Source organism: Coregonus lavaretus (assembly GCF_964263955.1).
Source record: "Coregonus lavaretus genome assembly, chromosome: 26".
NCBI classification, from domain to species: Eukaryota; Metazoa; Chordata; class Actinopteri; order Salmoniformes; family Salmonidae; genus Coregonus; species Coregonus lavaretus.
The window spans coordinates 3,415,072-3,487,160 of NC_140013.1; the positions used below are offsets into that span (position 1 = coordinate 3,415,072).

The 72,089-nt window shown below is 43.8% G+C and overlaps 4 protein-coding genes across 5 annotated transcripts; all 4 read right to left on the bottom strand.

Annotated features, from left to right (window-relative positions):
* Positions 1-608: 608 nt before the first annotated feature.
* gpr206 (P2Y purinoceptor 14) lies at positions 609-2,622 on the bottom strand. The gene is made up of 2 exons (XM_084142838.1): positions 2,197-2,622; positions 609-1,628 (listed from the first exon to the last, which is right to left on the bottom strand). The coding sequence occupies exons 1-2, from the start codon at positions 2,556-2,558 to the stop codon at positions 884-886; spliced, it is 1,107 nt and encodes a 368-aa protein (XP_083998964.1). The 5' UTR covers positions 2,559-2,622; the 3' UTR covers positions 609-883.
* An 18,045-nt stretch (positions 2,623-20,667) lies between these two features.
* Positions 20,668-22,854, bottom strand: LOC311101602 (P2Y purinoceptor 14; the record flags this gene model as incomplete). Its single annotated transcript, XM_084142731.1, has 2 exons — positions 20,668-21,603; positions 22,786-22,854. The coding sequence occupies 2 exons, from the start codon at positions 22,852-22,854 to the stop codon at positions 20,668-20,670; spliced, it is 1,005 nt and encodes a 334-aa protein (XP_083998857.1).
* Positions 22,855-30,326: 7,472 nt separating this feature from the next.
* Positions 30,327-32,138, bottom strand: LOC311101476 (transmembrane 4 L6 family member 5; the record flags this gene model as incomplete). The annotated part of the gene is made up of 3 exons (XM_084142631.1): positions 30,327-30,366; positions 30,840-30,994; positions 31,962-32,138. The coding sequence occupies 3 exons, from the start codon at positions 32,136-32,138 to the stop codon at positions 30,327-30,329; spliced, it is 372 nt and encodes a 123-aa protein (XP_083998757.1).
* Positions 32,139-41,594: 9,456 nt separating this feature from the next.
* Positions 41,595-57,477, bottom strand: rnf168 (ring finger protein 168). Of its 2 annotated transcripts, none has more exons than XM_084142705.1 (7): positions 57,441-57,477; positions 56,580-57,009; positions 56,282-56,352; positions 55,864-56,034; positions 44,199-44,296; positions 43,667-43,742; positions 41,595-43,253 (listed from the first exon to the last, which is right to left on the bottom strand). In XM_084142705.1, the coding sequence occupies exons 2-7, from the start codon at positions 56,914-56,916 to the stop codon at positions 42,468-42,470; spliced, it is 1,539 nt and encodes a 512-aa protein (XP_083998831.1). In that variant the 5' UTR covers positions 56,917-57,009; positions 57,441-57,477; the 3' UTR covers positions 41,595-42,467. The 2 variants fall into 2 exon arrangements, with proteins under 2 accessions (XP_083998831.1, XP_083998830.1); XM_084142704.1 differs by having other exon boundaries at positions 41,627-43,253; positions 57,389-57,472.
* Between the last annotated feature and the right edge of the window lie 14,612 nt (positions 57,478-72,089).

The window sequence follows — 72,089 nt, forward strand, 5'->3', positions numbered from 1 at the left end:
GAAGGTTTTACATTTTGAGGACATTACATTCTGTGGTGTGATTCTGCGGTCTGCTCTCTGCTACAGGAACAGATGCCTAGAAGTAAGACGTGCTCAATAGAGAAGTGTCATTTCTGTTCCCTAATCTGTGCTTTTGATCACACATTGAAATTAGGGCAGGGACTCATTTCTAATGTGTATCATTTATTGGAGCTTGCTGTACGTTTAGCCATGATTTGATTGATTGATTGCACAATTATTTAATACTGTACTTTTGTCGACAACAATACTAGAGCCATTGATTAAGAAGACAATGAGTGTGCAGGGAGGTTGAATAGAGAGTTTGGGGACAGAAACAAGGCCAAGCAGTATATTTCTCTGTCTAAATCGCAGAGAAAGGTAAAGGTAAACCGCAGGTTAGATATAGTCAGGTCAAGCTGTGGTCTGAGTTCATCATTAAAGGATAAATTATGTCTGAGGTCTAGGCAAAATAGCAGTACCAGGCAAATGTATGTTCTATCTAGACCAAAGGGTACCCATAGGTAACCCATTTAATATTCTGTATTGAGTAGAGACTTCAAATTTAAAATTAGCAAATCTTTGCTTCAAAATAAGTATTTACGTTCCAGGATGTTCCAGTCTTTTATTTCCCCAATACAAAGTTCTAATCATTTATAGGTATGCAGAAGAGCTGCTTAAAAAATATAGACAGTAGATAGACAATGTACAATATCTACAAAAATAGCTAGAGTAAACAGACTACCAAAGGAAAACAGTTTTACATGTATAGCATCAGATGAATTTGATGCATTAAATGACATACAGTAGTTCCTTTACAACAGCCATTTTCTACAGATTCAACTGTACTGGCACATGGTCCAGAAGGAGGGCAGTGTGGTGTGCCCTAAATTACACTGCCCCGTCTCGACATACTGAACGACGTCCTTGTCTGGGTGTGTGTCAGGGTGGTCAGGTTCCCCTGGCTAATTCTCCTAGCTTCTGGCGGTGGGGCTGTACTGTCTTGCTGTGCCGTCGTCGTCGTCTTACTAAAAACAATCTTCAAGCCCAGCTGGGCCCTGAAGGCCTTACAGAAGATGAAGTAGATGAGTGGGTCCAGGCAGGCGTTGAGGACGGACAGCAGCACGGTCAGCTCCTTCAGGTAGTAGAAGGCCTGCTTCCAGACACACCTGTGCAAGAAGGGCTGGAGGAAGGCGTAGGGCAGGCGCACCAGGTGGTACGGCACGAAGCACACGCAGAACACGGCGACCAGAACTAGCATGTTTCTCTTGGAGCTGCTGAGTTTCCTGCTGGATCCACAGGATGGATGGTTCTGCTGGTTCAGCTGCACCTGCCGCAGCCTGCGGACGGTGGCCCAGTAGAGGAAGAGGAGGGAAAACAGAACGAAGAGGAAGATGGCGGCCGAGAAACTGTGGATGATCTTGTAGAGCAGTAGGAGCTGGGGGCTGTGGAGGGCGTCACAGCCCATGGTCCCGGGGATGGGATCGGTGCCCCAAGTGGTGAGGAGGGACACGGTCAGGTACGCAGATGATAAGGCTAGAAGGGTGACCCAGGTTGCCATGGAGATGTAGTGGGCAGCGCGCACCGTTTGCAGGGCGTGGGTCTCCAGAGGACGGACGATCTTCAGGTACCTGTAGGCAGTAGGATGGCTTAACAGTGGTGACAGGGATTGAGAACTGACTCATTACTGAGTCTTACTGATGTTCTATTCATGAACATGGCTACCAACCTGAATGGTGGAGGTGAAATGTGCACCTTTGAATGTGAAATGTGCAAAACAAACAATACATTTGAAGGGTAGCTAACACTGATGACACTCATACATCATCACAAGAAGACTATTCAACTTGAGTCACATATCCAAATCCAACAAGATTGCTTCTGTAGTTGTGTCACTGGACATGGTAAAGGCATTTGATAGGGTCAGCTGGTCTCTTCTCTTTGCAGTCCAAGAAAATTATGATTTTGGCCAAATTGTATTAATTTGATAAAGATTGTATATTCAACACCTACAGTATCTGTCGTAAACAATGGGAAAATGTCTCAACCATTTATGCTGGCTAGCAGGGGTGCTTGTATGAATTATTTCCACTGCTATCTCCCTCTTTATAGAGCCTCTTGCCTGTGCTGTCAGACAGAACAACCAAATCCATGGTATACAGGCTGACAGACACGGACACTTCAGTTATCAATAAATACCTGTTGGCTGCGATGTAGTCCATGAAGAGGATGCTGGCGTACATGTTGAGGTAGAAGGCAGTGGCTCCAAAGCTGCAGTAGACGTGGCGCATGAGGGCCGAGTTGTGGGTGGCGTAGTTGGCAATGCGGAGCGGCAGACACAGGCTGAGGAAGAAGTCTGCCGCAGCCAGATTCTGCAGATATACCGTCACGCTGGATTGGTGGCGCTGGGCTCGGCAGAAGTAGACCCGCACCGTGAAGCCATTGAGAACCAGGCCCATCAGGAAGACCAGCGAGTAGGTTACGGTGAAGAATGGGTAAGTGTAGACCTCCATCAAGTTGCAAGAGGCCGAACCGGAACCATTCCCCACAGTGTAGTTCATGGTCTGTACAGAGGATGTGTTGAAATAGCTGTCTGTTCCTCCCACTCCTTTCACTGGGTATGCAGCCTGGCTTCCATTTTGTACACAGGTTTATGCACATAGAGCAGAGTAAAGAGGAGTGATTTGTTGTTAGCTTGTCTCTCTAGTATTTGTTGTTTGAAATAATGTTGATCTGCAACACACAGTGTTCTCTCATCAAAGGATACAGACTGTGCTTGCTTTACATTTAAAACAACAGGTGTTCTTTTTAGAGAACTAACTCCTCAGACAATATCCCCCAAAAACCTCTAAAGTACCTGGGTCGTTCCACCAAATGAGCACCTTTTGAGGTTAAATAAAAAATATACTATATTAAGTGCCTATTAAGTGTCAAATAAAGTAACAGGGTTGACCGTAACAGGGTTGACGATTTCATCTTAAATCAGCCATTAATCCCTTGTGACAGGGGGAATGGAAGCTTGTTGTGTGCAACAGGGAGGGGCAATTGAATGCAAGCTTCACAAAACAATTTGAATTGTTAAAACATTTCTAGCCCGTTTATCTATGGGTAACAGGGTTGACGTGTTATGCTTGACGTGCGCAATTTTCCACCACAAAACACCACAAAATGGCCAAAAAGAGTAGAACCAGGTTTTTATAAAAATATTAATAGTTTCACCATATTAAAATCAGAGTTCAGTTCACGTAACAGGGTTGACCTTAAATTGAGGGACAGACATTTGAAGATTATTATTTATTTTATGTGATTAGTGATTCATCTAATCACATGAATTAAATAATAGTCTTTAGAAATTACTTTGTCAAAGCAACAATACAACTAGGGCTTTACAATGATGGTGAAAATTTGGAGAAAGTCTGGTTTAAGTGGGTAAAAATCTTCCTAGAAGTCACAGAGGGTGCACAGAGGGGCATGTCAAAATGATAAATTTTGGCACTTTAGCAAGTCTTTATTTATATACAAAATTTGATTTATTGAATTTTCCATGTGGTCTATATTTAAATTAATTAAAATATCAAAGGGACGCAAAAGTCTCTCTATTCGTGGAACGACCCTCCTATCTGTTATACGGATCCTCGAATATCAACTTTCTTCTGCCTCACTTCCTTGCAGCATCTTGTCAATCTACAACTATTAATTAATGATATTGGTTAAACTTTGTAGTAATAACTTTAATCAATAAATTATTATAAATGCTTAAGTAATGGTATACATTCGAATAAATGTTAAATGATGAAATACTAATTTATGAATAGACTGTAAACTATTTGTAAGTAGTTTATTCATGCTTATGCATAAAAGTAGTACTACCATGATATGTACAAATACCTTGGTGCATTAACTGACAGGGAAATAGATATGCTCATCTGCATTTCTCCACTATTACTCTCTTAAACTGTTACTTTAAAAAGAATCTATCACTAATTTGTTGCAGAATTATAAAGTTATCACTATGTAATAGAGAATGTTGTTGTGGATATATCTCTTACCTTTTTTTCTGTACAGACAAAGATATAGTATGTCAGCTGGACCGCCTGGTTAGATCAAAGTGTGTTCTCTATTCTCTACAACTTCCTTTTTCATAAGGAAGAACCTCACTGTATTTATATGCGGGAGTGTGAATGCTTATGAATGTGTGTGTGTGTTTGTGATATATGGTGAGAGAGAGTGAGAATGCGTGAATGCACGCGTGAGCCTTGTGTGCATACGTATGTGTGTGTGTGTGTGTGTGTGTGTGTGTGTGTGTGTGTGAGAGTGTATGTGTAAGAGAGACATAGAAGAAGAGAGCGCATGGAAATATTTTCTCTTGTCAAGAAACAGTGATGTGGTTATGGTTAAATAGGTCACCATTACTCAATACTATAACAGCAGGTCTCAGATATTTTTTTTAATCATTTTAGTCATTTAGCAGATGCTCTTATCCAGATAACAGATTTTTTATGATCCGCCCACCTTTTTGCATCTACTGTAGTTAAAGGCATTCATTTTAATCAAATCACATTCAATTGTATGTATTTTTTAATTGAACAAAACATACATTGCTACAGAATGTAGTAATGCCATGTAATTTGATGTCAACGCATATCAAATGAAGTATTTTGTTTTACTACAATGTAAAAACATTTTTTAATTTTTCATACTGGCCCCCCGTGAGAATCGAAAACACAACCCTGGCATTGCAAGCGCCAGATACTGCATTTGCAAGTCAAATCAAGAGGTCGCTTGTCAAATATGACAAACCGATGCTGGCACCAAGACCGCACACAACGAGCTGTATAAGGCCATAAGCAAACAAGAAAATGCTCATCCAGAACTGGCGCTCCTAGTGGCCGGGGTCTTTAATGCAGGGAAACTTAAATCCGTTTTACCTAATTTCTGCCAGCATTTCACATGGGCAACCAGAGGGAAAAAAAACTCTAGACCACCTTTACTCCACATACAGAGGCGCATACAAAGCTCTCCCTCGCCCTCCATTTGGCAAATCTGACCATAATTCAATCCTCCTGATTCCTGCTTACAAGAAAAACCTAAAGCAGGAGGTACCAGTGATTGACTGGTACCTCCTGCTGGAATATGTTCCGGGATTCATCCAATGGCATTGAGGAGTATACGACTTCAGTCACCGGCTTCATCAATAAGTGCATCGACGATGTCGTCCCCACAGTGACCATACGTACATTTCCCAACCAGAAGCCATGGATTACAGGCAACATCCGCACCGAGCTAAAGGATAGAGCTGCCGTTTTCAAGGAGCGGGACACTAATCCGGATGCTTAAAAGAAATCCCGCTATGCTCTCAGACGAACCATCAAACAGGCAAAGCGTCAATACAGGACTAAGATTGAATCCTACTACACCGACTACAAAGGGAAACCAAGCCACGACTTGCTCAGTGACCCGATCCTACCAGACAAACTAAATGCCTTTCATGCACGCTTTGAGGCAAGCTATACTGAAGCATGCATGAGAGCACCAGCTGTTCCAGATGACTGTGTGATCACGCTCTCCATAGCTGATGTGAACAAGACCTTTAAACAGGTCAACATTCACAAGGCCGCGGGGCCAGACGGATTACCAGGACGTGTCCTCAAAGCATGCGCGGACCAACTGGAAAGTGTCTTCACTGACATTTTCAACCTCTCCCTGACCGAGTCTGGAATACCTACATGTTTCAAACAGACCACCATAGTCCCTGTGCCCAAGAAAGCGAAGGTAACCTGCCTAAATGATTACCGCCCCGTAGCCCTCACGTCGGTAGACATGAAGTGCTTTGAAAGGCTGGTCATGGCTCACATCAACACCATCATGCCGGAAACCATAGACCCACTCCAATTCGCATACCGCCCCAACAGATCCACAGATGACGCAATCTTAATCGCACTCCACACTGCCCTTTCCCACCTGGACAAAAGGAACACCTATGTGAGAATGCTGTTAATTGACTACAGCTCAGCGTTCAACACCATAGTGCCCACAAAGCTCATCACTAAGTTAAGGACCCTGGGACTAAACACCTTCCTCTGCAACTGGATGCTGGACTTCATGACAGGTGGTAAGGGTAGGCAACAACACATCTGCCACGCTGATCCTCAACACTGGGGCCCCTCAGGGGTGCGTGCTTATTCCCCTCCTGTACTCCCTGTTCACCCACAACTGCGTGGCCAAGCACGACTCCAACACCATCATTAAGTTTGCTGACGACACAACAGTGGTAGGCCTGATCACCAACAACGATGGGACAGCCTATAGGGAGGAGGTCAGAGACCTGGCAGTGTTGTGCCAGGACAACAACCTCTCCCTCAATGTGAGCAAGACAAAGGAGCTGATCGTGGACTATAGGAAAAGGAGGGCCGAACAGGCCCCTATTAACAGCGATGGGGCTGAAGTGGAGCGGGTCGAGAGTTTCAAGTTCCTTGGTGTCCACATCACCAACGAACTATCATGGTCCAAACACACCAAGACTGTTGTGAAGAGGGCACGACAACACCTTTCCCCCCTCAGGAGACTGAAAAGATTTGGCATGGGTCCAAAGAGCCTCAAAGCGTTCTACAGCTCTACCATCGAGAGCATCCTGACTGTATCAGGATCACATCTTCTTCTTATATCACAGTTTTTTATTCAACATTTGGAACCACAATAACCAGTATGTTGTTGAAATGTGAGTGGCCATGTCAGTTCCGGCACCACAACCATGAAATGAGGGGCGCTGCCCGTCAGAGCCCTATGGAGGAGTTGGTGGCTGCCTGGTACTCTGGAATGCTGTTGTTCTGGCCTCTAGTTTCCTGAAACATAATCTGTTCTAGACATTCCTCCTCCAGCCATGCAAATGTAGCTCTATCTATTACAACCACAGAGGAGATGTATCTCTGTGTGTGTGTGTGTGTGTGTTTGTGTGTGCGCATGCACACTCTTGCATGCACACTCTTGAGTACGCTACCCCCATGTGGGGATTAAACAAATTTTCCACTGGCATTTCTTCTCTTTTTTTTTTTTGCTGCAAAATATCCACATATTATATATATAATACAGTACTGTTCTCTGGTATGAGTCATAAAACCATTCTGTTCTCTGGTTTGAGTGACAACAATATACTGTATCATCATATGATACAGTGCATTCGGATAGTATACAGACCCCTTGACTATTTTCCACATTTTGTTACGTTAGAGCCTTATTCTAAAATGGATTAAATCGTTTTTTCCCCTCATCAAGCTACACACAATTCCCTATAATGACAAAGCAAAAACAGTATTATTTTTATTATTATTAAAAAGAAAAAAGGGAAATATCACATTTACATAAGTATTCAGACCCTTTACTCAGTACTTTGTTGAAGCACCTTTGGCAGTGAATACAGCCTTGAGTCTTCTTGGGTGTGACGCTACAAGCTTGGCACACCTGTATTTGGGGAGTTTCTCCCATTCGTCTCTGCAGATCCTCTCAAGCTCTGTCAGGTTGGATGGGGAGTGTCGCTGCACAGCTATTTTCAGGTCTTTCCAGAGATGTTTGATCGGGTTCAAGCCCTTGCTCTGGCTGGGCCACACAAAAACATTCAGAGACTTTTCCCGAAGCCACTCCTGCATTGTCTTGGCTGTGTGCTTAGGGTGGTTGTCCTGTTGGAAGGTGAACCTTCGCCCCAGTCTGAGGTCCTGAGCACTCTGGAGCAGGTTTTCATCAAGGATCTCTCTGTACTTTGCTCCGTTCATTTTTCCCTCGATCCTAACTAGTCTCCCAGTTCCTGCCAATGAAAAACATGCCCACAGCATGATGCTGCCACCACCATGCTTCACCGTAGGGATGGTATTGGCCAAGTGATGAGCGGTGCCAGGTTTCCTCCAGACGTGACGCTTGGCATTCAGGCCAAAGAGTTCAATCTTGGTTTCATCAGACCAAAGAATCTTGTTTCTCATGGTCTGAGAGTCTTTAGGTGCCTTTTGGAAAACTCCAAGCGGGCTGTCATGTGTCTTTTACTGAGGAGTGGCTTCCGTCTGGCCACTCTACCATAAAGGCCTGATTGGTGGAGTGCTGCAGAGATGGTTGTTGTTCTGGAAGGTTCTCCCATCTCCACAGAAGAACTCTAGAGCTCTGTCAGAGTGACCATCAGGTTCTTGGTCACCTCCCTGACCAAGGCCCTTCTCCCCCGATTGCTCAGTTTGGCTGGGCGGCCAAAGGTCTTGGTGGTTCCAAACATCTTCCATTTAAGAATGATGGAGTTCTTGGGGACCTTCAATGCTACAGAAATGTTTTGGTACCCTTCCCCAGATCTGTGCCTCGACACAATCCTGTCTCAGAGCTCTACGGACAATTCATTCGACCTCATGGCTTGGTTTTTGCTCTGACATGCAACTGTGAACTCTGGGACCTTATATAGACAGGTGTGTGCCTTTCCAAATCATATATAATCAATTTAATTTACCACAGGTGGACTCCAATCAAGTTGTAGAAACATCTCAAGGATGATCAATGGAAACAGGATGCACCAGAGCTCAATTTAGAGTCTCATAGCAAATACAGTGGGGAAAAAAAGTATTTAGTCAGCCACCAATTGTGCAAGTTCTCCCACTTAAAAAGATGAGAGAGGCCTGTAATTTTCATCATAGGTACACGTCAACTATGACAGACAAATTGAGATTTTTTTCCTCCAGAAAATCACATTGTAGGATTTTTAATGAATTTATTTGCAAATTATGGTGGAAAATAAGTATTTGGTCACCTACAAACAAGCAAGATTTCTGGCTCTCACAGACCTGTAACTTCTTCTTTAAGAGGCTCCTCTGTCCTCCACTCGTTACCTGTATTAATGGCACCTGTTTGAACTTGTTATCAGTATAAAAGACACCTGTCCACAACCTCAAACAGTCACACTCCAAACTCCACTATGGCCAAGACCAAAGAGCTGTCAAAGGACACCAGAAACAAAATTGTAGACCTGCACCAGGCTGGGAAGACTGAATCTGCAATAGGTAAGCAGCTTGGTTTGAAGAAATCAACTGTGGGAGCAATTATTAGGAAATGGAAGACATACAAGACCACTGATAATCTCCCTAGATCTGGGGCTCCACGCAAGATCTCACCCCGTGGGGTCAAAATGATCACAAGAACGGTGAGCAAAAATCCCAGAACCACACGGGGGGACCTAGTGAATGACCTGCAGAGAGCTGGGACCAAAGTATAATATAATAATATAATATGCCATTTAGCAGACGCTTTTATCCAAAGCGACTTACAGTCATGCGTGCATACATTTTTGGGGCCATGTAAAGTAACAAAGCCTACCATCAGTAACACACTACTCCGCCAGGGACTCAAATCCTGCAGTGCCAGACGTGTCCCCCTGCTTAAGCCAGTACATGTCCAGGCCCGTCTGAAGTTTGCTAGAGTGCATTTGGATGATCCAGAAGAGGATTGGGAGAATGTCATATGGTCAGATGAAACCAAAATAGAACCATACCTACTGTGAAGCATGGGGGTGGAAACATCATGCTTTGGGGCTGTTTTTCTGCAAAGGGACCAGCACGACTGATCCGTGTAAAGGAAAGAATGAATGGGGCCATGTATCGTGAGATTTTGAGTGAAAACCTCCTTCCATCAGCAAGGGCATTGAAGATGAAACGTGGCTGGGTTTTTCAGCATGACAATGATCCCAAACACACCGCCCGGGCAACGAAGGAGTGGCTTCGTAAGAAGCATTTCAAGGTCCTGGAGTGGCCTAGCCAGTCTCCAGATCTCAACCCCATAGAAAATCTTTGGAGGGAGTTGAAAGTCTGTGTTGCCCAGCGACAGCCCCAAAACATCACTGCTCTAGAGGAGATCTGCATGGAGGAATGGGCCAAAATACCAGCAACAGTGTGTGAAAACCTTGTGAAGACTTACAGAAAACGTTTGACCTGTGTCATTGCCAACAAAGGGTATATAACAAAGTATTGAGAAACTTTTGTTATTGACCAAATCCTTTTTTTCATCATAATTTGCAAATCAATTCATTAAAAATCCTACAATGTGATTTTCTGGATTTTATTTTCTCATTTTGTCTGTCATAGTTGACGTGTACCTATGATGAAAATTACAGGCCTCTCTCATCTTTTAAGTGGGAGAACTTGCACAATTGGTGGCTGACTAAATACTTTTTTTCCCCACTGTACATTTGCAAACATTTTTAAAAACCTGTTTTCGCTTTCGTCATTATGGGGTATTTTGTGTAGATTGCTGAGGATTAATTTTTTAATCCATTTTAGAATAAGGCTGTAATGTGACAAAATGTGGAAAAAGTCAAGGGGTCTGAATACTTTCCGAAGGCACTGTAATACTGTACGCTTTCTTGAATTTGTTCTGTATTTGGGGACTGTGAAAAGACCTCAGGTGGCATGTCTGGTGGGGTAAGTGTGTGTGTCAGAGCTGTGTGTAAGTTGACTAAGCAAACAATTTGGGATTTTCAACACATGAACGTTTCTTATAAAAAGAAGAAGTGATGCAGTCAGTCTCTCCTCAACTCTTAGCCAAGAGAGACTGGCATGCATAGTATTTATATCAGCCCTCTGATTACAATGAAGAGCAAGATGTGCCGCTCTGTTCTGGGCCAGCTGCAGCTTAACTAAGTTTTTCCTTGCAGCACTCGACCACACGACTGGACAATAATCAAGATAAGATCAAACTAGAGCCTGCAGGACTTGCTTTTTGGAGTGTGGTGTCAAAAAAGCAGAGCATCTCTTTATTACGGACAGACCTCTCCCCATCGTTACAACCATTGAATCTATCTTTTTTTGACCATGATAGTTTACAATCTAAGGTAACACCAATTAATTTAGTCTCCTCAACTTGTTCAACAGCCACACCATTCATTACCAGATTAAGTCTAGAATTTAGGGAATGATTTGTACCAAATACAATGCTCTTAGTTCTAGAGATGTTCAGGACCAGTTTATTACTGGCCACCCATTCCAAAACAGACTGCAACTATAAGTGTTTCAGTGACTTCATTAGCAGTGGTTGCTGATGTGTATATGGTTGAATCATCAGCATACATGGACACACATGCTTTGTTTAATGCCAATGGCAGGTCATTGGTAAAAATAGAAAAGAGTAGAGGGCCTAGAGAGCTGCCCTGCGGTACACCACACTTTACATGTTTGACATTAGAGAAGCTTCCATTAAAGAAAACACTTTGAGTTCTATTAGATAGATAGCTCTGAATCCACGATATGGCAGAGGTTGAAAAACCATAACACATACAGTACCAGTCAAATGTTTGACACATACAGTGAGGGAAAAAAGTATTTGATCCCCTGCTGATTTTGTACGCTTGCCCACTGACAAAGACATGATCAGTCTATAATTTTAATGGTAGGTTTATTTGAACAGTGAGAGACAGAATAACAACAAAAACATCCAGAAAAACGCATGTCAAAAATGTTATAAATTGATTTGCATTTTAATGAGGGAAATAAGTATTTGACCCCTCTGCAAAACATGACTTAGTACTTGGTGGCAAAACCCTTGTTGGCAATCACAGAGGTCAGACGTTTCTTGTAGTTGGGCACCAGGTTTGCACACATCTCAGGAGGGATTTTGTCCCACTCCTCTTTGCAGATCTTCTCCAAGTCATTAAGGTTTCAAGGCTGACGTTTGGCAACTCGAAACTTCAGCTCCCTCCACAGAATTTCTATGGGATTAAGGTCTGGAGACTGGCTAGGCCACTCCAGGACCTTAATGTGCTTCTTCTTGAGCCACTCCTTTGTTGCCTTGGCTGTGTGTTTTGGGTCATTGTCATGCTGGAATACCCATCCACGACCCATTTTCAATGCCCTGGCTGAGGGAAGGAGGTTCTCACCCAAGATTTGACCGTACATGGCCCCGTCCATCGTCCCTTTGATGCGGTGAAGTTGTCCTGTCCCCTTAGCAGAAAAACACCCCCAAAGCATAATGTTTCCACCTCCATGTTTGATGGTGGGGATGGTGTTCTTGGGGTCATAGGCAGCATTCCTCCTCCAAACACGGCAAGTTGAGTTGATGCCAAAGAACTCCATTTTGGTCTCATCTGACCACAACACTTTCACCCAGTTCTCCTCTGAATCATTCAGATGTTCATTGGAAAACTTCAGATGGGCATGTATATGTGCTTTCTTGAGCAGGGGGACCTTGCGGGCGCTGCAGGATTTCAGTCCTTCACGGCGTAGTGTGTTACCAATTGTTTTCTTGGTGACTATGGTCCCAGCTGCCTTGAGATCATTGACAAGATCCTCCCGTGTAGTTCTGGGCTGATTCCTCACCGTTCTCATGATCATTGCAACTCCACGAGGTGAGATCTTGCATGGAGCCCCAGGCCGAGGGAGATTGACAGTTCTTTTGTGTTTCTTCCATTTGTGAATAATCGCACCAACTGTTGTCACCTTCTCACCAAGCTGCTTGGCAATGGTCTTGTAGCCCATTCCAGCCTTGTGTAGGTCTACAATCTTGTCCCTGACATCCTTGGAGAGCTCTTTGGTCTTGGCCATGGTGGAGAGTTTGGAATCTGATTGATTGATTGCTTCTGTGGACAGGTGTCTTTTATACAGGTAACAAGCTGAGATTAGGAGCCCTCCCTTTAAGAGTGTGCTCCTAATCTCAGCTCGTTACCTGTATAAAAGACACCTGGGAGCCAGAAATCTTTCTGATTGAGAGGGGGTCAAATACTTATTTCCCTCATTATATTTCAATTCATAACATTTTTGACATGCGTTTTTCTGGATGTTTTTGTTGTTATTCTGTCTCTCACTGTTCAAATAAACCTACCATTAAAATTATAGACTGATCATTTCTTTGTCAGTGGGCAAACGTACAAAATCAGCAGGGGATCAAATACTTTCTTCCCTCACTGTATACTAATTCAAGGGTTTTTCTTTATTTTGACTATTTTCTACATTGTAGAATAATAGTGAAGTCATAAAAACAGTGAAATAGCACATATGGAATCATATAATAACCAAAAAAGTGTTAAACAAATAAAAATATATTTTATATTTGAGATTCTTCAAATAGCCACCATTTGCTTTGATGACAGCTTTGCACACTCTTGGCATTCTCTCAACAAGCTTCACCTGGAATGCTTTTCCAAAAGTCTTGAAGGAGTTCCCACATATGCTGAGCACTTGTTGGCTGCTTTTCCTTCACTCTGCCCTCCGACTCATCCCAAACCATCTCAATTGGGTTGAGGTCGGGGGATTGTTGAGGCCAGGTCATCTGATACAGCACTCCATCACTCTCCTTTCTTGGTAAAATAGCCCTTACCCAGCCTGGAGGTGTGTTTGGTCATTGTCCTGTTGAAATGCCCAAACCAGATGGGAAGGCGTATCGCTGCAGAATGCTGTGGTAGCCATTATGGTTAAGTTTGCCTTGAATTCTAAATAAATCACAGACAGTGTCACCAACAAAGCACCATAGCACCTCCTTCTCAGTGCTTTACGGTGGGAACTACACATGCGGAGAGAATCCTTTCACCCACACCGCATCTCACAAAGACACGGCGGTTGGAACCAAAACTATGCTTCTCCTTTATTTAACCAGGTAAGCCAGTTGAGAACAAGTTCTCATTTACAACTGCGACCTGGCCAAGATAAAGTCTATTGTCCATTGCTCATGTTTCTTGGCCCAAGCAGGTCTCTTCTTCTTATTGGTGTCCTTTTAGTAGTTGTTTCTTTGCAGCAATTCGACCATGAAGGCCTGATTCACACAGTCCCCTCTGAACAGTTGATGTTGAGATGTGTCTGTTACTTGAACATTGTGAAGCATTTGGGCTGCAATTTCTGAGGCTAGTAACTCTAATGAACTTATCCTCTGCAGCAGAGGTAACTCTGAGTCTTCCATTCCTGTGGCGGTCCTCATGAGAGCCAGTTTCATCATAGCGCTTGATGGTTTTTGCGACAGCACTTGAAGAAACTTTCAAATTCTTGAAATGTGTTGACCTACCTTCATGTCTTAAAGTAATGATGGGACTGCCGTTTCTCTTTGCTTATTTGAGCTGTTCTTGCCATAATATGGACTTGGTCTTTTACCAAATAGGGCTATCTTCTGTATACCTTGTCACAACACAACTGATTGGCTCAAATTCCACAAATTAACTTCTAACAAGGCACACCTGTTAATTGAAAAGCTGGTTGAGAGAATGCCAATAGTGTGCAAAGCTGTCATCAAGGCAAAGAAGGGCTTTTTGAAGAATCTCCAATATAAAATTCATTTTGATTTGTTTAACACTTTCTTGGTTACTACATGATTCCATATGTGATGTCTTCACTATTATTCTACATTGTAAAAAATAGTAAAAATAAAGAAAAACCCTTGAATGCATGGCGCTTGCATCGCCAGGGTTGTGGGTTCGTTTCCCACGGGGGGCCAGTATGAAAATGTATGCACTCACTAACTGTAAATTGCTCTGGATAAGAGCATCTGCTAAATGACTAAAATTTAAAAAATTTAAAAATGAATGAGTAGTTGTGTCCGAACATTTGACTGGTAGTGTACATTTTTTCAACAACAGTTTATTGTCAATAATATCAAAGGCTTCACTGAAATCTAACAGTACAGCTCCCACAATCTTCTTATTATCAATTTCTTTCAACCAATAATCAGTCATTTGTGTAAGTGCAGGACATGTTGAGTGCCCTTCTCTATAAGCATGCTAAAAGTCTGTTGTTAATTAGTTTACAGAGAAATAGCATTGTCTTTGGTCAAACACAATTTTTTCCAACAGTTTGCTAAGAGCTGGCAACAAGCTGATAGGTCTGCTTTTAGAACCATTAAAGGCCGCTTTGCCACTCTTGGGTAGAGGAATTACTTTGGCTTCCTTCCAGGCCTGAGGACAAAGACTTTCCTCTAGGCTCAGATTAAAGATATGACAGATAGGAGTGGCTATAGAGTCAGCTACGATGCTCAGTAGCTTTCCATCTGTTGTCAATGCCAGGAGGTTTGTCATTATTGATTGATAACAATAATTCTTCCACCTCTCCCACACTAACTTTACAATCTTCAAACTTGCAATGCTTTTCTTTCATTATTAGTTTTTATATGCATGAATATGATGGCTCACTGTTCGTTGTTGGCATTTCCTTCCTAAGTTTGCCCACTTTGCCATTGAAGTAATCATTAAAATAATTGGCAACATCAAATGTTTTTGTGATGAATAAGCCATCTGATTCGATGAAAGATGGAGTTGAATTTGTCTTTCTGCCCGTAATTTCATTTAAAGTACTTCAATGTTGTTGTTTTTTACATCATTCTTTATATCATTGATCTTGGTTTCATAATACAGTTTATTTTAATTTTTGTTGAGTTTAGTCACATAATTTCTCGATCTGCAGTTAGTCAGCCAGTCAGATGTGCAGCCAGACTTATTAGCCACTCCTTTTGCCCAATCTCTTTCAACCATACAGTTTTTAATTCCTCATCATTCCATGGAGCCTTAACAGTTCTAACAGTCAGTTTCTTAACAGGTGCATGTTTATCAATAATTGGAAGAAGAAATTTCATAAATTCATCAAGTGCAGCGTCTGGATGCTCCTTATTAATCACATCAGACCAACAAATATTTTTAACATCATCCACATAAGACTCTTATACACTATTTTAGGCCCAGCTTTTGAAACTTTGGATTTCACTGCATCCAATGGGTACGGATTCAGCTTTAGAACAAAGTTCTAGAGTATTAGTAAAAATGTGATTGATACATGTGGATGATCTTGTTCCTGCAGTGTTTATAAATACCCTGGTAGGTGGAGTAATAACCTGAACCAGATTACAGGCACTGGTTACAGTGAGAAGCTTCCTCTTGAGTGGACAGCTTGATGAAAACCAGTCAATATTCATGTTCTTGGTCACCTCCCTGACCAAGGCCCTTCTCCCCCGATTGCTCAGTTTTGCCAGGCTGACAGTTCTAGGGAGAGTCTTGGTGGTTCCAAACTTCTTCAATTTTAGAATGTGTTCTTGGGGACCTTCGATGCTGCAGAAATGTTTTGGTACCCTTCCCCAGATCTGTGCCTCGACACAATCCTGTCTCTGAGCTCTACGGCCAATTCCTTCGACCTCATGGCTTGGTTTTTGCTCTGACATATACTGTCAACTGTGGGACCTTTATATAGACAGGCCTTCCCAAATAATTTCCAATCAATTGAATTTACCACAGGTAAAATTTATTGACCCATGCTTAACCCATGTCTTAACATATGCCCTCAGTAGCAATGAAATGTAAGCATTTTAAATACTGTAAAGTTGTTTTCTACAAACAAATGTCCGTTATTATAATTTCTAATGCAGCGCAGACACGTCTTCAGTGTTCTGTACTCTGGTAGACACTCTCTCAGACACATTACAGTATGCAGGGGTGGACAGGCCATCTGGCATGTCTGGCAAATGCCATATGGGCTGTTCCATTTTTAGCCCAGTGGGCCTGTCTAACTTATTTTATTTTTGTTGCAAAAATTATAATTATTTGGCAATAATGGGGGCCTCAAGGAAAAAAAATTGGCAGGTGTCGGGGCCTCAAGGAAAAAAATTGGCCGATGTGTTAGAAATTCCAGGGCCGATTTCCGAATTATGTCATGCAATAAAATGCAAATTAATTACTTAAAAATCATACAATGTGATTTTCTGGATTTTTGTTTTAGATTCCGTCTCTCACAGTTGAAGTGTACCTATGATAAAAATTACAGACCTCTACATGCTTTGTAAGTAGGAAAACCTGCAAAATCGGCAGTGTATCAAATACTTGTTCTCCCCACTGTACATACTATACATACATACATACTACAGTAGAAACGACAACACGATATACAGAAAATAAGGCACGTACTTTGATATGAACACAAACATGTCCAAAGGTATTATTTGTAAGGAAAACAACAATGCAATAATGCAAGCGCCAGCCAGAAAATGTGCCATTTCTTGGAAGACCGCGCAAATGTCTGCATACTTGATGTGCTGAAAAAATGGGGAAGGGCTTTCCTCAAAGATGGAAGTTTGTCTGGCTCAGTAAAGCCTCAAACATAAATTGTCCACAACACTGAAATTGGCTATTAATGAGGAGGCGGAACACACTTAAATTCAAACTGTTGTTAGAAAATACAACTTGTTAGAAAATAATTTGAAATTGACAAGTTGAAACATAGTGTTAACTGTCCTATTGCATAACAATCACATTTTGGAACAATGAGTGCATTCTGACATCACGTGCATAAAACAACTCACGGTGGGGCGACCGTTAGAGACATTTGGAACTCACGTGTGAAAAGGTTCCTATTCCCTCTGTAGTAATGAAATGTAAGCATTTTTAATACTGTAAAGGTGTTTTCTACAAACAAATGTCTGTTATTATAATGTCTAATGCAGCGCAGACATGTCTTCAGAGGAGTTCATTACAAAAGGGTCAGTCTAACTCCCTGCAATATATAAACACATACTGTATCTGCCGTACTGTAACTGCCGTTCTGCTGCCAACAAAGCTGACTTCATCCCCGCCTATGCTAACCTCCAGTCCCTCGACTTCCTGGCGCTGACGGAAACATGGATTACCACTGAAAACACTGCTACTCCTACTGCTCTCTCCTCGTCTGACCATGTGTTCTCGCATACCCCGAGAACATCTGGTCAGAGAGGTGGTGGCACAGGAATCCTCATCTCTCCCAAGTGGACATTCTCAATTTTTCCCCTAACCCACCTGTCTATCTCCTCATTTGAATTCCATGCTGTCACAGTCACTAGCCCATTTAAGCTTAATATCCTTGTCATCTATCGCCCTCCAGGTTCCCTTGGAGAGTTCATCAATGAGCTTGACGCCTTGATAAGTTCCTTTCCTGAGGATGGCTCACCCCTCACAGTTTTGGGGGATTTCAACCTCCCTATGTCCACATTTGACTCATTTCTCTCTGCCTCCTTCTTTCCACTCCTCTCCTCTTTTGACCTCACCCTCTCACCGTCCCCCCCTACTCACAAGGCAGGCAATACGCTTGACCTCATCTTTACTAGATGCTGCTCTTCTACTAATCTCACTGCAACTCCCCTCCATGTCTCCGACCACTACTTTGTTTCCTTTTCTCTCTCGCTCTCCTCCAACACTACTCACTCTGCCCCTACACAGATGGTAATGCGCCGCCGCAACCTTCGCTCTCTCTCTCCCACTACTCTCTCCTCTTCCATCCTATCATCTCTTCCCTCTGCTCAATCCTTCTCCCTCCAATCTCCTGATTCTGCCTCCTCAACCCTCCTCTCCTCCCTTTCTGCATCCTTTGACTCTCTGTGTCCCCTATCCTCCCGGCCGGCTCGGTCCTCCCCTCCAGCTCCGTGGCTTGATGACTCATTGCGAGCTCACAGAACAGAGCTCCGGGCAGCGGAGCGGAAATGGAAGAAAACTAAACTCCCTGCCGACCTGGCATCTTTTCACTCCCTCCTCTCTACATTTTCTTCATCTGTTTCTGCTGCTAAGGCCACTTTCTACCACTCTAAATTCCAAGCATCTGCCTCTAACCCTAGGAAGCTCTTTGCCACATTTTCCTCCCTCCTGAATCCCCCCCCCCCCCCCCCCCCCCCCCCTCCTCTCTCTCTGTGGATGACTTCGTCAACCACTTTGAAAAGAAGGTTGACGACATCCGATCCTCGTTTGTTAAGTCTAATGACACTGCTGGTCCTACTCACACTGCCCTACCCTATGCTTTGACTTCTTTCTCCCCTCTCTCTCCAGATAAAATCCTGCGACTTGTGACTGCAGGCCGCCCAACAACCTGCCCGCTTGACCCCATCCCCTACTCTCTTCTCCAGACCATCTCCGGTGACCTTCTCCCCTACCTCACCTCGCTGATCAACTCATCCTTGACCGCTGGCCATGTCCCTTCCGTCTTCAAGAGAGCGAGAGTTGCTCCCCTTCTCAAAAAACCAACACTCGATCCCACTGATGTCAACAACTACAGACCAGTATCCCTTCTTTCTTTTCTTTCCAAAACTATTGAGCGTGCCGTCTTTAGCCAACTCTCTTGCTATCTCTCTCAGAATGACCTTCTTGATCCAAACCAGTCAGGTTTCAGGACTGGTCATTCAACTGAGACTGCTCTTCTCTGTGTCACGGAGGCTCTCCGCACTGCTAAAGCTAACTCTCTCTCCTCTGCTCTTGTCCTTCTAGACCTGTCTGCTGCCTTTGATACTGTGAACCATCAGATCCTCCTCTCCACCCTCTCCGAGCTGGGCATCTCCGGCGCGGCTCACTCCTGGATTGCGTCCTACCTGACCGGTCGCTCCTACCAAGTGGCGTGGCGAGAAGCTGTCTCCGCACCACGTGCTCTCACCACTGGTGTCCCCCAGGGCTCAGTTCTAGGCCCTCTCCTTTTCTCCCTATACACCAAGTCACTTGGCTCTGTCATATCCTCACATGGCCTCTCCTATCATTGCTACGCTGACGATACACAACTAATCTTCTCCTTTCCCCCTTCTGATAACCAGGTGGCGAATCGCATCTCTGCATGTCTGGCAGACATATCAGTATGGATGACGGATCACCACCTCAAGCTGAACCCTGGCAAGACGGAGCTGCTCTTCCTCCCGGGGAAGGACTGCCCGTTCCATGATCTCGCCATCACGGTTGACAACTCCGTTGTGTCCTCCTCCCAGAGTGCGAAGAGCCTTGGCGTGACCCTGGACAACACCCTGTCGTTCTCCGCTAACATCAAGGCAGTGACCCGCTCCTGCAGGTTCATGCTCTACAACATTCGGAGAGTACGACCCTGCCTTACACAGGAAGCGGCACAGGTCCTAATCCAGGCACTTGTCATCTCCCGTCTGGATTACTGCAACTCGCTGTTGGCTGGCCTCCCTGCCTGTGCCATTAAACCCCTACAACTCATCCAGAATGCCGCAGCCCGTCTGGTGTTCAACCTTCCCAAGTTCTCTCACGTCACCCCCCTCCTCCGCACACTCCACTGGCTTCCAGTTGAAGCTCGCATCCGTTACAAGACCATGGTGCTTGCCTATGGAGCAGTGAGGGGAACGGCACCTCTGTACCTTCGGGCTCTGATCAGTCCCTACACCCAAACGAGGGCATTGCGTTCATCCACCTCTGGCCTGCTGGCTCCCCTTCCTCTGCGGAAGCATAGTTCCCGCTCAGCCCAGTCAAAACTGTTCGCTGCTCTGGCACCCCAATGGTGGAACAAGCTCCCTCACGACGCCAGGACAGCGGAGTCACTCACCACCTTCCGGAGACATTTGAAACCCCACCTCTTTAAGGAATACCTGGGATTGGATAAAGTAATCCTTCTACCCCCCCCCCCCCCCCCCCCCCCCCCCCCAAAAAAAATATTGTAAAGTGGTTATCCCACTGGCTATAGGGTGAACGCACCAATTTGTGAGTCGCGTCTGCTAAATGACGTAAATGTGCCCTTGAGCAAGGCACTTAACCCTAATTGCTCCTGTAAGTCGCTCTGGATAAGAGCGTCTGCTAAATGACTAAAATGTAAATGTAAAATGTATCTAGTATTAGAATTCTTGCCTTTTGCTGCTTTACTATTTTTCCACATATGCTTCTCCTCTCCTCTCCTCTCCTCTCCTCTCCTCTCCTCTCCTCTCCTCTCCTCTCCTCTCCTCTCCTCTCCTCTCCTCCTGTCATCACATATTACTAATGGTCTGTTCTGTGGTAAGGGAACATCTCCTTGGTCCTCCCCCGGCTCTGGGCAGTTTCTTCAGTAGTGACTCGCGGAATTTAGTGCACATCAAGAAGTAGATGACTGGGTCCAGGCACACGTTGAGCGCCGACAGGAAGAGGGTGACCTCCTTCGCCTGGAACAGCATATAACGGCTGTGCCAGCTGAAGCCGGAGCCGGGTAACTGGCTTTGGGTGTAGGTGACGCGGCAGATGTGGTAGGGCACGAAACAGATGAAGAACACGGCCAGGAGGCTGAAGATGCTGCAGTTGGACTTGCTGTACACCCTGCTGTCGTCCTGGCGCACGCGGCGGTGCGACTTGTAGAAGTGGCGGGCGATGGAAGAGTAGCAGAAGGCTAGCACCAGTACGGTGACCCAGAACAGGGCCACGTTGAAATACGAGGACACCTTGTGCCACTGCTGACCCAGGGGGGTCTTTAGCTGCACACAGTGCCTGGAGCTCTCCTCATCCGCAGGCTTGCTGGTGAGCACGACATTGGGGAGTACAGAGAGTAGCAGCAGACTCCACGTCAGCAGGGCCAGGACCCGGGTGAACCCCACTCGCTGCAGGAGGTGCGTGCAGGACGATGAGTGTCCTACGACCTTGACGTAGCGCTCCAGGCTGATGAGGCCCATTAAGATGATGCCCACGTACATGGAGGAGTAGAAGAGCACGGCGCTGTAGCGGCAAACGGCCACGCGAACGTGCCAGCCGCCCAGGCCGAGCTCGCTGGCCACACGCCAGGGGAAGGTGAGCAGCATCAGCAGGTCAGCCACTACCATGTTTTTCAAGTAGACCACCATGCCTGAGTCGCTGGGCACCCGGAAGAAGATCCAGGCAGCCAAGCTGTTGAGAGCCAAGCCCACGCCACCGATCAGCACATAGAGAACTGGGAGCACCTGGTGGGGAGAAGCAGGATGAGAGTCTGGCTGGAGGATAAGAATAGAGAGGTGGTTGATGCATGAGAATAAGATAAAGCAAGCACATTTGTTGAAGAAGCTTATGCTTAGAAAAAAAAGTGTTTGAAAAGGGTTATTCAGCTGTCCCCATCGGAGAGCCCTTTTTGGTTCCATGTAGAACCCTTTTGGGTTCCATGTATAACATAGAACCAAAAAGGGTTCTACTTGGAACCAAAAAGGGTTCTACCTGGAAGGGTTATCCTATGGGGACAGCTAGATGGGTTCTCTAAGAGTGTATGCATGCCTATACAGTACAAACATTTAAGTGTACGTGTAGCTATCAGTCATTCATATAGTTTTCTTGCACGTAACGTTAGCTTTTTAAAGCAATAGCTGTTTTCTTTGAGCCCGAGCCTCATCGCAGATATGAGAAAAGGAAACAAAAAGAGATCAGACATCAGTTCAACATCTAGTTTTGATTTACATTTGGTTGAGTTTTCAACTAACGTGAATTCAACATGAAAACAACAAAATATGTCACCATTTAGGTTAAAAGCTGGGTAAAAAAAAAGAGGAAATGCCCTTACGTTGATGACTTTTGCAAATCCAATCAGTTTCTACGTTGATTCACCTTCATCACATAGATTTTTGGTGTTTAAATTATGTGGAAACAATGTTAATTCAACCAGTTTTTGCCTAGTGGGAGGTAATCAACCACATACCCCTGCCCTGCCACTCCACATTTCACAACATTTAACATTTTCTATGTGAAAACTAAAAACGTTTGCCTTACATTAGATTAAGGCATCCACTTACCTGACAAATTTGTGCCATGACGATTAGCAAAGCCCACTTGTCAGTATAGACTGACATGTAAACCAAGATAATTTGGACTTGCGGTGGATAGGAGTGGGGGTGGGTAACAGCCTATAATGTCTTATAATGAGTCTTATAATATGTTATGTCCCAATGTTTCAACTTTTCATCTTATATTATAACTGGTATTATTGTTGGTATTTAGTCAGGATCATTATGAGATTATTATGAGACAGCATATAATAATAGGCTTAGGGTGTTATCAAATATTTTCATTTTCAATATCTAAATAATTTCATTGCATTCTTGTGTGGTATGAACATAAAAGCACAGGTGCCTTATGTTATGACATCCTCAGTGCTGTACCTGGTGAGTGAACACGCTGCCGAAGTCTGTTGTCTGATTGGACGGGCCAGTGATCCAGTTGCCGGCCATGCCTGAGAGAGACAGTGTTTATTTCAACATACATACATAACGTATAGTCTCGTAAAATGCTGTCACTAGAATATGGTTACAGATGTGCCTCTTTAGTGCAGAGAAAGTCAATAGCCGTAAATATGGATGACTGGTGGTCAAAGCAAATTTACAAATCATAGGTACAAAATGTTTACATTCTGTAGCATTTGTACAACTTGACCCAAGTATAAACTTATGAACTGCTGAATCCTACTCGTTTTTTGTGTTTGTTTTTTAAAATACATAAAACTTAGAACAATAGGCTTAGTAAGAATGATTCAGCCAAGTTATTCAGCCCACACAGAAGCCTCTTTTACACCCTGCACCAACATGTGTTTCGGGATCTGAACAATATGATCCAATCCATATAGATCCTATTAAATTACTAAAGGGGCTATGTCATAACCATCATAACCAAGTTCCAGAATGTGGTGAAAATGGCAGCCATATTGGTCAAGGAGAAATCCAAACCAGTCTAATTGGAATGAATGGCAGCAGAGGAATAAAATAGTCATATAATTATAAATACAGTTTATATGGGTTTTATACACATTTTCTGTATAAATAGCCTCTAAAATATATGTATACAGACCATAAATGTCTACATGTTTTATTTATTGGGAAGCGGGGAGTGCTATTATATGATACAATATCAGTACCGGTACTTGTTGCATTTACAACTTGTCTAAGTCCTATCATCAACTGATTTCAGCCAGTGTATGGCTGTGGATTGAATGCATTGTTTGAATGGAATGATGGCATATTGCCAGTTAATTTGAACAATTCATGGAATAATTCCTCTAAAGCTGTCTGGCTAGCTAGCTAGCTAGCTAACAAACATGTATTCTTTAAATGCATTAATGTACACAATATCTTATCACAGCACTGGCAAACCATGGTTGATCAACTCCCTGACCAAAATGGCTGACCTTTATCACATCAGAAGGTTCATGTCCATTGTAGTATTCTAATTCCTAATTCTATGATCCAATCACTATCTGATCAAGGTTTGTCGCATCTACACATTGTATTAAAATGTGTGTCTTATCCGTTCAATGTGTCCGCATTGTGACCAGATTGGCTGATGTCTCCCTGTATGCAAATTAATTAAGAATTCTTTATTTTAAGAAAATTACTGATGCCATAAGTCAATAGCGGTACCTGTCAATGATTTTAGATGCCGGTATAACGATGATTTAAATGGTTTGACCATCCAGATTAGTTTGCACTTGATTCATATCCAGACACAATGCGTGCCTGACAAGCTCCGGAGGTGGCTAGGAAGATCTGATCAAAATCAGATCACAATGTGTATTTTAATCGTCTACACCTGTCTAAAAATGTGGACACAAGCAGAATGAAGACAATATCAGGACAAAGGGGGCATGTTAGCACCAGGTATAAATGGGGCTATAGATGAGTAAAACTATGTGAAACAAAGATAAAACATTCTGCACAGTGTCTGTGTGTAATGTTAACGTACAAGGGAACAATCAACACATTCCTTTTTTGCATTTAGCTATGTATCAATTAGCACCTGCATACCTCTGTCATATATACATCAAAGTTATGTGGAATAGTACACATAGACATATCTCCACAAACTATTATCTACAGTAGCTTCTTCTATACAAATAGAAAGGCAGTTCCTATATAATTGTTTAAGTAGTCTGATACAGACTAACCTTCAGCAAGCAGGACAGAGATTCTCTGAGGGGAGAAGTGGTGGAGGTCTCTACCTCCTGGCTGTGTGATGAGGGGACACGGCTCCTGTCCTGTTGGATGGTAGAATATCTCTGTCTGTCTGTCTCTGGGTGGATCTCCCTCACTGCTGACAACACAGGATGCTACTCAGACCTTCCACTGATGTTCCAACAGCGGCCTTGTGTTCAACAGTCTCAAGGGTTACCTTTACAGTCAGACAAATACACACACTAAGTTTTCTCTGTGATGCTCAGGCTTTATTGTCCCCTGTCTCTCTCTCGCTCTCTCTTTCTCTCTCACTCCCCCCCTCTCTGTGCACGTGTCCTCCTCCCACACAGATCCTTCATGAGAATTGGAGGAAGTCAGCGGTGGTGGATTGGGGGGGGGGGGGTATTGGGTTTCCGGTGCAGAGATTCTGTATGATTCTGTATTCCCATTTTCACATTTACATTTGAGTCATTTAGTGAAGTTTAGTGGGGGAAATCAATAACATACCACAATAACTGCAAGAGGACCTTTCTTAGAAATATCTTTCTTAGAAAATATCAGCAGAATCAGTACCAGGAAGAAAAAAAACAAGTGCTGGTGTGAGTGCAACAAAGATGTAAAATGTTTCTCTTCACATTCACCGCCTGACACTTTAACACTTCACCTACTAAGGAGAATGATGAACTAGTGTGGAGGTGAGTCAAGTCTCACCTGGGCTGGCGCCAGAACGAATCAGTTGGATGGGCATTTGATTTCCATAGGGGGGCACTTTTTATTTATTTATATGTATGAGTGTTATATTAAAGACCATAGGTGGCGCGTGAGTTTCAAGTTTGGGGAAGCTTACAATTTATCATACCATTTCTACCGATCTGCGTGCCAGTTATGATAATTTTTATATGCACATTTTTATGAAACAGTTTCATTTCAATAATAACGTTTTCGTGTCTCAAAATCATTGTCATGTGGTTAGTCATAGAAATCTGAATTAAAATGAAATCAATTGAAAAGTTAAATTCAACTAATGCGAGAGCACTAGCCTCTGCTCAGTTCGACCTCCCACACTCACAGCCAACCTCCCTTAGACGTTCTAATTGGAAAGCGATCTACTAACGATATACCTCTCTCAGGCCGACATCGGTGAGATGTATGTGTGCTATCTGGGTTTATGGACACATTGATACGCCGTGATCCATTGGTGGCTAAAGACTTGAGCACATGGAACTCAGAGATAGCCTAGCCTAAAGGCCAGTGCAGCAGTAGGCCTATAACTTCCATCATCAACTAAATAAAATACATAGGCCTAAAAGCCGACAAATAAAAACAGTAGAAAATATCCTGATGAAAGGGAAGGGTTAGCTAAAAGGGTTAAGGTTAGCGTTAGGGGAAAGGTTAGCTAACATGCTAAGTAGTTGCTAAGTAGCTAGAAAGTAGTAAATAGTTTCAAAGTTGCTAATGAACTAGAATGCTAAAGTCCATGATGAGATTCGACCACACAACCTTTGGTTAGCATTATACACCTACCGTCTACACCAACCAACCACCCGCCCTACCTCCTTTCGTTTTTGCCTTACATAAGCTTCTATCTTATGTAACCATACCATACATAACATATCATCCCAATTTGAGTGTCCGGGATTTACATTTACTATGTTACGTATAGCCTATGAGACCAGTTTGTCCATGCGCACTAGATGGTGGGCCAAAGCCAAAAAACGTGAAGTTTGTCAATCCCCTTTGAGGGAGGAGCTGATTTTTTGTAATGACAGTAAAACATTTTTATGATGTCTATGAAATTTGTTGGCACCTTCAATTCTTGAACATTTTCTCATAAAAAGTATATTTCAACACTGTCTGCTCAGGCAAATTTGTGCACTGCTAAACATGGAACCAATCAGAACTCCTGTACATACCCCTCATTATGAAGGCAGCCAATGGCCTGCTTCTACCTATGATGTAAACACAGCCTCCTGTGAAAACGCGAGCTGCTGTCTGATGAAGAGGAACATATATGCAGTGCATTCGGAAAGTATTCAGACCCCTTTACTTTTTCCACATTTTGTTACGTTACAGCCCATTCAAAAATGCAATCGTTTTTTTCCCCTTCATCAATCTACACACAATACCCCATAATGACAAAGCAAAAACAGGTTTTTAGAAATGTTGGCATATTTATTTAAAAGAATATCACATTTACATACACTATAAATCAAAAGTTAGGACACACCTACTCATTCAAGGGTTTCTCTTTATTTTTACTATTTTTTACTATTTTTTACATTCTAGAATAATAGTGAAGACATCTCAACTATGAAATAACACATATGGAATCATGTAGTAACCAAAAAAGTGTTAAACAAATCAAAATATATTTTATATTTGAGACTCTTCAAATAGCCACCCTTTGCCTTGATGACAGCTTTGCACACTCTTGGCATTCTCTCAACCAGATTCATGAGGTAGTCACCTGGAATGCATTTCAATTAATAGGTGTGCTTTGTTAAAAGTTAATTTGTGGAATTTCTTTCCTTCTTAATGCGTTTGAGCCAATCAGTTGTGTGACAAGGTAGGGATGGTCTACAGAAGATAGCCCATATTATGGCAAGAACAGCTCAAATAACCAAAGAGAAACAACAGTTCATCATTACTTTAAGACATGAAGGTCAGTCAATCCGGACAATTTCAAGAACTCATTAGAGTTAACTGCACCTCAGATTGCAGCCCAAATAAATGCTTCACAGAGTTCAAGTAACATACATCTCAACATCAACTGTTCAGAGGAGACTGTGTGAATCAGGCCATCGTGGTAGAATTGCTGCAAAGAAACCACTACTAAAGGACGCCAATAAGAAGAAGAGACTTGCTTGAGCCAAGAAACACGAGCAATGGAAATTAGACCGGTGGAAATCTGTCCTTTGGTCTGATGAGTCCAAATGTGAGATTTTTGGTTCCAACCTCGATCTCTTTGTGAGACACAGAGTAGGTAAACAGATGATCTCCGCATGTGTGGTTCCCACCGTGAAGCATGGAGGAGGAGGTGTGATGGTGCTTTGCTGGTGACAGTGTCTGTGATTTATTTAGAATTCAAGGCACACTTAACCAGCATGGTTACCACAGCATTCTGCAGCGATATGCCATCCCATCTGGTTTGCGCTTAGTGGGACTATCATTTGTTTTTCAACAGGACAATGACCCAACACACCTCCAGACTGTGTAAGGGCTATTTGACCAAGGAGAGTGATTGCATGCTGCATCACATGACCTGGCCTTCGTAATCACCCGACCTCAACTCAATTGAGATGGTTTGGGATGAGTTGGACCGCAGGGGTGAAGGTGCTTGTCCTATGTCTTTAAATATGGATGTGGTACACTTCCGGTGAAATGGCCTGACGAAGATCCTTGCAGGATCAAAACGTTGTTTGTTTGTGAATAAAGGTACGTAATGGAGCTTATAAGTGTGCGGGCTCTATTTATACCAACTTTTTTCAGCCCTGCACCCCACTAACGGATGTGCGTTTGATCACACTTGACTAAATGAATAGACTATTACATTAATATAATTAACTAAATGTTAATTAAACAAAATATATATACAGTTGAAGTCGGAAGTTTACATACACTTAGGTTGGAGTCATTAAAACTCATTATTCAACCACTACACACATTTCTTGTTAACAAACTATAATTTTGGCAACTTTGTGCATGACACAAGTAATTTTTCCAACAATTGTGAACAGACAGATTATTTCACTTATAATTCACTGTATCACAATTCCAGTGGGTCAGAAGTTTACATACACTGAGTTGACGGTGCCTTTAAACAGCTTGGAAAATTCCAGAAAATGATGTCATGGCTTTAGAAGCTTCTGATAGGCTAAATGACATCATTTGAGTCAATTGGAGGTGTACCTGTGGATGTATTTCAAGGCCTACCTTCAAACTCTTTGCTTGACATCATGGGAAAATCAGAAGAAATCAGCCAAAAAAGTATGTAGACCTCCACAAGTCTGGTTCATCCTTGGGAGCAATTTCCAAACGCCTGAAGGTACCACGTTCATCTGTACAAACAATAGTACGCAAGTATAAACACCATGGGACCACGCAGCCATCATACCGCTCAGGAAGGAGGCGCGTTCAGTCTCCTAGAGATGAACGTACCTTGGTGCGAAAAGTGCAAATCAATCCCAGAACAACAGCAAAGGACCTTGTGAAGATGCTGGAGGAAACAGGTACAAAAGTATCTATATCCACAGTAAAACGAGTCCTATATCGACATAACCTGAAAGGCCGCTCAGCAAGGAAGAAGCCACTGCTCCAAAACCGCCATAAAAAAGCCAGACTACGGTTTGCAACTGCACATGGGGACAAAGATCGTACTTTTTGGGAGAAATGTCCTCTGGTCTGATGAAACAAAAATCGAACATCGTTATGTTTGGAGGAAAAAGGGGGTACTTGCAAGCCGAAGAACACCATCCTAACCGTGAAGCACGGGGGTGGCAGCATCATGCTGTGGGGGTGCTTTGCTGCAGGAGGGACTGGTGCACTTCACAAAATAGATGGCAACATGAGGAAGGAAAATTATGTGGATATATTGAAGCAACATCTTAAGACATCAGTCAGGAAGTTAAAGCTTGGTCGCAAATGGGTCTTCCAAATGGACAATGACCCCAAGCATACTTCCAAAGTTGTGGCAAAATGGCTTAAGGACAACAAAGTCAAGGTATTGGAGTGGCCATCACAAACCCTGACCTCAATCCTATATAAAATGTGTGGGCAGAACTGAAAAAGCGTGTGTGAGCAAGGAGGCCTACAAACCTGACTCAGTTACACCAGCTCTGTCAGGAGGAATGGGCCAAAATACACCCAACTTATTGTCGGAAGCTTGTGGAAGGCTACCCAAAACGTTTGACCCAAGTTAAACAATTTAAAGGCAATGCTACCAAATACTAACTCAGTGTATGTAAACTTCTGACCCACTGGGAATGTGATTAAATAAATAAAAGCTGAAATAAATCATTCTCTCTACTATTATTCTGACATTTCACATTCTTAAAGTAAAGTGGTGATCCTAACTGACCTAAGACAGGGAATTTTTACTAGGAGTAAATGTCAGGAATTGTGAAAAACTGAGTTTAAATGTTTTTGGCTAAGGTGTATGTAAACTTCCAACTTCAACTGTAAGATCACAGCTTCACTTAAAATGCACTATTGTTTAGCAGTACACACTATGTGCCTAATAAATAATGTTTGCAATATAATAAGGTATACATACTGTCAACAGTAAGAGTGGCAACTAGCAAGCAAAGTGTAGAGACTGCTATCTGAATGGTATCATCTAGGTATATAAAACTTAAAGATGTTATTTTGAAATCCCTCCAAAATAGCTTCTCCCCATCTACCTCCATCTTCTTCTAAATCTGCCTTTTTTGTCTCCCTGTTTCGCTCTGTTAGCTTATCAAAACATAATAAAATCATTAAAAATCATTAAAATAAAAAAAGATATGCATCTCTATGCTATTTTATGATTTTCTCTTTAAAGTGCAAGTGTGGTTCTTAGTTCTTGAAACGCTGACTGGTGGTGACTATATGGCCGGAACCAATGTTTAGCGGTGGTAGAAGCTGCCTGTAGGCATAGATCTAGGATCAGCTAAACCTCCCCAATCCTGACCTCATCCATTAGGGGGAAATATGTAAAACTGACCTAAGTTCAGCATCTAGTAACTACAGTACTTCATTCGGGAGGCCCTTCCTTCCTGCTCCTAATTAGGTTCCTGGATGATGTCCTCAAGCTGGACTGACCTGTAAAACACATTCAGACACACAGTGAGTGAAAGGCAAAACACACACACACACACACACACACACACACACACATACACACACACCTTGTTTTTGCAGAATCTTGGCCCAAATATTATGCCAAGGATAGCATTGATTGTATGTGCTGCACAAAGAAGGGCCTGCAGTCCACTGGTTGCCATGAGAACAGAAAACAGCACTACGTTCCATTGAACAACGTTCCGTGGCTCCTCGCAGGCCGCCGGCCATAATGTTCTATCATACAGGTAGATGGGATCTCTACAAAGAAAAGTACGGTTAAACTAAATTGACATTCATAACACATAGAACTAGTGAACACAAGCTGTACAAAGTGTAGAAAATGATTACTGGTAATTGTTGTTCTGCTTTAGACCACACACACCACAGTTCTCGAAACTGCTTTTAAGGAATTGAGAACTCCCCCCCCCCCCCTCACACACACACACACTCACCCGGTTTTCTGTGGTTTGAGTGGCATCTCCCAGGCCAGACCTTGTGTGCTGTTGTGCAGACACAGTGGTCCCTGTACCAGTCCTGTGGCGCTCACTAGGCAGCAGAAGGCTGCAGCAGCCAGAGCCACGCAGGAACACCCCACTTGGCACAGCATCTGGCCACAAGAGGGCGGAAGATCCATACTTTTACAATTTGATAGAAAGGGGGCCTGGGGTGGTTGCAAGTGGATAGAACACATCTCTGGGACATCTCTGTAGTAGCACATGTAAACTGAAGTTGGCGTGGGTTCAATTCCGGCCCACTGACCTTCAATTCCGGCCCACTGAAATGCAAAAACTCTCTCCTAACTATTCCGTCTCTCTCTGTCTCTATCCAATAACCCATGAGAATTTGATAGAAAGGACAATGCGCTTCCAGACTAGTTCTAATTATTTCAGGATGTACACCACAACCCAGCAGGCAGGTCACATAGGTATACGGAAGACCGTTAAAACTAGTCAGAAAGAGGACATGAAGATGTAATGGTGGAGGTGGATCGGTGGGTGAACCACACTAGTTTGATTAGTAACCTCGCCCTAGCTAATGCGGTCCTGAGGTGCCCAGATTTGGATGAAAACAGGTGACAGCCTCACCTCTATCCTGTATGCACAGCGGCCTTCCCTAGAGCTGCCAATCACAAACCCCCGAGCCCCAATTAGAACCTTCAGAAAAACAGAAAAAGCTCAATGAAATGTACCATTGAAATAAGATTACATTTGTTTGAATGTTTCAGTGATGGTCAGAATATAATTTGTACATGGAATGCCTATTCAGTAGAATGCTACACATTCACTTCCCTCCAATAATTGATTTATTTATTACAGTATTATTGTCAACAATAGCAGCAACAACAACTTGCAAAAAATCCTAACACTGTGACTGACTCTAAATTTAGCTTAAAAACAGACAACAGACATATCAGACACATGACAATCCACCCTCAAACCACAATCTGCCTTTTTTTGGACAATGGGGTTTTTCAGGAATGAGTGTCATGATGACTGTCATGTCATGACCTTATTAGGACAACACATACATGAACGCACACTCGCACGCACACACACACAGCATTGTTGTCTCACCAGGAATCCAGAGGCCCACAGGCCTGTGCCCCACGTGGCCTCTCTGGTCACGTGACCATCCAACAGGTAGCATGCCTGAAGGTTTGGCAACAGCAACAGGCCATTGGCCAACATGCACACAATTGCCATGGGAACGAGGGACACACCCACACACCTGGAGCAGCTGGCGACACTCATCTCTGTGGTAGACGTCCGGCAAGGAGGATGAAGAGAAGAGAGTCAGAATAACTTCAGAGTAATTATTATCTGTATTATTATTTTTTCTTTAGAGTGCCACTGTTGCTTATTTTGTAGCTCTTGTAATACACAACAAACCTCTCACCTACAGAGAAGTTCTATTTCACTCAGAAAAACCGGTCTGAGATCAGTCAAGAGAATAAAAAAGGATATTAGCCAAGAAAATGACCACATAGTGATTATTAGCTTGAGCCTTACCTGATGGAGTGAGACAGAATATTCTAGAGACCGAATGTGACGGAGAGGGAGAAAGAGAGATCCTGATAACTGCGGCAGTACTGGATGAGGAACATAAACTCGCTACTTGACAAAACTTAAATAGGCTCCATGCAGTGACACGTGCCCGCCCCCACAAATAGTATATACACACACATTATGTAGATTATTTTAAGTTGGTTTATAATTAGCAAAATTAGTCCTGTATATTTATATATATTTATACAGTTGAAGTCAGAAGTTTATATACACTTTAGCCAAATACATTTAAACTCAGTTTTTCACAATTCCTGACATTTAATCCTAGTAAAGATTCCCTGTTTTAGGTCAGTTAGGATCAACACTTTATTTTAAGAATGTGAAATGTCAGAATAAAAGTAGAGAGAACGATTTATTTCAGCTTTAATTTCTTTCATCACATTCCCAGTGGGTCAGAAGTTTACATACACTCAATTAGTATTTGGTAGAATTGCCTTTACATTGTTTAACTTGGGTCAAACGTTTTGGGTAGCCTTCCACAAGCTTCCCACAATAAGTTGGGTGAATTTTGGCCCATTCCTCCTGACAGAGCTGGTGTAACTGAGTCAGGTTTGTAGGCCTCCTTGCTCGCACACGCTTTTTCAGTTCTGCCCACACATTTTCTATAGGATTGAGGTCAGGGTTTGTGATGGCCACTCCAATACCTTGACTTTGTTGTCCTTAAGCCATTTTGCCACAACTTTGGAAGTATGTTTGGGGTCATTTGGAAGACCCATTTGCGACCAATCTTTAACTTCCTGACTGATGTCTTAAGATGTTGCTTCAATATATCCACATCATTTTCCTTCCTCATGATGCCATCTATTTTGTAAAGTGCACCAGTCCCTCCTGCAGCAAAGCACCCCCACAGCATGATGCTGCCACCCCCGTGCTTTATGGTTGGGATGGGGTTCTTCAGCTTGCAAGCACCCCCTTTTTACTCCAAACATAACGATGGTCATTATGGCCAAACAGTTCTATTTTTTTCATCAGACCAGAGGACATTTCTCCAAAAAGTACAATCTTTGTCCCCATGTGCAGTTGCAAACCGTAGTCTGGCTTTTTTATGGTGGTTTTGGAGCAGTGGCTTCTTCCTTGCTGAGCGGCCTTTCAGGTTATGTCGATATAGGACTCGTTTTACTGTGGATATAGATACTTTTGTACCTGTTTCCTACAGCATCTTCACAAGGTCCGTTGCTGTTGTTCTGTGATTGATTTGCACTTTTCACACCAAAGTACATTCATCTCCAGGAGACAGAACGTGTCTCCTTCCTGAGCGGTATGACGGCTGCGTGGTCCCGTTGTGTTTATACTTGCGTACTATTGTTTGTACAGATGAACGTGGTATCTTCAGGCATTTGGAAATTGCTCCCAAGGATGAACCAGACTTGTGGAGGTCTACAATTTTTTTTCTGAGGTCTTAGCTGATTTCTTTTGATTTTCCCATGATGTCAAGCAAAGAGGCACTGAGTTTGAAGGTAGGCCTTGAAATACATCCACAGGTACACCTCCAATTGACTCAAATGATGTCAATTAGCCTATCAGAAGCTTCTAAAGCCATGACATAATTTTCTGGAATTTTCCAAGCTGTTTAAAGGCACAGTCAACTTAGTATATGTACATTTCTGACCCACTGGAATTGTGATACAGTGAATTATAAGTGAAATAATCTGTCTGTAAACAGTTGTTGGAAAAATCACTTGTGTCATGCACAAAGTAGATGTCCTAACCGACTTGCCAAAACTATAGTTTGTTAACAAGAAATTTGTGGAGTGGTTGAAAAACGAGTTTTAATGACTCCAACCTAAGTGTATGTAAACTTCCGACTTCAACTGTATATTTTAAGGAATCCAATCCGAGCACAGATATTGGTCATGTGAGCACAGATATTGGTCATGTGATTGGTCATTTTTTGGACAATGGGGTTTTTCAGGAATGAGTGTCATGATGACTGTCATGTCATGACCTTATTAGGACAACACATACATGAACGCACACTCGCATGCACACACACACAGCATTGTTGTCTCACCAGGAATCCAGAGGCCCACAGGCCTGTGCCCCACGTGGCCTCTCTGGTCACGTGACCATCCAACAGGTAGCATGCCTGAAGGTTTGGCAACAGCAACAGGCCATTGGCCAACATGCACACAATTGCCATGGGAACGAGGGACACACCCACACACCTGGAGCAGCTGGCGACACTCATCTCTGTGGTAGACGTCCGGCAAGGAGGATGAAGAGAAGAGAGTCAGAATAACTTCAGAGTAATTATTATCTGTATTATTATTTTTTCTTTAGAGTGCCACTGTTGCTTATTTTGTAGCTCTTGTAATACACAACAAACCTCTCACCTACAGAGAAGTTCTATTTCACTCAGAAAAACCGGTCTGAGATCAGTCAAGAGAATAAAAAAGGATATTAGCCAAGAAAATGACCACATAGTGATTATTAGCTTGAGCCTTACCTGATGGAGTGAGACAGAATATTCTAGAGACCGAATGTGACGGAGAGGGAGAAAGAGAGATCCTGATAACTGCGGCAGTACTGGATGAGGAACATAAACTCGCTACTTGACAAAACTTAAATAGGCTCCATGCAGTGACACGTGCCCGCCCCCACAAATAGTATATACACACACATTATGTAGATTATTTTAAGTTGGTTTATAATTAGCAAAATTAGTCCTGTATATTTATATATATTTATACAGTTGAAGTCAGAAGTTTATATACACTTTAGCCAAATACATTTAAACTCAGTTTTTCACAATTCCTGACATTTAATCCTAGTAAAGATTCCCTGTTTTAGGTCAGTTAGGATCAACACTTTATTTTAAGAATGTGAAATGTCAGAATAAAAGTAGAGAGAACGATTTATTTCAGCTTTAATTTCTTTCATCACATTCCCAGTGGGTCAGAAGTTTACATACACTCAATTAGTATTTGGTAGAATTGCCTTTACATTGTTTAACTTGGGTCAAACGTTTTGGGTAGCCTTCCACAAGCTTCCCACAATAAGTTGGGTGAATTTTGGCCCATTCCTCCTGACAGAGCTGGTGTAACTGAGTCAGGTTTGTAGGCCTCCTTGCTCGCACACGCTTTTTCAGTTCTGCCCACACATTTTCTATAGGATTGAGGTCAGGGTTTGTGATGGCCACTCCAATACCTTGACTTTGTTGTCCTTAAGCCATTTTGCCACAACTTTGGAAGTATGCTTGGGGTCATTTGGAAGACCCATTTGCGACCAATCTTTAACTTCCTGACTGATGTCTTAAGATGTTGCTTCAATATATCCACATCATTTTCCTTCCTCATGATGCCATCTATTTTGTAAAGTGCACCAGTCCCTCCTGCAGCAAAGCACCCCCACAGCATGATGCTGCCACCCCCGTGCTTTATGGTTGGGATGGGGTTCTTCAGCTTGCAAGCACCCCCTTTTTACTCCAAACATAACGATGGTCATTATGGCCAAACAGTTCTATTTTTTTCATCAGACCAGAGGACATTTCTCCAAAAAGTACAATCTTTGTCCCCATGTGCAGTTGCAAACCGTAGTCTGGCTTTTTTATGGTGGTTTTGGAGCAGTGGCTTCTTCCTTGCTGAGCGGCCTTTCAGGTTATGTCGATATAGGACTCGTTTTACTGTGGATATAGATACTTTTGTACCTGTTTCCTACAGCATCTTCACAAGGTCCGTTGCTGTTGTTCTGTGATTGATTTGCACTTTTCGCACCAAAGTACATTCATCTCCAGGAGACAGAACGTGTCTCCTTCCTGAGCGGTATGACGGCTGCGTGGTCCCGTTGTGTTTATACTTGCGTACTATTGTTTGTACAGATGAACGTGGTATCTTCAGGCATTTGGAAATTGCTCCCAATGATGAACCAGACTTGTGGAGGTCTACAATTTTTTTTCTGAGGTCTTAGCTGATTTCTTTTGATTTTCCCATGATGTCAAGCAAAGAGGCACTGAGTTTGAAGGTAGGCCTTGAAATACATCCACAGGTACACCTCCAATTGACTCAAATGATGTCAATTAGCCTATCAGAAGCTTCTAAAGCCATGACATAATTTTCTGGAATTTTCCAAGCTGTTTAAAGGCACAGTCAACTTAGTATATGTACATTTCTGACCCACTGGAATTGTGATACAGTGAATTATAAGTGAAATAATCTGTCTGTAAACAGTTGTTGGAAAAATCACTTGTGTCATGCACAAAGTAGATGTCCTAACCGACTTGCCAAAACTATAGTTTGTTAACAAGAAATTTGTGGAGTGGTTGAAAAACGAGTTTTAATGACTCCAACCTAAGTGTATGTAAACTTCCGACTTCAACTGTATATTTTAAGGAATCCAATCCGAGCACAGATATTGGTCATGTGATCAGTCTGTCGTTCATTTTTCAGATGAAGCGTTTCAACAGAAACGCCTGATCATACTAGCTTAGCATGTCAAGATCACACTAGCTTAGCATGTCATGGCTGCCAAGATAGCTATGATCGCCTTCAGTGCATACAGTGCAGTACAACACTCTAGTGAAGACATATTCAGCTACTTATGTATTGATATTAACCAACTATAAAAATCTGTCTGTTTAAACTGTGGAAAGTGTCAGAGCTACACCACTGTTTGTCAGACCAGAGGTGCGTTGAACAAAGCTTCCATTTGCGAACTCTCGTGGCGATCTATGTTTGTTGAAAGTTTTTAACACGAACGTTCAATTTCTGTTAGTTTCTGTTAACTGAAATGGATGCGGCAAGAAGAGCGGCTGTGCTTGCTGCAGCTGGAGCAATTGTGGATGATTTTTAGGATTTTGGTCCCGATCGTATTGAAGCACTGCTTCCCCTACTAGCAGTCCATATTGGTGGGATTGAAGATGAGTCCGGGAGAATACTGAATTATGTGGAGTAGGTGATCCCGACATATAGTGACCTCTCCTTTCGGGCTCACTTTCGGATGGGTCAGGAGACCTTCCAGGTAATTTGCGATACATTTGCATATTGTATTATGTATCAGATGTATTATGTATGATATGTGCCTACTCCTCTTAAATAATGTCTGAACACCGTCTGATTTCCTGAATAAAATCAATCAAAATACAAACAAGCCCAGCCTCAATGATCTAGCTGCAGTGGGGAAAAAAAGTATTTAGTCAGCCACCAATTGTGCAAGTTCTCCCACTTAAAAAGATGAGAGAGGCCTGTAATTTTCATCATAGGTACATGTCAACTATGACAGACAAATTGAGGAAATCAGTATAAAAGACACCTGTCCACAATCTCAAACAGTCACACTCCAAACTCCACTATGGCCAAGACCAAATAGCTGTCAAAGGACACCAGAAACAACATTGTAGACCTGCACCAGGCTGGGAAGACTGAATCTGCAATAGGTAAGCAGCTTGGTTTGAAGAAATCAACTGTGGGAGCAATTTTTAGGAAATGGAAGACATACAAGACCACTGATAATCTCCCTCGATCTGGGACTCCACGCAAGATCTCACCCCGTGGGGTCAAAATGATCACAAGAACGGTGAGCAAAAATCCCAGAACCACACGGGGGGACCTAGTGAATGACCTGCAGAGAGCTGGGACCAAAGTAACAAAGCCTACCATCAGTAACACACTACGCCGCCAGAGACTCAAATCCCCCACCCCACCCCCACCCCCACCCATTCTTCAAGGCAAAACTTCTCCAGCTCCTTCAAGTTGGATGGGTTCCGCTGGTGTACAGCAATCTTTAAGTCATACCACAGATTCTCAATTGGATTGAGGTCTGGGCTTTGACTAGGCCATTCCAAGACATTTAAATGTTTCCCCTTAAACCACTCAAGTGTTGCTTTAGCAGTATGCTTAGGGTCATTGTCCTGCTGGAAGGTGAACCTCCGTCCCAGTCTCAAATCTCTGGAAGACTAAAACAGGTTTCCCTCAAGAATTTCCCTATATTTAGCGCCATCCATCATTCCTTCAATTCTGACCAGTTTCCCAGTCCCTGCCGATGAAAAACATCCCCACAGCATGATGCTGCCACCACCATGGTTCACTGTAGGGATGGTGTTCTTGAGGTGTTGGGTTTGCACCAGACATAGCGTTTTCCTTAATGGCCAAAAAGCTCAATTGTAGTCTCATCTGACCAGAGTACCTTCTTCCATATGTTTGGGGAGTCTCCCACATGCCTTTTGGCGAACACCAAACGTGCTTGCTTATTTTCTTCTTTAAGCAATGGCTTTTTTTCTGGACACTCTTCCGTAAAGCCCAGCTCTGTGGAGTGTACGGCTTCAAGTGGTCCTATGGACAGATACTCCAATCTCCGCTGTGGAGCTTTGCAGCTCCTTCAGGGTTATCTTTGATCTCTTTGTTGCCTCTCTGATTAATGCCCTCCTTGCCTGATCTGTGAGTTTTGGTGGGCGGCCCTCTCTTGGCAGGTTTGTTGTGGTGCCATATTCTTTCCATTTTTTTGTAATGGATTTAATGGTGCTCCGTGGGATGTTCAAAGTTGTAGATATTTTTTTATAACCCAACCCTGATTTGTACTTCTCCACAACTTTGTCCCTGACCTGTTTGGAGAGCTCCTTGGTCTTCATGGTGCCACCTGCTTGGTGGTGCCCCTTGCTTAGTGGTGTTGCTGACTCTGGGGCCTTTCAGAACAGGTGTATATATACTGAGATCATGTGACAGATCATGTGACACTTAGATTGCACACAGGTGGACTTTATTTAACTAATTATGTGACTTCTGAAGGTAATTGGTTGCACCAGATCTTATTTAGGGGCTTCATAGCAAAGGGGGTGAATCCATATATTTTTAAACAAGTTATTTTTTTCATTTCACTTCACCAATTTGGACTATTTTGTATGTCCATTACATGATATCCAAATAAAAAACAATTTAAATTACAGGTTGTAATGCAACAAAATTGGAAAAAACGCCAAGGGGGATGAATAATTTTGCAAGGCGCTGTATTGGTAGATGGGTGAAATTATAAATGCTGAAATTGAATATCCCTTTATTACATGGTGAAGTTACTAATTACACGTTGGATGGTGTATCAATACACCCAGTCACTACAAAGATACAGGCATCCTTGCTAACCCAGTTGCCGGAGAGGAAGGAAACCGCTCAGGGATTTCACCATGAGCCCAATTGTGACTTTAAAACAGTTAAAGAGTTTGATGACTGTGATAGGAGAAAACTGAGGATGGATCAACAACATTGTAGTTACTCCACAATACTAACCTAATTGACAGAGTGAAAAGAAGGAAGCCTGTACAGAATAAAACTGTTCCAAAACATGCATCCTGTTTGCAACAAGGCACTAAAGTAATACTGCAAAAAATGTGGCTAAATGACTAAAATGTAATGATGTAAATGTTTTGTTTAGACATGTAGCTAGCCAGCTAGCTAGCTAAATGATTAACCATAATCCCAACTCATTACACTACTACCATGCATGAATCTGCAGATAACTAAAGTTAACCAACTAGGTTCAATGTTAGCTAGTTAGCTAACATTAGGCTATAACTAGCAATGCAAATTGCTTTCTGAGATACAAATAATATTACTACACAGATCATACACGTAACGTTAGCTAGCAAGCTAGCCAGCTGTTAGCTAGCTAGCTAACAGTACGCTTTAACTTGCGATGAAAACGACTTTGACAAAATTAGAAAGATATACAGTGCATTTGGAAAGTATTCAGACCCCCTCACTTGTTCCACATTTTGTTAAGTTACAGCCTTTATTCTAAAATGTATTAAATTAATATTTTTGTTCATCAATCTACACACAACACCCCATAATGACAAAGTGAAAACAGGTTTTTATACATTTTTGCAAATGTATAAAAAATGAAAACAGAAATACCTTATTTACATAAGTATTCAGACCCTTTGCTAGGAGACTCGAAATTGAGCTCAGGTGCATCCTGTTTCCATTGATCATCCTTGAGATGTTTCTACAACTTGATTTGAGTCCATCTGTGGTAAATTCAATTGATTGGACATGATTTGGAAAGGCACACATCTGTCTATATAAGGTCCGACAGTCGACAGTGCATGTCAGAGCAAAAACCAAACCATGAGGTCAAAGGAAGTACTGAGTAAAGGGTCTGAATACTTATGTAAATGTAATATCTGTAAATATATTTATTTTCACCTGTTTTTGCTTTGTCATTATGGGGTATTGTGTGTAGATTGATGAGGGGGAAAAAACAATTTAATAAATTTTAGAATAAGGCTGTAACAGAACAAAATATGGAAAAAGTGAAGGGGTCGGAATACTTTCCAAATGCACTGTATCTGTATTCCCAGTCATGTGAAATCCATATTAGGGGCCAATTAATGTATTTCAATTGAATGATTTCCTTATGTGAACTGTAACATTTTTGCATGTTGCGTTTATATTTTATTGTTCAGTATAGATTCAGCCGCGGCCCAATTTCTTTCTTGAGCGGATGGTCAGGGGGACGGAACATAATTACAAATAATTTGGAGATTGCAAATTGATCGCAAGAAGCACAAGCAGATATAATATTTGACTAAAACATAATCATTTCAAACCTTTTACACATTTGTATACGATCACATCTCTGTATTATGCGTGGGAATACTTGGGAACAGATTTCCAAAATTAAAATCACTTGGTGCTGATTTCCTGGTGTTCTTACAGTCTTATGTCCAACAATAAAATAAAAAACAACTACTATTTATTTTATTGCTCAGAAAACTTGGGAGGGCCAAATAAAACCAACCACAGGCCACCAGTTGGGAAACCCTGCAGCACAGTATGGTTTAGAAACTCAGTGACTGACTGACATGACAAAGATGCTTGCTGGCACCCGAAAATAACTTTCTTTCCAATAACGGATAATTACAAAAAATACTCAGATCATAATCGTATCCAGAAAATGTCCCATATCCGTTACGATACTCGTTTTGTCCGACTACTTGGCACACCCCTACTAATTTGTAAGTAACTCCCCTCACCTGGTTGTCTAAGTCTTAAAAACAAAAACCAGCAGACACTAGGCCCTCCATGGAATTTATTTGACAAATAGGAAAAACGCCGAGGATGAATAAGGCACTGTACTGTACGTTTGTTTCATCACAAAACCGAGAGCAACATCTGTCCGGTGAAGTCCACAAAGCAAATATTGCACGTAACAAACAGTTATTATTTTTATTAATTTTTGTCATTTAGCAGATGCTCTTATCCAGAGCGACTTACAGTTAGTGAGTGCATACATTATTTATTTTTTCATACTGGCCCCCCTTAGGAATCTAACCCACAACCCTGGCGTTGCAAACACCATGCTCTACCAACTGAGCTACATCCCTGCCGGCCATTCCCTTCCATACCCTGGACGACGCTGGGCCAATTGTGCGCCGCCCCATGGGTCTCCCGGTCGCGGCCGGCTACGACAGAGCCTGGAGCAGTTATATGACCTGCAGTATGGTCAAGCAAGTTCATGTTTGACAGTTTACTAAACAACTACTGGAGTGGAATAGGTGGAATGGTATCAAATACAAACACATGGTTTCTGGTGAGATTCAGCCACTTGCGAATTGACGGAAAATTCTGAAAACACACACCGAAGAAAAATAATTTAATATATAAAAAAAAATTATTGGTCAAATATTTGGGGAAGTCTGGCTTCCTTTGGCATCCATTAATACACGCCACAGAACAAGACATAACTTCCCGATTGTTTTTATTTTATTCCAAAGTAATCATTTATATGAATCTCTAGAGAAAACAATCTGAGTAAAATGAACCTACTATCAAAATAATGTTGATCGAGCCAGTCTCTGCCATTTCCTGTGAGCACTCAAACTGTCGAAGACCCTGAAATGCATTCAAACCACAGTGAAATCCCAGACGGTCAATGTCCAAGCAATATCTACCCTCTTCTCCCTAAGGTATTCCTTCTTTCCAATCCTGACCACTTGAGCCCCCATAGGCGATAAGGCGAGACCTGTTAACAAGAGGTGATGGTGATGAGCAGGGTCCACTGTAGATGCTCCAAAACACCCAGGATTCAATTGCCCAGACTGGGGAACATCTCTGTGAGGGTGGCCTGCTTACTGCCCCTCTTCAGTGGGCTGGAGGGTGTGGCAGCAGCGCTAGAGATGGTGGAGCTCCTTTCCCCCTTATTGGTGGTAGATGAGGGCCCAGACAGTCTCCTCCTCTCCACTGTGTTCCTGTTCTCTTTGGAGGTGGAGGAGTGTGAGCGCCCCCTGTTGGCCCCGCTATGACCATTCCCCTCTGGGCTGGAGCCAGAGCTGGAGTCAGGTTTCTGGCGGAGCTGGTACTGGTCGCTGGAGCCCTTGCTGCGGTCTACTGCGTGGATGGCCGCCTCGCGGTTCAGCTGCCTCTGCAGATGGAAAGCCAGCTTCCGGTCCTCCTGCTCCTGTTGCATGCGGCAGAAGAGCACCTCCTCTCTCTGGGCCAGCTCCTGGAGCAGCAGGGCCTTCTCCCCTTGGCCTACTAGGGCCACCTCTCCATGCTGCAGATAGAGGAGGGATGACGAGGAGGAAGGACAGAGCCGCTTACTGACCACCTCTGCTTCCCCTTCGTTTGGCACCTCAATGTCACAGCTCTTCCTCTTGGCCGAGGTCACTCCTCTCCTTGGGGTGCCGTGGTGGGGTGTGTGTGCCAGTGAAGTTCCCGAGGGGTCGGTCAGATGGTACACCATACTCTCTGATGACGTTGAGGCCTCACACGGCGTGCGGCAGCTCTCCGGGTAGAAGTCTAGCGTTGGCATCGGGTGCTCTGCATGCTCTTTGGAAGACCAAGGCTTCCTCTCCGAGTGCATGATATTCTCCTTCAATTGGACACAAAAGTAAACAGAAGTTAAAGATACAATATTCAAGTTTAGTTGCTAATTGTTTGTCACATTTTGCATCAAGTGTTGGCTGAGATAATGTGGAATTTCCCCCCCTCATAAAACCACAAAAACCCATCATTTTACGCAAACAATATTTGCTTTTGTTCTCATGGGTGTGGGGAGGGGTATGCCCCTCAGTTAAATTAGGTAATTTCTGGGCAATATTTCTGTCCATTTATTGGACCCCTTTTGGCTCAAGAGCATGGCCAAAGGCAAAAGTCTGTGTAGGCTCTTTATGTACATAATGTTTATCAGTCACATGTTAGGTGTATGTGGATTCTTAGAGAAGAGCATGTTTTTCAGTAAATGCTGATTGCATGAGCATTCTGGAGACTGACAAGAGGCCCAACCTTGTTAGCCATGAAGCTGGAGGTGGACCTATTCTCTGAGTTGCTGCCGTGTCTTTGTGGAATAAGGGACAAGAACCTGGAAACAAAATTAAATTGTCAGAACACTCCCTGGTAATATATTTAATTAAGTCAATTATCCAGAGCAACAAACACTAAGTGCGTTCAAACTAAGGTAGGAGACATTTTACATTTTAGTCATTTTAGCAGACGCTCTTATCCAGAGCGACTTACAGTGAGTGAGTGCATACATTTTCAACCACATATCACAATAATCACAAACAAGTTATTTATTTGTGCCATTAGCACACCGTCTAAGGTTTCTATTTAGGTTTGCATTTTGATTCTCCACCCTTCTCTCAGAAGTGCGCACTTGTTCACTCCCACTTATGGATTTACAAGCAATAGATTGGTAGGAGCTTCAACCATTTCTCACACCACCAATCTTTTTAAATCCACGAGCGAATGAGTGCACACTTCTGGAAGAGGAGAGAATTGGACCACAGTGCAAGTCTGACCACGGAAGGGGACTCACTTCTCTATATCTCCAGCGTTGGCGTTCTGTTTCTTCTTTGCTGGGGTGATGTCATTCGTCCGCGTGTTCTTCTGTGACTCAGAGATAGGTCTTGGATTCTGAAGAGAACAGGTAAAAAAAAGTTAATACAGTGAATCATTCCCAATACATAGTGCCACTAGGGCTGACCCCAATTAGTCAACAGGTCAATTGTTTGGTCAATAGGCTGTTGGTAGACCGAGATATACACTGCATTCGGAAAGTAGTCAGGCCCCTTCCCCGTTTCCACATTTTATTACGTTACAGCCTTATTCTAAAATGGATTAAGTACATAGAAATCACCAATCTCCACACAATACACCATAATGAAAGAGCGAAAACAGGTTTAGCAAAACCAGAAATACATAATTTACATAAGTATTCAGACCCTTTGCTATGAGAATCGAAATTGAGCTCAGGTGCATCCTGTTTCCATTGATCATCCTTGAGATGTTTCTACAACTTGATAGGAGTCCACCTGTGGTAAATTAAATTGATAGGACATGATTTGGAAAGGCACACACCTGTCTATATAAGGTCCCACTGTTGACAGTGCATGTCAGAGCAACCAAGCCATGAGCTCGAAGGAATTGTCCGTAGAGCTCCGAGACAGGATTGGGTCAAGGCACAGATCTGGGGAAGGTTACTAAAACATTTCTGCAGCATTGAAGGTCCCCAAGAAAACAGTGGGCTCCATCATTCTTAATTGAAAAAGTTTGGAACCACCAAGACTCTTCATAGAGCTGGCCACCTGGCCAAACTGAGCAATCAGGGGAGAAGGGCCTTGGTCAGGGAGGTGACCAAAAACCCGATGGTCACTCTGACAGAGCTCCAGAGTTCCTCTGTGGAGATGGGAGAACCTTCCAGAAGGACAACCATCTCTGCAGCACTCCACCAATCAGGCCTTTATGGTAGAGTGGCCAGACGGAAGGCACTCCTCAGTAAAAGGCACATGACAGCACGCTTGGAGTTTGCCAAAAGGCTCCTAAAGGAGTCTCAGACCAAGAGAAACAAGATTCTCTGGTCTGATGAAACCAAGATTGAACTCTTTGGCCTGAATGCCAAGTGTCACGTCTGGAGGAAACCTGGCACCATCCCTACGGTGAAGCATGGTGGTGGCAGCATCATGCTGTGGGGATGTTTTTCAGCGGCAGGGACTGGGAGACTAGTCAGGGTCGAGGGAAAGATGAACGGAGCGAAGTAAAGAGAGATCCTTGATAAAAACCTGCTCCAAAGCCCTCAGGACATTAGACTGGGGGCGAAGGTTCACCTTCCAACAGGACAACAACCCTAAGCACACAGCCAACGCAGGAGTGGCTCCGGGACAAGTCTCTAAATGTCCTTGAGTGGCCCAGCCAGAGCCCGATCGAACATCTCTGGAGACCTGAAAACAGCTGTGCACCAACGCTCCCCATCCAACCTGACAGAGCTTGAGAGGATCTGCAGAGAAGAATGGAAGAAACTCCCCAAATACAGGTGTGCCAAGCTTGTAGTGTCATACCCAAGAAGACTCAAGGCTGTAATCGCTGCCAAAGGTGCTTCAACAAAGTACTGAGTAAAGGGTCTGTATACTTAAAAATAAAATCAAAAAATTCTAAAAACCTGTTTTTTCTTTGTCATTATGGGGTACTGTGTGTAGATTGATGAGGAAAAAAACAAATTTAATCCATTTTAGAATAAGGCTGTAACATAACAAAATGTGGACAAAGTCAAGGGTTCTGAATACTTTCTGAATGCACTGTATGTGCTCATCTCAGTGAACTAATCCATTGTGGAGGCCTAGACTAAAAGCCAATTCAAATGAAATTGTATTTGTCACCGAATACAACAGGTGATGTGAAATGCTTACGAGTCCTTAACCAACAATGCAGTTCAAGAAATAGAGTTAAGAAAATATTTACTAAATTAACTAAATAATTTTTTTAAATAAAAAGTAACACAATAAAATAACAATGAGGCTATATACAGGGTCAATGTGCCGGGGTACAGGTTAGTCGAGGTAATTTGTTCATGTTGGTAGGGGTAAAGTGACTATGCATAGATAATAAAACAGCGAGTAGCAGCAGTGTAAAAACAAAGGGGGGCGGTGTCCGGGTGGCCATTTGATTAATTGTTCAGCAGTCTGATGGCTTGGGGGTAGAAGCTGTTAAGGAGCCTTTTGGTCCTAGACTTGGCGCTCCGGTACCGCTTGCCATGCGGTAGCAGAGAGAACAGTCTATGACTTGGGTGACTGGAGTCTTCAACAATTTTTTGGGCTTTCCTCTGACACCGCCTAGTATATAGGTCCAGGATGTCAGGAAGCTTGGCCCCAGTGATGTACTGGGCCGTATGCACAACCCTCTGTAGCGCCTATGGTCAGATGCCGACCAGTTGCCATACCAGGCGGTGATGCAACCGGTCAGGATGCTCTCGATGGTGCAGCTGTTGAACTTTTTGAGGATCTGGGGACCATTGGCAAATCTTTTCAGTCTCCTGAGGGGGAAAAGGTGTTGTCGTGCCCTCTTTACGACTGTCTTGGTGTGTTTGAACCATGATAGTTTGTTGGTGATGTGGACACCAAGGAACTTGAAACTCTCGACCCCCTCCACTACAGCCCCGTTGATGTGAATGGGGGCGTGTTCAGCCCTCTTTTTCCTGTAGTCCACGATCAGCTCCTTTGTTTTGCTCACGTTGAAGGAGAGGTTGTTGTCCTGGCACCACTCTGCCAGGTCTCTGACCTCCTTCTTATAGGCTGTCTCATCGTTGTCGGTGATCAGGCCTACCATTGTTGTGTCGTCAGCAAACTTAATGATGGTGTTTGAGTCGTGCTTTGCCACGCAGTTGTGGGTGAACAGGGAGTACAGGAGGGGACTAAGCACGCACCCCTGAGGGGCCCCAGTGTTGAGGATCAGCGTGGCAGATGTGTTGTTGTCTACCCTTACCACCTGGGGCCGGCCCATCAGGAAGTCCAGGATCCAGTTGCAGAGGGAGGTGTTTAGTCCCAGGGTCCTTATCTTAGTGATGAGCTTTGTGGGCACTATGGTGTTAAACGCTGAGCTGTAGTCAATGAACAGCATTCTCACATAGGTGTTCCTATTGTCCAGCTGGGAAAGGGCAGTGTGGAATGCGATAGAGATTGCATCATCTGTGGATCTGTTGGGGCAATATGCGAATTGGAGTGGGTCTAGGGTTTCCAGGATGATGGTGTTGAAGTGAGCCATGACCAGCCTTTCAAAGCACTTCATGGCTACCGAAGTACTACGGGGCGGTAGTCATTTAGGCAGGTTACCTTCACTTTATTGGGCACAGGGACTATGGTGGTCTGCTTGAAACATGTAGGTAGACTCGGTTAGGGAGAGGTTGAAAATGTCAGTTAAGACACTTGCCAGTTGGTCTGCGCATGCTCTGAGTACACGTCCTGGTAACCCATCTGTCCCCGCGGCCTTGTGAATGTTGACCTGTTTAAAGATCTTGCTCACATCGGCTATGGAGTGCGTGATAACACAGTCGTCCGGAACAGCTGGCGCTCTCATGCATGCTTCAGTGTTGCTTCCCTCGAAGCGACCATAAAAAGGCATTTAGCTCGTCTGGTAGGCTCGCGTCACTGGGCAGCTCGCAGCTGGGTTTCCCTTTGTAGTCCATAATAGTTTACATGCCCTGCCACATCCGACAAGTGTCAGAGCCGGTGTAGTAGGATTCAATCTTAGTCCTGTATTGACGCTTTGCCTGTTTGATGGTTCGTCTGAGGGCATAGCGGGATTTCTTATAAGCGTCCGGATTAGTGTCCCGCTCCTTGAAAGCGGCAGCTCTAGCCTTTAGCTCAGTGCAGATGTTGCCTTTAAACCATGGCTTCTGGTTGGGATATGTATGTACGGTCACTGTGGGGACAACGTCGTCGATGCACTTATTGATGAAGCCGGTGACTGAGGTGGTATACTCCTCAATGCCATTGGATGAATCCCGGAACATATTCCAGTCTGTGCTAGCAAAACAGTCCTGTAGCGTAGCATCCGCGTCATCTGACCACTTCCGTATTGAGCGAGTCACTGGTACTTCCTGCTTTAGTTTTTGCTTGTAAGCAGGAATCAGTAGGATAGAATTATGATGAGATTTGCCAAATGGAGGGCTTGGTAGAGCTTTGTATGCGTCTCTGTGTGTGGATTAAAGGTGGTCTAGAGTTTTTTCCCTCTGGTTGCAAATGTGACATGCTGGTAGAAATGAGGTAAAACGGATTTAAGTTTGCCTGCATTAAAGTCACCGGCCACTAGGAGCGCCTAGTGGTAAATAGACGGCTACGAAAAATATAGATGAAAACGCTCTTGGTAGATAGTGTGGTCTACAGTTCATCATGAGGTACTCTACCTGAGGCGAGAAATACCTTGAGACTTCCTTAATATTAGACATCGCGCACCAGCTGTTATTGACAAATAGACACCCGCCCCCAGCCCTCGCCTTACCAGACTTAGCTGTTCTGTCCTGCCGATGCACGGAAAACCCAGCTAAATGTATATTATCCGTGTCGTCGTTCAGCCACGACTCGGTGAAACATAAGATATTACAGTTTAATGTCCCGTTGGTAGGATAGTCTCGAACGGATAGCATCCAGTTTATTTTCCAGTGATTGCACGTTGGCCAATAGAACGGATGGTAGAGGCGGGTTACCCACTCGCCGACGAATTCTAACAAGGCACCCTGATCTCCACCCCCTGTATTTCCGTCTTTTCTTCACGCGAATGACAGGGATTTGGGCCTGGTCTCGGAGAAGCAGTATATCCTTCGCGTTGGAATCATTAAAGAAAAAATCTTTGTCCAGTTCGAGGTGAGTAATCGCTGTTCTGATACCCAGAAGCTCTTTTTGGTCATAAGAGACGGTAGCAGCAACATTATGTACAAAATAAGTTTCAAACAATGCGAAGAAAATACACAAAATAGCACAGTTGGTAAGGAGCCCGTAAAACGGCAGCCATCCCCTCCGGCGCCAATGTAACCTTATGGAGGGTGTGATGCAATTACGGAGCCTCCAGAGGCATGCACAGGCCAAATCGAGCTCCGTACCGCATCGCCATGCGCCTCACAAATGTTGTAACAATGTGGAGGGCTCTGTATAGCTCTGCATTGACATGATTGGTTGACGGTAGGTTGGGGTGGTACAACCTGTATAAACAAACTCACTTCCTTGACAACTTCCTTCACAACAGTTCTGCACTGCTCCGCAAAGCGCAAGAAGTATGCCCTGACTTATGCAGAGGCCTATCACTGTAGATGCTGCATGGCCAATCCAGACGTCGGATTGACCATGCAGCGCCCAGATGCACAATGTACTTCTCTCTCCAGAATGCGTTCTCTTCCTGTCAATTTGTGCACATTAATTCTCCTAACTTCATTGTGTGAATTGTTTGCGTTTGATTGTTAGTGTATATCACTTCTCCATTACATATATCACCAGTAGTACATTTACCGTTAATTCCTAATCTACAATTTTTGTTTGGTTATGGTAATTTATGTTAATGCATTCCATTTATTATTATTATTCCAGTCGTACCGTTGTCATTGTCGGAGTTCACAAGAGAGAGAAACAAGTTTTGGTTTATTTCATTCCATTTACGAGTTTTGTCAAATCAATTTAGACATTGTCTTTTGTTTGGAGCGCTCCTGTCAATGTTGAGTAAGGACTCGCACCTGATTACGCATAGAAGTATATAGGCCTATAGGCTACCTGGCCTGTGCGCAAATGTAGGCATATAATGTAGGCATACACATCTGATATTATTTCTGATTGGCTCAACGCACCACCATCAATGAGCTGTGGAGCTTCTCAAAGTAATTTTTTCTTCAACTCAAACAGCAAGCAAACAAAGTCTGTTTTTATCTGTTGAGAATGACAATAGTTCCTTAATGTATTACAAAAATCTTTACAGCTCTCTCCCTTTCGATAACCATTCAGCGTGAAAGGGGAAAATGTCATGCTCCAGTGGAAACATCATAAAATAGGCCTACCTGGTTACTTCTTATCAGTGCTTGACTTGGACTGAAATAGGTTATGTTTCCATTTAGGTGCTGGAGCCCCACAATACTTTTGAGCTAATATTCTATTAGAGGAACAGAAGCTCAAGCAGTAGACAATTTGAGGTGCTGGTACTTGGCTCCGGTGAGCTCCTGCCCAAGTCAAGCACTTATTATCCCTTGTGCAAACAGCCTACAGCTGTCTGTTCCGAGCTCACTGGCCCGGGAAACTCTGAGGGCCCGGAATATTTCATAAAATGTTGCAAGTTTGCTAGCACAAGCATGGGGCCGGACCCAAGTTGATACAATGTTTCAAGTTCATTGCTGACAGGCCATTTTTATCCGGATATTTTCTACCTGCAGACTGCAATGTTTTTATTTGTTGGCTTATAGGCTATTTTTACACAGTTGGCAATGACAATATAAGTTACTTTTTAGGTTTGTATCATTTTTATTTAGATTTGGATAGAATTTTGATTAACCACATGACAATAATTTTGACATATGAAGACATTATCAATGTAAACTGAAAATGTGCATATGAAAACCATAACTAGCACGCAGGTCGGTAGAAATGGTAAGATAAATTGGCATTCCACATGAGAAAGGTTGCCAAGTCCTCATGTAGCCTATTACCAGCAACTTCAGGAGAGTAATGGCAGAATCTGAGAAAGCCAGCAGGAGCGGGAGGAGAATGTTTGGGTCAGGCTACGTTATTTTTTTTCTTTGTGTCTTATTTCATCAAACAGTAAGCTTAAAGAATCAGACAAGCTCAATGCATATAGTTGATTTTATTAAAAAACATAGGGTGTGTCTATATGGAAAAATACACAATGTCAACCAATAGATTGGTAGAAAGAACAGACGACTTTCGGTCGACCAAGACTTTCTTTAGTCGGGGACAGCCATAAGTGCCACCCACCCGTATTTTCTTATTTTAAAACAGCAATCAACTACCTTACCAGGATATATTGTTGACAAGAGGTCATTTTACAGGTTTGCAAATAACTCATTTAGCAAGTTGTACAGTACACGCAAATTGATCATTTTCTTCTCAGATTGGTTGTCTTACATTACCTCACAATATCATAGACTCCATAAATTGTGAGCTCATTTGTTGATAAAATAATTACTAAGGAAATTGTGGAAAGAAACAGTCATTGATGGTCTAATGGTGGATGTTGATTAACCCCCGCAGCTCTCTGATTTAAGGGGGATGGGTTAAATGGGTAAGACCCATTTCAGTTGAATGCATTCTGTTGTACCACTGACTAGGTATCCCCCTTTCCCTAATGTAAGAGAGATGCCCCGTGTGAGGTGCATATACTGGGAGTTACGCGTATGTTTCGTTTGCTGATTATATAGTTGAATTGATGGATGTATATTGATCTGTAACTAGTGTTGGGGTCGTTACAACAAAAAAGTAACATATGAACTATTACTTTTTTCAACAATAACAAATTACTTCACTTATTACTCCCTGGGAAAAGTAATTAGTTACACTACTAAGCGGCTATATCGTTCCGCTAATAAAGGACTAGTAAAGGACCAGTGCACTACTTTATTATTGTTATTAAGATTTTTGAGGGGGTGCTGCAGCACCCTCAGCACCTCTACTTCCCGCAGCTATGTAGTAATGGCTCCTGAGGGGATGGCTGTTAGTTTTTTCGTGTTGCTTGTAACTTATTTTTAACTTATTGTGTACACAATGTTGCTGCTACCATCTCTTATGACCGAAAATAACTTCTGGACATCAGAACAGCGATTACTCACCTCGAACTGGACGAAGATTTTTTCTTTAACCTCTTAAGGATTATTTTTTTGGTTCCATCATCTTTGAAATGCAAGAGAAAGGCCACATTATAATATTGCAGTTTAGTTTAGGTGCCATTTCGATTTTGGCCACTAGATGGCAGCAGTGTGTGCAAAGTTTCAGATTGATCCAGTGAAGCATTGCAATACTGGACTATTTTGTATCAAGTCTGCCCAAATGTGCCGAATTGGTCAATTGATACATTTTCAAGTACATAACTATAGAGAACATACAAGAATGACATGGTAATACAAAATGTAAGTTTACACACTCCCAGGAATGTCATACATGATGGATCATTAGCTTATACACTAACTTTCACACATCTAGATGGCCGGGCGTGGTGGGTGTGGAGTCAGACAGCAGGGATTCAAACTGTAGAACCCAGTTCCTACATTTGAATATAAAAATGGATTTTATCAAACAAAACTATGCTACATTTTATCTCTGGGACCATTAGGATGACAAATCAGAGCAAGATTACTGAATGCAAGTACATAATTTACCTTCAGAGGTGAACCAGTTGCCGTGATAATTTTTTTGTTGTGCACTCTCCTCAAACAATAGCATGGTATTTTGTCACAATAATAGCTACTGTAAATTGTACAGTACAGTTAGATTAACAAGAATTTAAGCTTTCTGCCCACATTAGACATGTCTATGTCCTGGAAAGTTTGCTGTTACTTACAACAGTCATGCTAATGACATTAGCATACATTAGCTCAACTGTCCCGTATACGGGACACCAATCCCGTAGAGGGTAACAAGTCCGACGCGAAGGATATACTGCTTTCTCTGGAACGGGCCCATTTGCGTGAAAAAAAGACTGAGATAAAGGTGGCGTAGGTTGGGCTGCCTTCTGAGAATTCATAGACAAGATAGTAAACCACTACCATCCGTTCTACTGGCCAACGTGTAATCATTGGAATATCTTGTGTTTCACCGAGTCGTGGCTGAACGACGACACAGATAATATAGAGCTGGCGGGATTTCCATGCATCGGCAGGACAGAGATGCTACGCCTGGTAAGACGAGGGGCAGGGTTGTGTGTCTATTTGTCAATAACAGCTGGTGCGCGATGTCTTATATTAAAGAAGTCTTGAGATATTGCTTAACTGAGGTAGAGTACCTCATGATAAGCTGTAGACCACACTATCTACCAAGAGAGTTCTCATCTATATTATTCGTAGACGTCTATTTACCACCACAAACAGATGCTGGCACTAAGACCGCACTCAACGAGCTGTATAAGGCCATAAGCAAACAAGAAAATGCTCATCCAGAAGCGGCGCTCCTAGTGGCCGGGGACTTTAATGCAGACAAACTTAAATCCGTTTGACCTAATTTCTACCAGCATGTCACATGTGCAACCAGAAGAAAAAAAATACTCTAGACCACCTTTACTCCACACACAGAGACGCATACAAAGCTCTCCCTCGCCCTCCATTTGGCAAATCTGACCATAATTCTATCCTCCTGATTCCTGCTTACAAGCAAAAACTAAAGCAGGAAGTACCAGTGACTCACTCAATACGGAAGTGGTCAGATGACGCGGATGCTACGCTACAGGACTGTTTTGCTAGCACAGACCAGAATATGTTCCAGACAACATCCAATGGCATTGAGGAGTATACCACCTCAGTCATCGGCTTCATCAATAAGTGCATCGACGACTTCGTCCCCACAGTGACCGTACGTACATATCCCAACCAGAAGTCATGGATTACAGGCAACATCCGCATCAAGCTAAAGGCTAGAGCTGCTGCTTTCAAGGAGCGGGACACTAATCCGGACTCTTATAAGAAATCCTCCTACGCCCTCAGACTAACCATCAACAAGCTAAGCATCAATACAGGATTAAGATTTAATCCTACTACACCGGCTCTGATGCTCGTCCATGTGGCAGGGCTTGAAAACTATTACGGACTACAAAGGGAAACCCAGCCGTGAGTTGCCCAGTGACGCGAGCCTACCAGACGAGCTAAATGCCTTTTATGTTCGCTTCGAGGGAAACAACACTGAAGCATGTATGAGAGCACCAGCTGTTCTGACGACTTTGTGATAACGCTCTCGGTAGCCGATGTGAGCAAGACCTTTAAACAGGTCAACATTCTCAAATCCACGGGGACAGACGGATTACCAGGACGTGTACTCAAAGCATGCGCGGACCAACTGGCAAGTGTCTTCACTGACATTTTCAACCTCTCCCTGACCGAGTCTGTAATACCTACATGTTTCAAGCCGACCACCATAGTCCATGTGCCCAAGGAAGCGAAGGTAACCTGCCTAAATGATTACCGCCCGTAGCCCTCACGTCGGCAGCCATGAAGTGCTTTGAAAGGCTGGTCATGGCTGACATCAACAGCATTATCCCGGATACCCTAGACCCACTCCAATTCACATACCGCCCTAACAGATCCACAGATGATGCAATCTCAATCGCACTTCACACTGCCCTTTCCCACCTGGACAAAAGGAACAGCTACGTGAGAATGCTGAAAAGATTTGGCATGGGTCCCCAGATCCTCAAAAAGTTATACAGCTGCACCATCGAGAGCATCCTGACTGGTTGCATCACCACTTGGTATGGCAACTGCTTGGCATCTGACCGTAAGCCGCTACAGAGGGTAGTGCGTACGGCCCAGCACATCACTGGGGCCAAGCTTCCTACCATCCAGGACCTATATACTAGGCGGTGTCAGAGGAAAGCCCAACAAATTGTCAAACACTCCAGTCACCCAAGTCATAGACTGTTCTCACTGCTACCGCACGGCAAGCGGTACCGGAGCGCCAAGTCTAGGACCAAAAGGCTCCTTAACAGCTTCTAGCCCAAGCCATAAGACTGCTGAACAATTAATCAAATGGCCACCAGGACTATTTATATTGACACCCCCCACCTCCATTTGTTTTTACACCGCTGCTACCCGCTGTCTATTATCTATGTACCCCTACCTACATGTAGAAATTACCTAGACTAACCTGTACCCCCTCACATTGACTCGGTACCGGTACCCCCTGTATATAGCCTCGTTAATGTTATTTTATTGTGTTACTTTTTACTTTATTTGGTAAATATTTTAACTCTTTCTTGAACTGCATTGTTGGTTTATAAGGGCTTGTAAGTAAGCATTTCATGGTAAGGTCTATACCTGTTGTATTCGGTGCATGCATCAAATAAAGTTTGATTTGATATATGTCTTTAGTAGCAGATCAGGTCTTGGAATTTTTCCGCTGTTGGCGTGTTGACTTTGCAGGTGCTTCAAGAGTTTAGAAGTCGTGTTTTTTTTTTATATTGCACAAACAGAGGGAATACTAATCATCACAAATATTAATTTGGATAAATAACTAATAGGAAGGGAATGATAACAAAAGTAATGACGACTTATCTTTGATCAGTAAATGTAATATTATTACTCAAATTGGAACAGTACCGTTATATTACTCGTTACCACAAAAAGTAATATTATTCCTGTACTGCGTTACCCCCAATACTGTTTGTGTTTGTAACCAAATGCATCTCAAAGTTTGAACCGTACATTGTAGCCTATGCTGTTTCTCTGACATTGCGTTCCGTTCTTGGTTTCAGATTTCCACCTATGTCATTGACCTGAAAAGATAATGCAAGCTTCTAAGATTAGAACACTAATTGTACCTTTACCTACACAACCTGTAAACCTGATCTGCTACTATACAGACCAAATCAATTGAATTGATACATTATTGCAATTTGCCTTTTTGTCAGCAATAAACGATATGTTCTTATGAAAAAGTGAAACTGGTCTGAGTGGCTCTAAAAATGAGGGAGAACCTGAGTACACTGTAATCCGATATTACACAGATTATTAAACCCACCAGCTCCTGGCTGAGCAGTCTGGCCAGCTTCTCGTCGTTCTCCAGCTGCCTCTCCTCGTGCTTCCTTCTCTCCTCCGCCAGGCGCTCCTCCTCGCCTGCGAGGAGACTCTGGATGTACTCCTCACTTGCTTTCCTCTCTGCCTCCTCCAGGGTACGCTTCTCCTCTAATAGCTGGAAAAGGGTCAGAGGTCATGTCAAGTGTATTCTATGTGACTATAGAGTGTAGTAAAATGTAAACTTGCATTATAACTTGGGCCAAGAGTTTTCCCTGAGGCCGCGATCGGACCATAAAAAAAACTGTAGAACCTAGGTCCATAACTATGGCCCAGAGTTTTTCCTGGTCACGTTACGTGGTCAGGAAAAACTCAGGACCAGGAAAAACTCAGGACCCTAGGTATAATTTACCCTGATAATTCACCTTGCTGATTTGTTCCTCGTACTCTCTCCGTACCTCTCCAGGCTGACTGACTTTGGGTCCGGGGACCAATACTGGAGGCAGAGGGAAATGGAAGGTAAACAAACAGGTCAACCGACCTCGCGTAACCCACAACAGTGAGAATAAATAGATTTGTCTGATTCCAAGGTGCTGTGTGGACCCATAATTACCTCAAAGCATACCCAACCCAGCTGTACTAAAGGACACAGGCCATTTGGATGTCACTTATTGTTAAATTAATGTTAAATGGAAAACACATACAGTGTGTCAGTCACTTAACTGTTTTCATCCTCCTCCTCCTGTCCACTGAGCCTGCGTTGGCACTGCATGGGGAACGCCACCTGCACCCGCTGCCACAGCTCATCGTTGACCAGGGTCTTGTTCCGGCCGTTGAGCCGTGCCCACGTTGACACCCGCTTGCGACACAGCGGGCAGCACAGATTGGCCTTGTCCACCGTCTCCAGGAAGCAGGGCTTGCAGAAGGTGTGGCTGCACGGCAACGTCACCGGCTCCAGAAAGATCTCTAGGCAAACAGGGCAGAGGCAGTCGGCTCGGGACAACCCCCCCGTGACTTCCCCCTCTGGCGCGGCCATCTCCATTTCAGACACTGGCGGCATCGCTCTGCTTTTCTTTCTGTTGATGCCTCCTTCTGTAGTTGTATCAAGTCCAAATGCACACCAGTGGTTCCTGTGTTGTTTCAGTGGCTAACTCTGTAAGGGAGGAACAGTCAAAGTAATCAAGTAGAAGCCACATTAGCTAGCTAAAATAATTTACTTACATGTAGCTAGGTATCTAGCTAGCTAGCAAAATAGAGTTACTCTAAGAGTATGCTCAGACAAACCATAGCTAAAAGATTTAGCAAGTTTGCTAGGCTTAGCTATATAAATGGTTACCTATTACAATAGGAGAGAACTAGCTAGCTAGCCAGCCAACTATAAAGTTCCAAACTAAAGCCAAGGTAGCCAGTTTTGTATCAGTGCTAAACCTCAAGCACTAACAACGGAGTTGAGAATTCTTGGCTATCGAAAAACAAGTTACATTACAAGCTCTGATAGAATTTACGAATGAATAGCATTTAAATGTCCATACATTGACGACATCTACTTATAAGAGTTTTGTTTGCAGCCCCAGAAAAACATACGCATAGTGCTTGAAATCCCGGGCAAATCATCAGCGTCTCGTCAGCAACACTAAAAAGGTACTTCCGTGTCACGGAATTTCGAAAATGTCCCAAATAAAAGTCCTCCACGTAATAGTAGAAAAGTGTCAATAACCTGTTTCTATTCAAAATTATTGTCTAAACATTAAAGAATGATTCATATTTGTTCATATTTAACTGACATTTGAATTAAATGTGGGTTTTAAAACTTGTTCCTAAGTCAAAGAAATGCCCCCAATGCGAATCACTGTATATGGAATGCATATTGGTTTAAGAGCAAAAACTATTCTGCGTGCCGCAGTAAAAGTATTGTAGGGAATACTCAGTAAGGTCTGTAGAATGTATATATGGTGTCAGTTCACGGGGCTTTGAATAATACGAAGTGTTTCTGGCCTTTTATGGAGAGATGGACATTTTACCTGGACGAAAATGTGGGAGGGTCATGCTTTTTCAATTTCAGTCTGGGGGGAGGATTTAGTATTTTTAAAATTTAGTCCAGGGGAGGGTCATATCATTTGTAATCGATTAAATGTAATATTGATCAGGGTTTTACAATTAGTTGCGTGTTATAGTATCTCATGTGTGCCTGATGATGCCCCCCATCCCTGATTCTCTGCTGTGTGCGCAATATCAAGTGTGCCTAGGCTATAAGAAGAGCATGCTCGGAGAAGCACAGGGCAAAGTTATATTTCTAAGAAAATGTACTACTTTCCCAAGTTTTTGCACTGCTGGGATGGAGTATATAAACTAGGTTACACTGCATTACACACTGCAATGGATAGCCATTCCCAATCATGAGCAGTGGCCTGCCCTGCTCTTGCTGATGTAAACCCTTTTGCACTGCCTAACCAATGACTGTGCTGTGTATGGTGGCACTTCAGGAGGCGAGTCAATTTGTCAAAAAAAAGTATATATCTGTACGCACAGACTAGGCCTACCCCAGCTAGCATCAGGACGTTAACGTTAGCTGACTGACAGTGGTACTAACGATCGCTAGCTAGCAAGCCTTATGTTCACGTTAATTTAGCTAGCTAACATTTTGTATTAGATATATATAGTGAACATAGCTATCAATTTAGACAGTACGCTAGCTACATTAATTTAATCATAGTCATCCACTGTTTTGTTGTGTTGAACATTTCCCTTATCCATAGCTAGCTAGGCTAATGTTGGACATCTTAGAGTAAGCCCTCCTAAGTAACATAAAGTTAGCTATAGACAACGATAAGTAGCTAGCTAGTTTCATAAACCACCATGTGTAACTTAGCTAGCTAGCTACTACTTAGTCAGTCATGCACATGCTGTCTCTTTGTCTCTCTTGTGTGCAGAACAGACACTAGCCTAGCTAACATTAAGTTAGTACAGTAGCTAGCTAGCCATTTGATTTGTCTCAATGTTAAAGGACAATTCCACCCAAAAACTATCTTTTGGTATTTGTTTCATTAGTCCATTGTTGACATAGTCCCGAAATGTTTTGCTTGTCAGCACTCAAGTTTTCAAGATATGTAACTTCAAAAGTTGTCGACTTCTCTCTGTTAGTCTTTTATTGTGCCTAGACCCGTGTCTTCTATCTTCTGAGTGAGTTACGATATGAATATTTCAGCAAGTGTGTATAGTTAGGCAGTTAATTCTCTTTACATAAGTTATATAACAATGTTACAACCATAAGTATTTCAGCAAGTGTGTATAGCTAGTTAGGCAGTTGATTCTCTTTACAGAAGCCTATAGTCATTCAGTACAGTCATTCAAATGTTGTTGTCTTCTCTGTCTTTCTCTCCTAGTAAGTGCTGAAGTTACATCTCAGAGCTGTGGCTAGACCCGACAACATGCCGAGTGTCTACTGTCTCTCTGTCTAGACACTAACCTAGACCAGTGTGACAAACTATTCACCTCTCTCTCTCTCTCTCTCTCCTGTACATCTCAGTGCATTAAGAGGTGTCAAAAGTAATGAACATTACATCACATCTCTATTGAAATATGTAGGTATGACAATGGCAATAAACATGCACCAACTTAGAAAATGTTATCTCCTGCTGTCTGTCTGTTGCAAACGGTTTAGTATTTTCTCTTACAGAATTTGCTGAAACGCGTTACTATCAAAATTCTAAACTTGACCCACACTGAAACATCACCATCTTTAGTTACGTCATGTGACTTAAACCCTTTACACTTGGAGGAATTAACTTATATGAAATCGCCTTCAACTAGTAGCTGCTTTTCTTTAGCTATCCTAGCTGTGCCAATTAGGAACTGTGAAAAGCACACATTCCTCCATCAACCAAATCTGGCATTTTACGGTATACAGGCTGTGAGTGTAAAGGGCTAAATTAACTCCCATAATGAAATCTAAAAAGTATTTCTTTCTAATTTTACACAGAACGTTTCACATCGTAGATTTCAAATCCGCAGAGAAGGAGACAGAGGTTGTGCCAGCACCATGGGTCCAGGATGGCATGAGCTACTGGCCCCCCCAATGCTTGTACAGAATGATGCACAAGGTCGGTGAAGAGAAAGGAGGCGCCTGATGAAACCTGGGGTTTATTTGATGTTCACATCAGGTACACTAGAGGTACCTGATGTAGCTCAGTTGGTAGAGCATGGCGCTTGCAACGCCAGGGTTGTGGGTTCGATTCCCACAGGGAGCCAGTATGAAACATTTATGCACTCACTAACTGTAAGTCGCTCTGGATAAGAGCGTCTGCTAAATGACTAAAATGTAAAAGTAAGAAGCCATTCTCATGTGGCAGAATGTATTAAAACCAACCATTTATATGCAGTTGTGTATTTTTTGTAAAACTGACAGCAATGTCATAAGAGAACAGTCTGTATCTGTAATCTGCAGCTAACAGGTATTATACATACACTATCGGTCAAAAGTTTTAGAACACCTACTCATTCAAGGGTTTTTCTTTATTTTGACTATTTTCTACATTGTAGAATAATAGTGAAGACATCAAAAAAATGAAATAACACACATGGAATCATGTAGTAACCAAAAAAGTGTTAAACAAATCAAAATATATGTTATATTTGAGATTCTTCAAATAGCCACCTTTTGCTTTGATGACAGCTTTGCACACTCTTGGATTTCTCTCAACCAGCTTCATGAGTTAGTCACCTGGAATGCATTTCAATTAACAGGTGTGCCTACTTAAAAGTTAATTTGTGGAATTTCTTTATTTCTTTATGCGTATGAGCCAATCAGTTGTGTTGTGACAAGGTAGGGGGGTATACAGAAGATAGCCCTATTTGGTAAAAGACCAAGTCCATATTATGTCAAGAACAGCTCAAATAAGCAAAGCGAAACGACAGTCCATCATTACTTTAAGACATGAAGGTCAGTCAATAAGGAACATTTCAAGAACTTTGAAAGTGCAGTCGCAAAAAAAACATCAAGAGCTATGATGAAACTGGCTCTCATGAGGACCGCCACAGGAATGGAAGACCCAGAGTTACCTCTGCTGCAGAGGATAAGTTCATTAGAGTTACCAGCCTCAGAAATTGCAGCCCAAATAAATGCTTCACAGAGTTCAAGTAACAGACACATCTCAACATCAACTGTTCAGAGGGGACTGTGTGAATCAGGCCTTCATGGTCGAATTGCTGCAGAGAAACCACTACTAAAAGACACCAATAAGAAGAAGAGACTTGCTTGGTCCAAGAAACATGAGCAATGGACATTAGACCAGTGGAAATCTCTCCTTTGGTCTGGAGTCCAAATTTGAGATTTTTGGTTTCAACCGCTGTGTCTTTGTGAGATGCGTTTTGGGTGAACGGATGATCTCCGTATGTGTATTTCCCACCGTAAAGCATGGAGGAGGAGGTGTTATGGTGTGGGGGTGCTTTGCTGGTGACACTATCTGTGATTTATTTCGAATTCAAGGCACACTTAACCAGCATGGCTACCACAGCATTCTGCAGCGATATGCAATCCCATCTGGTTTGGTCTTAGTGGGACTATCATTTGTTTTTCAACAGGACAATGACCCAACACACCTCCTGGCTGTGTAAGGGCTATTTTACCAAGAAGGAGAGTGATGGAGTGTCACGGTTTCGGCCGAGGCTGCTCCTCCTCCTGGTTCGGGCAGGCTTCGGCGTTCGCCGTCCCCGGAATATTAGCTGCCACCGCTCTATGTTTCTGTGTTTGATTGCTTTTGTCTGTCTGTCACACCTGTGTCTGTTTGAGTGTTGATTACGTGTCTTATAAGTTCCTTGTTTTGCTCTATGGTAATTGTGTGTTGTTATTTTCCGTTGCCTATTTTGTATATGATACGTGTTTGTTTTCCGTATCATTTTTCTATGTTTAGTGTTTTACGCGTGTGCGTAATTTTCCCTCGCCTCTTCGTGTTATCGAGGTCGGGGTTTATACCATTGCATTTGAGACTATTAAAAGTCTTGTTGGACTAAACCTCTGCTTCCTGCGCTTGACTCCTCCACCACATCCACAACGGTTTATCACAGAACAACACACCATCATGGAGTCAGCAGGATCAGCGGCGGCACCCGAATCCCTGCTGGACCGGATCGATTTCCAGGACGCCATGATCCAGCGACTCGGGACCGCCATGGACGAGGTGTCCAACGCCCTGCGCCGATTGGTGAACTCTGAGGTGGCCAAGGACCCTTACAACATCACCTCACCAACGGCCAGTCCTCCTCTCTCAGTACCGGAACCCAGTGGCATTCGGCTCTCACTCCCGAGGGCATATGACGGTTCTGCAGCCGGGTGTCAGGGATTCCTCCTGCAGGTAGAACTGTACCTTGCCACTATACACCCGGCGCCCTCGGGATACGAGAGCGTCTCCGCCCTCATCTCCTGTCTCTCCGGCAAGGCGTTGGAATGGGCCAACGCCGAATGGAGGGGAATAGACGCCGCTACCATCACCTACGCGGAGTTCGTCTATTCCACCTCCGACAGGGGAAGAGGAGCGCACAGGAGTTCGCACTGGAGTTCCGGACACTAGCGGCGGATGCGGGGTGGAATGAGAGGGCCCTCATCGACCAGTACCGATGTAGTCTACGAGAGGACGTTCGTAGGGAGCTGGCCTGCAGGGACACCAACCTGTCGTTTGACCAGTTGGTGGACATTTCCATCCGTCTGGATACCCTGCTGGCTACCCGCGGACGTCCCGAGTGGGGGTCGTCCAGTCCACCCTCCAGCACCCCCGAGCCGATTCCCATGGAGCTGGGGGGTGCTGGCGCTAGAGAGAGGAGGAGAGGGAACCCGAGGGGGGCCATCCCCTGCACCACCTGCGGTCGTGGAGGACACACTGCGGCCAGGTGCTGGGGAGGGTCCCCTGGGGGAGGTGACAGCAGGCCACGCACTGGGGAGTCATTTCAGGTGAGTAGGCGCCCCACTCACCCAGAGCTCTCTGTTGGTCACATGAGTATTCCTGTAAGGTTTCCACAGGTGGCACCTCATTCCCAGCATAAGGCGCTAGTAGATTCAGGCACAGCTGGGAACTTTATTGATCGGGCATTCTGTAGTAGGTTAAGGATTCCCCTTCGGCCGGTAGATAATCCATTTCCTGTCCACGCATTAGACAGCCGGCCGTTGGGGTCGGGCCTTATCAGGGAGGTCACAGCGCCACTGACTATGACGACGCAGGGGGGTCATGAGGAAATCATTCAGTTCTATCTGATTGACTCTCCTGCGTACCCAGTGGTGTTGGGTCTTCCCTGGTTAAGCACCCATGATCCTACCATAGCGTGGCAACAGAGGGCTCTTATGGAGTGGTCTGCCCAGTGTGTAGGGAGATGTCTAGGTGTTTCCATAGGGGCGACCTCGGTAGAGAGTCCGAACCAAGTGCCCGCACTGCGCATTCCCCCCGAGTATGAGGATTTAGCACTCGTGTTTAGCAAATCGAGGGCAGCACGGCTACCTCCTCATAGACAGGGGGACTGTGCGATAAATCTCCAGACCGGAGCGGCTTTTCCCCGGAGTCATGTGTATCCCCTGTCTCAAGAGGAAACTGCGGCTATGGAGACATACATAGCCGAGTCCTTGGCACAGGGATACATACGGTTCTCTACTTCCCCAGTCTCCTCGAGTTTCTTCTTTGTGAAGAAGAAGGACGGGGGATTGCGCCCGTGTATTGATTATCGTAGTCTCAATCAGATCACAGTTAAATACAGCTACCCACTTCCACTGATTGCGACGATGACGGAGTCATTACGCGGAGCGCGGTTCTTCACAAAGTTGGATCTCAGGAGCGCGTACAATCTGGTACGCATTAGGGAGGGGGATGAATGGAAGACAGCATTTAGCACCACCTCGGGTCATTACGAGTATCTCGTCATGCCATACGGTTTAATGAATGCTCCTTCAGTCTTCCAATCCTTTGTTGACGAGATTTTCCGGGACATGCATGGGCAGGGAGTAGTAGTTTACATTGACGACATCCTAGTGTACTCTGCTACTCGAGCCGAGCATGTAGCCCAGGTACGCCGAGTGTTGAGACGACTGTTGGAGCATGACTTGTATGTCAAGGCAGAGAAATGCCTGTTTTTCCAGGAGTCCGTCTCCTTTTTGGGTTATCGGTTGTCCGCGTCTGGTGTGGAGATAGAGGTAGACCGGGTATCGGCCGTGCGTAATTGGCAAACTCCAACCACTGTAAAAGAGGTGCAGCAGTTCTTGGGTTTTGCTAATTACTACCGGAGGTTTATTCGGGGTTTTGGACAGGTTGCAGCTCCCATTACGTCCCTGCTAAAGGGGGGTCCGGTTCGCTTGCAGTGGTCGGCTGAGGCGGACAGGGCATTTGTCAAACTTAAGAACCTGTTCACCTCGGCTCCTGTGCTGGCGCATCCGGATCCCTCTTTACCATTCCAGGTTGAGGTAGACGCGTCCGAGACTGGTATTGGGGCAGTTCTATCACAACGGTCCGGCACGCCACCTAAACTCCGCCCCTGTGCGTTCTACTCCAAGAAGCTCAGCTCGGCGGAGAGTAACTATGATGTCGGGGACAGGGAGCTGTTAGCCGTAGTCCAGGCCCTAAAGGTGTGGAGGCATTGGCTTGAGGGGGCTCAACACCCTTTCCTCATTCTGACGGATCACCGTAACCTGGAGTACATCCGGGCAGCTAGGAGATTGAACCCTCGTCAGGCTAGGTGGAACATGTTCCTAACCCGGTTCGTTTTTAAGATCACATACATCCCTGGGTCCCAGAATGGTAAGGCAGACGCCCTGTCCCGGCGGTATGACACAGAGGAGAGGTCCAACGAGCCTACTTCCATACTGCCGGAGTCCTGTTTGGTGGCTCCGGTGGTGTGGGAGTTCGATTCAGAAATCGAGCGGGCACTGCGTACCGACCCTACTCCCCCCGAGTGTCCTGTGGGGCGGACGTACGTTCCGCTCGAGATTCGGGATCGACTTATTTATTGGGCTCATACATCACCCTCCTCTGGACATCCAGGTATTGGCCGGACATTGCACTGTCTTAGCATGAAATACTGGTGGCCAACGTTAGCCAGGGATGTGAGGGTTTATGTCTCCTCCTGCTCGGTATGTGCCCAGTGTAAGGCGCCTAGACATTTGCCCAGGGGTAAGCTACATCCCCTGCCCGTTCCACAACGACCATGGTCCCACCTATCGGTGGATTTCGTAACAGACCTTCCCCCCTCCCAGGGGAATACCACCATTTTCTTCGTTGTGGATCGGTTTTCTAAGGCCTGTCGTCTCCTTCCCATGCCGGGTCTCCCTACTGCCCTACAAACCGCTGAGGCCCTATTCACCCATGTTTTCCGGCACTATGGGGTCCCCGAGGATATTGTGTCTGACCGAGGTCCCCAGTTCACTTCCAGAGTTTGGGGAGCGTTCATGGAACGGTTGGGGGTCTCGGTAAGCCTTACCTCGGGGTACCACCCAGAGAGTAATGGGCAGGTGGAACGTGTCAACCAGGATGTGGGTAGGTTTTTGAGGTCCTATTGCCGGGACCGGCCGGAGGAGTGGTCGAGGTTCATCCCCTGGGCAGAGATGGCCCAGAACTCTCTCCGCCACTCCTCCACCAACTTAACACCTTTCCAGTGTGTTTTAGGTTATCAGCCGGTCCTGGCACCGTGGCACGAGAGCCAGATCGAGGCCCCTGCGGTGGACGAGTGGATTCGGCGCTCGGAGGAGACGTGGGACGCTGCCCATGTCCATCTGCAGCGTGCCATCCGTCAACAAAAGGCGAGCGCCGATCGCCACCGCAGTGAGGGACCGGTGTACGCACCGGGAGATCGAGTCTGGCTCTCGACTCGAAACCTGCCCCTCCGCCTGCCCTGCCGGAAGCTGGGTCGGCGGTTTGTGGGGCCCTTCAAAGTCCTGAGAAGATTGAACGAGGTGTGTTACAGGTTACAACTGCCAATTGAGTATAAAAATATTAACCCCTCGTTCCATGTGTCTCTTCTCAGGCCGGTGGTAGCTGGCCCACTCCAAGAAGATGAGATAGGAGAGACCCCTCCGCCCCCTTTGGACATCGAGGGGGTCCCGGCGTACAGGATCCGGACCATCCTGGACTCGAGGCGCCGGAGGAGTGGTCTCCAGTATCTCGTGGAGTGGGAGGGGTACGGTCCGGAGGAACGGTGCTGGGTGCCCAGGGGGGACATACTCGATCCATCCCTCCTGACTGAGTTTCACCATGGGCATCCCACGCGCCCGGGTCCGCGTCCTCCTGGCCGTCCCCGAGTCAAGGGGGGGGTACTGTCACGGTTTCGGCCGAGGCTGCTCCTCCTCCTGGTTCGGGCAGGCTTCGGCGTTCGCCGTCCCCGGAATATTAGCTGCCACCGCTCTATGTTTCTGTGTTTGATTGCTTTTGTCTGTCTGTCACACCTGTGTCTGTTTGAGTGTTGATTACGTGTCTTATAAGTTCCTTGTTTTGCTCTATGGTAATTGTGTGTTGTTATTTTCCGTTGCCTATTTTGTATATGATACGTGTTTGTTTTCCGTATCATTTTTCTATGTTTAGTGTTTTACGCGTGTGCGTAATTTTCCCTCGCCTCTTCGTGTTATCGAGGTCGGGGTTTATACCATTGCATTTGAGACTATTAAAAGTCTTGTTGGACTAAACCTCTGCTTCCTGCGCTTGACTCCTCCACCACATCCACAACGGTTTATCACATGGAGTGCTGTATCAGATGACCTGGCCTCCACAATCCCCTGACCTCAACCAAATTGAGATGGTTTGGGATGAGTCGGACCGCAGAGTGAAAGAAAAGCAGCCAACAAGTGTTCAGCATACAGTGAGGGAAAAAAGTATTTGATCCCCTGCTGATTTTGTACGTTTGCCCACTGACAAAGACATGATCAGTCTATAATTTTAATGGTAGGTTTATTTGAACAGTGAGAGACAGAATAACAACAAAATAATCCAGAAAAACGCATGTCAAAAATGTTATAAATTGATTTGCATTTTAATGAGGGAAATAAGTATTTGACCCCTCTGCAAAACATGACTTAGTACTTGGTGGCAAATCCCTTGTTGGCAATCACAGAGGTCAGACGTTTCTTGTAGTTGGCCACCAGGTTTGCACACATCTCAGGAGGGATTTTGTCCCACTCCTTTTTGCAGATCTTCTCCAAGTCATTAAGGTTTGGAGGCTGATGTTTGGCAACTCGAACATTCAGCTCCCTCCACAGATGTTCTATGGGATTAAGGTCTGGAGACTGGCTAGGCCACTCCAGGACCTTAATGTGCTTCTTCTTGAGCCACTCCTTTGTTGCCTTGGCCGTGTGTTTTGGGTCATTGTCATGCTGGAATACCCATCCACGACCCATTTTCAATGCCCTGGCTGAGGGAAGGAGGTTCTCACCCAAGATTTGACGGTACATGGCTCTGTCCATCGTCCCTTTGATGCGGTGAAGTTGTCCTGTCCCCTTAGCAGAAAAACACCCCCAAAGCATAATGTTTCAACCTCCATGTTTGATGGTGGGGATGGTGTTCTTGGGGTCACAGGAAGCATTCCTCCTCCTCCAAACACGGCGAGTTGAGTTGATGCCAAAGAGCTCGATTTTGGTCTCATCTGACAACAACACTTTAACCCAGTTCTCCTCTGAATCATTCAGATGTTAATTGGCAAACTTCAGACGGCCCTGTATACTGTATGTGCTTTCTTGAGCAGGGGGACCTTGCGGGCGCTGCAGGATTTCAGTCCTTCACGGCGTAGTGTGTTACCAATTGTTTTCTTGGTGACTATGGTTCCAGCTGCCTTGAGATCATTGTGGTCCTCTGTAGCTCAATTGGTAGAGCATGGCGCTTGTAATGCCAGGGTAGTGGGTTCAATCCCCGGGACCACCCATATGTAAGAATGTATACACACATGACTGTAAGTCGCTTTGGATAAAAGCGTCTGCTAAATGGCATATTATTATATTTTTATTGACAAGATCCTCCTGTGTAGTTCTGGGCTGATTCCTCACCGTTCTCATGATCATTGCAACTCCACGAGGTGAGATCTTGCATGGAGCCCCAGGCCGAGGGAGATTGACAGGGCTTTTGTGTTTCTTCCATTTGCAAATAATCTTGTCACCTTCTCACCAAGCTGCTTGGCAATGGTCTTGTAGCCCATTCCAGCCTTGTGTAGGTCTACAATCTTGTCCCTGACATCCTTGGAGAGCTCTTTGGTCTTGGCCATGGTGGAGAGTTTGGAATCTGATTGATTGATTGCTTCTGTGGACAGGTGTCTTTTATACAGGTAACAAGCTGAGATTAGGAGCACTCCCTTTAAGAGTGTGCTCCTAATCTCAGCTCGTTACCTGTATAAAAGACACCTGGGAGCCAGAAATCTTTCTGATTGAGAGGGGGTCAAATACCTATTTCCCTCATTAATATGCAAATCAATTTATAACAATTTTGACATGTGTTTTTCTGGATTTTTGTTGTTGTTATTCTGTCTCTCATTGTTCAAATAAACCTACCATTAAAATTATAGACTGATCATTTCTTTGTCAGTGGGCAAACGTACAAAATCAGCAGGGGATCAAATACTTTTTTCCCTCACTGTATATATATACCAATTTGGACTATTTTGTGTATGTCCATTACATGAAATCCAAATAAAAATAAATTTAAATTACAGGTTGTAATGCAAGAAAATAGAAAAAACACCAAGGGGTAAGAATACTTTTGCAATGCACTGTAGCGTTTTACCGCAGACTTTTATTTTGAAGGCAAAATCGGAAAACCGGAAGTGTTAATGTTGATGCCGTTACACAAATTTGCTGTCATGACGCTAATGGAAAAGGTGCAGTATCATAGCTGTGTTCGAATACTCACACTAGCTGCACTAACCTTACTATTTGTGACATAAATTGAGTATGTAGTATGCTTATTGGTCATAGTATGGATATAGTTAGTATGCCAAAAGTTCCCGGATGTCGTAAATTCGCCAAAATACGAAGTATACAAGCAGTGGACACTATTTCCTTGCTTTTATGGCCCATAATGCAATTCTTCAGAAAATGAATTTAGGAATGCTCAATAACTGTTGAATATGGCATGTGTCAGTAAACATAGGAAAAAAGCATAATTCGATTGTTGCCAGCAGCACAGTTTCAGTCATCAATGCTCTGGATAACATAAAAACAGCCTAACGCACTCTGGCACTCCTACTGTTATTTTATTTTACTTCTGCTCTTTTTTTCTCAACACTTTTTTTTTGTTGTTGTTTTATTTAACTTTTTTATTAAAAAATAAATGCATTGTTGGTTAAGGGCTGTAAGTAAGCATTTCACGGTAATGTCTACACCTGTTGTATTCGGCGCATGTGGCAAATAAAATTTGATTTGAATTTACGAACACACCCGAAATCGTAAGATGTCTAGCTAGTAATTTGTTAAGCTAGCAAGAGGTTGCATAGCAACAGTGTCAACTTCCGTTAGACAGGCGAAGTGCTAGTATGCTCAACTGAAAGGATACCGTTCGTTTACAGTATACTAAAATTAACTAATAGTATGTAGTACTCATTATTTTTTTATTTTTTTTTAAAGGGAACTGGAAACACTAGAGCTGTGTTTGAATACCCATACTAACATACTGTATACTACATACTTAATGAGTATATACTACATACTATACAGTGGGGAAAAAAAGTATTTAGTCAGCCACCAATTGTGCAAGTTCTCCCACTTAAAAAGATGAGAGAGGCCTGTAATTTTCATCATAGGTACACGTCAACTATGACAGACAAAATGAGAAAAAAAATTCCAGAAAATTTTTATGAATTTATTTGCAAATTATGGTGGAAAATAAGTATTTGGTCAATAACAAAAGTTTCTCAATACTTTGTTATATACCCTTTGTTGGCAATGACACAGGTCAAACGTTTTCTGTAAGTCTTCACAAGGTTTTCACACACTGTTGCTGGTATTTTGGCCCATTCCTCCATGCAGATCTCCTCTAGAGCAGTGATGTTTTGGGGCTGTCGCTGGGCAACACGGACTTTCAACTCCCTCCAAAGATTTTCTATGGGGTTGAGATCTGGAGACTGGCTAGGCCACTCCAGGACCTTGAAATGCTTCTTACGAAGCCACTCCTTCGTTGCCCGGGCGGTGTGTTTGGGATCATTGTCATGCTGAAAGACCCAGCCACGTTTCATCTTCAATGCCCTTGCTGATGGAAGGAGGTTTTCACTCAAAATCTCACGATACATGGCCCCATTCATTCTTTCCTTTACACGGATCAGTCGTCCTGGTCCCTTTGCAGAAAAACAGCCCCAAAGCATGATGTTTCCACCCCCATGCTTCACAGTAGGTATGATGTTCTTTGGATGCAACTCAGCATTCTTTGTCCTCCAAACACGACGAGTTGAGTTTTTACCAAAAAGTTCTATTTTGGTTTCATCTGACTATATGACATTCTCCCAATCCTCTTCTGGATCATCCAAATGCACTCTAGCAAACTTCAGACGGGCCTGGACATGTACTGGCTTAAGCAGGGGGACACGTCTCGCACTGCAAGATTTGAGTCCCTGGCGGCTTAGTGTGTTACTGATGGTAGGCTTTGTTACTTTGGTCCCAGCTCTCTGCAGGTCATTCACTGGGATTTTTGCTCACCGTTCTTGTGATCATTTTGACCCCACGGGGTGAGATCTTGCGTGGAGCCCCAGATCGAGGGAGATTATCAGTGGTCTTGTATGTCTGCCATTTCCTAATAATTGCTCCCACAGTTGATTTCTTCAAACCAAGCTGCTTACCTATTGCAGATTCAGTCTTCCCAGCCTGGTGCAGGTCTACAATTTTGTTTCTGGTGTCCTTTGACAGCTCTTTGGTCTTGGCCATAGTGGAGTTTGGAGTGTGACTGTTTGAGGTTGTGGACAGGTGTCTTTTATACTGATAACAAGTTCAAACAGGTGCCATTAATACAGGTAACGAGTGGAGGACAGAGGAGCCTCTTAAAGAAGAAGTTACAGGTCTGTGAGAGCCAGAAATCTTGCTTGTAGGTGACCAAATACTTATTTTCCACCATAATTTGCAAATAAATTCATGAAAAATCCTACAATGTGATTTTCTGGATTTTTTTTCCTCGATTTGTATGTCATAGTTGACGTGTACCTATGATGAAAATTACAGGCCTCTCTCATCTTTTTAAGTGGGAGAACTTGCACAATTGGTGGCTGACTAAATACTTTTTTCCCCCACTGTACTTCCAGACACAAATGAGAGAACACCTCACTCTGACTATTTTACTCACTCCAACAGAGCTGGTAAGGCTATTTTCATGTTATCCAGAGCGTTGGTGACTGCAACTGTGCTGCTGGCAACAATTTAATTATGCTGTTTTGCTGACGTTTACTGACACCAGCCATTTTCAACAGGGGTTGAGCGTTCGTAAATTCATCAGTTATTCTGCGCTCTGGCACACGCAGATGAGAGTGCTCTGAAATTGGAGTAGATAGCCAGAGCGAATTAACAATGACCATTGAGAACGCACAATGACTATACCACTTAGCTAAACTAAAAATGACATATAGTTAATATACTGGCAAGTTTGATGTATTAGTAGCCAACTAACGTTAGGTAGCTAGCTAACATACCGGTATATACTGCTGTAATGATATGCTGCGGTTCGTAAGGATAGCGTAGCTAACAAATTGTCAGCCAATGTAACGTCTTATTTGAAGTCATTACTTTATTACATTGCTCAACATTTTCATAACATTTGTAAAGGATTATTTGAGAAGCATCGTCTACTGGTGGCACGGATTGTGGTTGACGCACAGGTCAATAACCAAATCCCCATCAGGTTCTACAATCCAGGAACAGAGTCAGTGAAAGTAAAGAAGGGCGCTAACGCCGGATTCCTCCAGGCAGCAGATGTAGTGCCTACGGGGATGTCTTCTCTACTGGACCCACTGATCTTGGTCACACTAGTCTTGTACAGCATGACATTCAGACGTTGCCTGGGCCCCCTGTGAAGCAGCAACCGTGGCAGATGGCATTCGAAAAGCAGCTCAATGCAGACCAGCAGATCCAGCAAAGTCTTGAAACTGGAGTAGCCTCTCCAAGCCACGGCAGCTGGGCTTCACCGATAGTCATGGTATGCAAAAAGAACCAGACTATACCGTCTATGTGTGGACTACAGGGATCTAAATGAGCGTACTGTTAAGGATGCATATCCTCTTCCTCATATCCAAGACACTCTAGATACCCTGTCG

Bases quoted from the DNA above. Each gene is read 5' to 3' on its own strand.
- gpr206 (XM_084142838.1), bottom strand. From the start codon at position 2,558: ATGAACTACACTGTGGGGAATGGTTCCGGTTCGGCCTCTTGCAACTTG. The intron at 1,629-2,196 runs GTATTTATTGAT...TACTGCCTACAG, and splicing joins GACTACATCGCAGCCAACAG to GTACCTGAAGATCGTCCGTC.
- rnf168 (XM_084142705.1), bottom strand. From the start codon at position 56,916: ATGCCGCCAGTGTCTGAAATGGAGATGGCCGCGCCAGAGGGGGAAGTC. The intron at 56,353-56,579 runs GTTAAGTGACTG...CTCTGCCTCCAG, and splicing joins GGAGGAGGAGGATGAAAACA to TATTGGTCCCCGGACCCAAA. The intron at 56,035-56,281 runs GTGAATTATCAG...ACCCTTTTCCAG, and splicing joins ACGAGGAACAAATCAGCAAG to CTATTAGAGGAGAAGCGTAC.